We start from the raw sequence: 65,610 nt of genomic DNA on the forward strand, positions 1-65,610 counted from the left end.
CTGGGGACAGAATTGGGAGTGGGTGGGGGAATTCTAATTTCCTTCCAGTAAAGAGAATAGAAATCTGAGGTTTGACATAAAGTTCTTATATTGCCATTATCAAATAATTAATATAATTACTATTTTAATACCATATCTGACTTGTACTGATCCTCTCCTGGGTGTCAGGTAGTGTGGAGGTGGCTCTTACACATCATCCTTAATCCTGACAGAAATCCTAGAAAGGAAGCCTTCGTGTTACATGGATGAAGAAATGTACCTCAGAGAGTCTGTGTCTCCTATCCAGGGTGACACAGGGACCCTTGGCAGCACCTGAGGACTGATCTCCCTGACTCCATGCCCAATCTCCGAGAGCTATGTGACCTTGGGCAGGGCAGACCCCTCATCTGTGACATGGCAGATAATGATAATAATTCATATTGTAGGACTCTGGGAATAAATAAATCAAAATGAATAAAATAACTCCAAGCCATCAGGACTCCTGTCAGGATTGAATAAGTTGATATGAGAGAGTGCTTTGTAAACGGCACTGCACCCTACAAATGTTATCATCGTTATTATTATTATTCCAAAAATATGGCTGCTCCCATAAAATAAAACCAACTGTGGTATGTATTTATGCCAACATGCCTCAGAAACAATTTCTACCGTGGCAGGTTGCCTCCCTATCATGTTATTAAAAGGTTAAAGGAAAATGAACAGTGGAGGATTAAGATTAGATCTTTCACACATGAAACCACAAAATCAATAGAGCCCCTTAATCTATCTGGTGATATGAAGAAATATACTGAGGTGCCTGGAACAATTACTTAGGAAAATGTCAACAGGTATTGACAAGAACTCTGGCAAGGAATGGCGGCCGAGGCCCGGCCACTGACTCCGGGACCAACAGAGACTAATAATGTTCAGAGAACTTCAGAGGGATGGGGAAGACCTGAGAACAGGCACTCTGCATTCCCCCAAAGTTCTGCGTCTGCTTTGTCTGTTTCCACAATTGGGCCAGAGCTGCATGGGGGGAAATGAACATCCCAGAAGCACCATGGGGAGCGTGTGATGACACCTATTTGTGGTCACTGTGGGGCCTTGTGAAAACCTGCCATTAGTGTTCTCATGCTATGAAGGTCATTATCACTGTCACTGAGAATTATTTAGCATTTAGAGAATGCTAGTTATTTTCCAGCTACCTGTGGGATGGGAGAAGAAGGCTGGAAAAGGATGCTCGGGACAGCAGGGGAAGGAAGAATGGGGTGAGTATTCCAAGCAGGCTTTTAAGCAAATAATTGGAAATTTGACTAAGTCTCAGACTCAAGTCTGGCCCTAGGGCACCCTGAGAGAGAACAGCCTTTTGATCAACTTTGACGGCTCCATGGTTCTCTACCTGTGTGACCCTTTTCCTACAGTCGTAGTTACAGGACAAAAAAGCAGCTTCACGTGTGGAAAAATCTGCCCAGTGTCAAGAAAGTCCCACGAATTTACATACAGCATCCCAAATCCTTACAACCCCATACAAGTCTCCTCTCTTGGCAAAGAAAGATCTGAGGATCCAAGAAGTAAAGCACCGTGCCTAGAGTCACACACACACCGTGCCTAGAGTCACACACTGGCGAATGACAGATCCAAGGCCAACTCAGGCTGCTGTGCCTCAAATGTCCACAGTGTGCCGCTCTTCAGCATTGCTTCTCAAAAGTACCCATCCCAGCCGGGCATAATGCGCACCTGTAATCTCAGTTCTCTGGGAGCTGAGTCAGAAGGATCTCAAGTTCAAGGCCAGCCTGGACCACACAGTGAATTTGAGACCAGCCTAGTCTACATATCAATGAACTGTTTAAAAAAAAAAAAAAGTGAAAACCCTAAGCCAGAAATTGTGGCTGGGCCAGAAGTATAGGGCAGAATTTCACAGCTCCTTCCAAACATGGCCACATAGTGGGACTCAGAGTTGCTGAGTGTACCAGCAGCAAGGGCCCTAAAGGAATTGAGAGAATGAGTAGGCCCTGGAGCTGGCCTGGGAGGCCTGCAAGGTTTGGAAAGATGCCCCCATTATCAAGGACCTTCATGGAAGCCCAGGGCAGCATCAGTTCTCTTGGGGTGTACTCACTGGCTGTCCTCCCACACTCCACAGGACCTGGAGACTGAGATTGGGGGGTATAGGAGCCCCAGGCATTCCTTCTATAAGCAGACTAACATAAGCTAGTGCAGCTTCCAGGCTCTGATGCATCTTTGCCCTATGTTGAGCTGGTGGGCTCTGGTTATCATCTACTTTCCAATCTCCAGATCTCAGCTCATACTGCCAGAGTGAGTCTTCCTGTCCCTAAAATGCCCAGGTAATCCCGTAAGGATGCTATTTTATTATGGAGGTGGGAACCCACCTCTCTGTATGTGTTATGTTAGCCTAATTCCATGTGTTTTATATTCCTGGCTAAGGTTCTGATATCAGATTTGTTATCTTTAGATATGGGAATAATCCATTCCCCCGAGAACACACACCCATATAAGTGGGAACAGCTTCTGCCTAGCTTGAATTTGCTTGTAAGATATTCTCAGCACTTACCTTGAATATCCCTGCTCTTTTCACTTGTGTTCTACCTCTGAATTACATCACTTCCATGCACTACGGGTTATACAAGTGTTTGAAGAAAAGACCATAGCCTGTGTGCCACTGATTCACAAAATCCTTAAGTCTTGAATCGTAAATTCGGGAATAACTTCTGTGAACTGGTGTGCAATGGTGTAATTCTCGCTATGGTCAGGAGGTTTGACAATTTCTGTGAGTATATATATGAAGGAGTGTGTGTGTGTGTGTGTGTGTGTGTGTGTGTGTGTGTGTGTGTTTGATTGAGTCATTAATTCATTTTTATTTCGTTATTGTGACCAAACACTCTAAGGGGAGAAGGCTTTATTTTGGATCACGGCCTCAGAGGTTCAGCACATGGTTAGTACCCGCCACACAATTGAGCAGAAAACCATGACAGGGGAATGTGGAGAAGGAGGCTCTTTGTCTTCAGGACCAACTGGAACAGAATAAACAAAGGACCATTGACCAAGTACAGCCACCAAAGGCATTCACCCAATGACCTGTTTTCTCCCAACTGGTTTCTACCACTTACAGGAAACAGAACTTTCCCAAACAGTACCACCAAGGGAGGACCAAGCATTCGAATTAAGACCCTGGGAAGTACAGTTCATATTGAAACCATAACTTTTCACCTCTGGTCCTGAATGATAGTGACCATATCATAACGTGAAATTTATTTATTCAATCTCCAATAGTCTTTGAAGTTGAGAGAGTTCCAAAATTGTTCAAGGGTTTAAGTTCAGTGTTTCCTCTAAGGCACAAGGCAAACTTTTCCAGAAAGAATAAGGATATTAAAAAAGAGATGAACCCAAAGCCCAGCAGGAAAACATTCAATGCTGTGACTCTACACCCGCCCCCATCTGAGGCATGTGGTCTAGCAAGTCTTGCAGGGTCCTGCTCCCATGGCTTTACTGCTTTTTTTTTTTTTTTTTTTTTCCTGATACATGGCCTCTTTTCTCTGCTAACCCCACTCACTGTCTGTGGCTTTCCTCGGTAGGCCTTCCATGGTCCTGGCATCTCTGATATCCCAGAGTCTTCATTTCAAACTAAATTTCACCCTCAGAGCATCACTCTCTGAGGGACTCTGGCCCTGCCACACTTGCCTGGCTTCCCTGGCCCTTGACATTTGGGTAGAAGCATCCCTGACTCCCTAATTCTTGTTTTCTGCATCCATATAAAAACAGCATCACAAAGATGATGCCAAGAACTGCTACAAGTTGGGCAGCATCAGCATCCCTCAAGACCATCACTGCAGCAGTCCTTAAGTGGGCAACTAAACAGGAGAACATGCTTCCCTAGCTGGCCTTGTGCATGCTGGGTGCCCTTAAGCTCTATTTTCAATGCAAAGTCTTTCAACTGACATAAAACGTTTCTGCCATTGAGCCTGTGATGGGTGGAGTTCAGCCAATTCCTGTTTAATTTCCAATTCCTACCTTTCCCGTTGTTACAATGTACTTGATTTGCTTTTAATGGAATTAATCTCTTTAACAAACTTGCCTGCCATTTTTTTTAACTCAAGCTTAAACATGTTGAATTTCAGAGCAAACGGCATGTTTTTCAAATCCTTTACTAAAGTTCTTGCTACTGAGTTTTAATAACAGCAACCAGCACAAAGTATGCCAGGGGGCAGCAAGATGGTTCAGTAGGTCAAGGTTTTAGCTGCCTAGCCTAACAACCTGATTTAGATTTCCAGGATCATGTGGTCAAAGGAGGGAACCAGCTCCCACAAGTTATCCCCTGACTTCCACTCGAAGCTAACTATTTCAGTTAGACTGGCAGGCCAACGAGCCCCATGAACCTGCCTATCTTGTGCCCCAACCCCATAATGCTGAGTTTACAGGCATGCACTGCCATGCTCAGCTGTTATATGGCAGTTCAGAATCCAAACCCAAGTCCTTGTGTTTGTGCTGCACGCCTCTTACCCGCTGAGCCAACTCTCCAACCGCTTGGCTTGTATTTGAAGGAAATAAAAAATTCCCCGCACAGCACTGTAATTTCCTGGGCTGTGCCTGATCTTCAAAGATGGCTCCCAATGAGCCACACATGTGTGTATTCACCTATTGGTGAAATTATTAAGGCTACTCCACATTGTTAAAAGGGAGGTTTATTTTGTGGGGTAACTTACAAGTGAAGGGATAGGTTACATATTGGTGAAATTATTAAGGCCACTCCACGTAGTTAAAAGGAAGATTTATTTAGTGGGTAACTTACAAATGAAGGGATAGGTAGGTTGTGGGGTCTGGGGAAGGTGTATTGCTGTCCAGCGGTTTTCTCTGGAGCTCTGCTCGGTCAACCTCCACCGTCTAGCATCCCATCACAGAGAGAGCGCTGACCCATCCAGATCTCGGGTCTTTCCCCACCTCCCTTGGCCCCGCCTTGTAGGTGTGACAGTTGCCGAAGCCTCAATGGGGGTTGGAACTTCCAGATCAAAGATGGAATGGATACCCACTATAGTTACAGGGTCTGGGAAAGGTGTAGCGCAGTCCAGCAGTGTTCTCTGGAGAACTCTGCTTGGTCTATCTCCAGCGTCCAGGGTCCAGGAAAACAAGAGAAGGCGGCGCATCCGGATCTCGGGTCTTCAGGGCCCTCTCTTGGCCCTGCCTTGTAGGCATGATAGTTATCGAAGCCTCAATGGGGGTTGGAACTTCCAGATCAAAGCTGGAATGGCTTCCCACTATATTCACCCCAGTGTTTCTCTCTCACAGACTGTGTCTGGGCTTACCCTGTGACCCACTTCAACAAATGGGGTGTGATAGATGAAAAAGTCAGTCCAAGTGAGTACATCAAGATGCAGCAACTTCTGCTTTTATGCTCCTGGGAGGCCTGTGCTTGCATGTAAGATACCCAGCTTCCCTAGCAGACAGAGAACATGCAGTGGCCTGTGGGGTGGGATGGCTCCTTGGCAAGGAAAAGCCCTTGAGAGAACCCAGAATCCCTTTGAGCTACCATAGGCAGCCCTTAACCATCAAGCATCCAAACCAAGAGCCCTGTGACTTGAGAACCATTTGTGATATTCCAGCCCACACCATCGCACAGAATGGGTGACCATTTCTGTGGTGATCAGCCTGAATTCTTGACCTACAGAATTGTGGTAATAGTGATAATGTGGATTAGTAAACCTTTCTGTTGTAGGGTAAGTTCTTCTGACAGTACCAGACAACAGAAGCCCTGCACATCCATGACTGCAGTATAAGGCTTGACCCTTTGACCTCTTTGCTTCTCTGCTCAAGACTTCACAAGTACAGAGGGTTTTCATAGTTCTCGACCCTAGCCCCCAAACCAGGAATCGATTTACAGTTACTAATTCATCATTATAGATATTTGTGATGATTTTGATTTATTTTCTCTCCAAAAATGAAGGCTTTGTGAGTACAGTGAGCTAGGCATGATAGTTACTGATGCACCCTCCACCTTAGCATAGAGCTTGGTCCAGTGTGCAGCAAACATTGAAAAATAATTAGTTTTGAATGTATAAGTGAATCGATGGAAAGTTTAGGTTTGTATGAATTTGAGAGCATTGGAAGCACGCAGATTGAAAAATTGTTCATTTGCTGGGCTAAGGAGTTTGAACTTGGTCCTGTAATGAGTGAATGAGCAGACGAACAAAGTGGATTAAATTTCACCATTTGCTGCAGCTAATCCACAAAATCAATGCAAATACATAATCCATCCAGTTGTTTAAAGTCCCCTAGGTAATTAGTTCTGTGGCACTTTGCCAGCTACTATCCCATTTTCCCTCCTCACACGTGTGAGCCTTCCTGGAAATATTTGAAGTAGAAAATGAGTACTCTGGATATTTTTATTGTTATTAAATTCAGTTTCCTATACTCATGTGTTATTTATTATTATTATTAATTACTATTATTAGTGTGTGTGTGTGCATGTGTGTGTGTGGACACACATGCCAGAGGCCAGAAAACAATGTGAAGTCAGTTCTCTCCTTGCACTTACATGATTTCCAAAGGTTGAACTGGGATTACCATGCTTGCACAGCCATCTCACTAGCCCTGTGCTTACACATATTTTTAAACACACAGAAGAAATCTGTCTTCCTTGGCTGCACTCAAGCCTATGCTGATGATGTCAATGATCATCATGGAGGGGGCTAATAAGAGATTCAAATTTGGAGGACCCACAAAAAGTGCTTGGTAAAAGACACGGTGTGCTGTGCCTCCAGCACTTGACACTTAGTCCTAGAGAGAACTCAAGAACTACACTGTGGCTTGTGAACCATCCAGCATATGAAGCCGTCTGTCACTTAGGAGTCATGGAGACAGTACTGCTCTGTGGCTAAGGTTGAAGTTTCCTCATCAGGGACTCTACCCACAGTGTGCTTCTTTATCACCAGCGTGACCCACCTGTCCTGTTCTAACTTTGCTTCTTGACCACTTCTCTCCATACATACCGTTAAGTCCTTTCTGGACAGCAGTATGGCAACGATTAGGAGCTGAGCACGATGCCCACTCTCGGCGATAAGCCATATCTAACTTGAGAACTTGCTTCACTCCATTGTGATTGGCAAGCATTCCCTGAATGCTGGGCCAAAAAAGCAAAGCCAGCAATCCTGTCCACACTCTGGCCAATTCCCCACCTTGTAACTCACTGTTGGTCCCTTATTTCTACATGGCTATCACAGTGCTCAGCGGCAGCGGTGGCGGCGCCAGTGGCGGCGCCAGTGGTGGCGGCGGCGGCAGCAGCGGCAGTGCTAATCACGAGTTCTTGGTGTACTTCCTGCTTTTTCTTCATCTATGTGGCTTACACTCAGTGTTGCCAGTCTCTGTTAATTACCTTCCTTTATATTGCTGTAGCAAAATGCTGTAGGCTGGGTAATCTATAAAACAAAGAGGTTTATTTAGCTTACAATTCTAGTGACTAAAAGTTCAAAGAATTATGGCATATAAAAGAGACCAAAAACATGAAAGCTGCCTGACTTTATAACCCATTCTCAAAAAAAAAAACCAAAATTATAAATAAATATGCAAACAAGTCTTTGAGAGCCACATCAGTGCCTTCCAAGAACAGTTCAATTCCCTCATGACCTCCTTCCTACAAGCCCTACTTCACAAACTCTACCCGCCCCCCACACACCACCACCACCACTGACATGTTAGTGACCAGAATTCCAGCACACATACCACTGGGGGGGGACACAATGAAGCCCTGTCTAAGCCATGGTACTTGCTCCCTATGTTTGTCAGGGAGAATGGCCCTTTTGGAGTTAGTGGACCTAACACACACTAGAAGTAACCTGTATACATCTGCACAGAACCGCCTGTCCATTCTCCACATGAGGAAATAATACAAAGAGAGGACACACGGTCCCCCTCTCTGTGAACACAGGACACACAGAACCCTAGGGTGGCAGTGAATCTCTCTTACTAAATAGATGCCACCTCTGTGCCCCTCCAGAGCTGTCACAACACTGAGATGGCTGTTTCTCAACCAAGACTTTTCCAATGAATGTGTGCCGTGCTCTGAAGTGAGGGAGGAGAATTACAGGAGGGATACAGTATTAGTTTAGGTGATTCTAGCCAATAGAGCAGAACATCACTGGCATCTCCGTAGCTCAGAACCATGGCAGACTCTTCTTACTCAAGAACCACCTGTCAGCAGAGTGGGAACGACTCTGCTCCATGCAGTTACACTGAGATCTAGGTTGCCAGGTACCCTCTTCTGCATCAGCTTCCCAGTTCATACCAGTTGTCCACACCAATGGGAAGGAGAGAAGAGAGTCTGTGGGATCATGCGTGTCCTATGTACATCTCTTAAAGTGGCATCACTATTGTACACCTTGCATGGCAGGTCAGTATTGTAGCTGCAGAGCCGAGCATAGGGTAAGATGCAAATCTTTCCTCCGCAGTATCTCCACAGTCCCTTCTGGCACTAGGAAAGCCAGTCAGCATGGGAGATCTTTCTCAAGTGCCCCTATTGGCTTGAGATTGGTTTCTATGTGGGGAAGAACATGGGAAGCCTGACCCCTAGCTGTGGAGCATTTGGTAATTGAGAGCAGCTAGGGGAGGGGATAGTTATTATTTCCTTGGGGATGTGGCCACTGGTATGTTGTACATGCCCCCATGGATGACCCCACACCCATGCACATATAAGCAGCACTAATTGGACCCAGTGGGGTCCAATATAAATATAGATATATAGATAGATATAGAGAGAAATAGAGATAGATAGATAGATAGATAGATAGATAGATAGATAGATAGATAGATAGATAGATAGATAGATAGAGACAGATGAGGTAGGAAGAGGGGCATGTTGAGAGTGTCTGAGAGCGGGAGAAGATGAATTTGATCAGAATGCATTGTATATAACTATGAAGTTATCAAATAAAAAATGTTAAATGATAATAAAGAAAAATAGAGATGGAGTGGCATACATCACTTCTCTCTCTAGTTCACTGAACAGATTTTAGACCCAAGGCCACACATAATGAACAGTAATGGGAGCTGAGAAACAGTGGAGCCTGACCAGAAGGGCATGTGGTCTCCATCAACAGCTATTCTCTTGGCCACAAAGGGATGAGACCCTCCCATAATACCAGGGCTATGATTATTTTTACTCTTATTTTCTTCCTTCTTTCTCATTTGGATCTTATTTTCCCCAGAGTGTCCTCCAGGGAGCTTGCTGCCCACCCAACCCACCATGCTTCTTCCAGGACCAATTTTAAGCCTTGGTGATGATAATATGCATACCATGCACAACGATTTGCATTATGCACAACTGCCTTGAGGGATATAGTTAGCACAGCCAGCCATCTGCTAAGGGCCCTCTTAAAGCAGGTGCCCTGGACCTCAAGGAAAATCCTTCAGGCAATCCTATAGAAATCAGGGATTTGAAGATACTGACTGAGACCCTGGAGCCACAAGAAGGGCCCACAACAGTGGCCCTGGAAGGTAAGGAGCTCCATGGCAGGGGGACTCTGCTGCTGCCCACAGGTGTGTACGTGGGGAAGGAGCAGAGATGTACTGCCCGGAACAATGCTGCTCTGAGTAGCTGCCACTCTCAGCCGTGGAAGTTAATATGCTTTCCTGGAGAGAGCCGCTATCTCACAGCAATCCTGCCTTTGTGCAGAGCTGTGCAGTATCCAAAGCCACTCACAGACAGCGTGGCGTTGGCCTCTCTCCGAGCCTGACTCAGTGCTTTGCTCTGCTCCTATCTCGGCAGCGCCTCGGGGCTCACTGCTTCAGTGCCTTTCCATAATCCATTCTCTGCACTGCAGCAGAAAGACTCTCCATCACAAAGCAAGCTGCCCCTTCCCCCAGCCCTGGATGCTCAGAGGCTCTCCCTGAGCTTAGAATCAAGTCCATGTCAGCAGCACTACCCATGAGGCCCTGATAGTGTGATCCCAACCAGCCTTCCCATTTTCATTCCTTTCTACTGCTAGTCATGCTGATCCCCTAGGTAGTGACACATTGCTGTCTCTACCCTGATACCCACTGTCCCTACAGGGCTACATGCCCTGCTGTTGGTTCTCTGACTTCTCCTTGAATCTTAAGACCAGCTGCCTTTGGGGAATACATTCCCCCTAACCATGCACACAGACAGGCATGTGCTTGTCGTGTGCCCAGCCTGCACCAGGCAGACCTCTGTCACAGTGCAGCTTCCTTGGGAGGCTGTCAGCTCTCATGGGGACTGGCTATTGCATCTTGACCTGCTGGCTTAGCACTGTACCCATTGTCTAGTAGATGCTCAATAAATGACCAGGGCAGCATTATTTCAAGAAGCCTGCATTTACAACTAAAGTAAGTATCAAGGGCTTTAAGAGATTTGGTCAGGACAGAAACTAATAAGTAAGCTGCCGTGATTAACCTTGATTGGCTTAAGGACTCCCTGGGAGTTTAGTAAGGCAGGCCCCTGAGTGTGTGAGGGAAGGCCTCTCTAGCAATGGTTAGATAATGAGGGCACCCATGCAATGAACATATTACTGATTTGTTGGGTTCATGGCGGGATGGCATTAGTGGCAGGTGGGGCTTGGAGTCTAGTTGGATAAAGTAGGTCTCTAGGGGGTCTTCTTAAGGGGCTTTGTCTTGTTCTACCTCTTCCTGTATGCTGTATGATCTTTTCTTGACTTTCAAGAAAGAAGAATCTTTTGTCCATGCTTCTGCCACCAGGATGTTCTTCTGCCCAAGCACGTGGAACATTTTGAAACCACAAGACCAGCTAACTTCCTCCTGTTCATTGTTTCTGTTTTGGTAACATGGACAAATAAACCCTTTCCTCACCAAGTTCCTTCGATCATGGTCAATATCAGAGCAATAGAAAACAAGCTAAAACACACACCCAGCAGCTGATTGGACAGACAGAATTGCCAGCTTTGCCTAAACCTCTTTTAAGCTACATGAAGAGCCTTTGTTGTGCATTGAAAGATAGTGTTCCAAGAGCACAGTGCCATTGTGGTAAAACTGTGAAACAGCGTTGGCCATGGACCTGGGTATAGGCTACAAAATTCCATCAGCAGAGGTCAGCAAGTGGATTCATATAGTGATGAATTTCTACATAGAGTTTAAAGGCTTAAAAACACATGACTCATTTTATAGCTCCCCTGTGATCAGCAGTAAGAGCTATGGCCCCTAGGACAACAGCTAGACCAGAGGGCTGATGAGGTATTATCTTTTCATCTTTTCAGCAGACCTGAAGCAATGCTGGCACTCTCTAAGAGTAGGACAGAGCCCTTGAATGTGAAAAGACACTCTAGAGGTCAGAAAAAAATCTTATATCCAGCAATGGATTGGCTGCCAGCCAGCTGGGGAAGTAGCTGTAGATCCCCAACCAACAGGCACAGGGGCAATCTTTGCTTTGTTGGTTTACTGTTGATTTCAAACAGGATGAATGGGAAGACTATGACACTGCTAAAAACCTGGCCGTGGAAATGTGTGTTATTATCTCTGCAATTGCAGGCTACCATCATCCCACATGACCTCAGGTGAGCAGCATGGAGAACCCTGGAGGGTGCTATGAGATCTTTTAGGGACCAAAGGATCTGACATTGGTATAAAACAATGAGTGGTATTTAACCCCCTGAGGCATTTATTCTGGACAAGCATAGAGGTGAGAACCCATGATTCATTCATGTAACTTTGACGTTTAGGTTCCTGCATGGATGATTGGCAGTGAGTTGGTCAAAATGAGACCCTTACTGTATAAGGATTTGATTCCTCTTACATGGGTTGTGCTCATTACTTTTTGTTTTTTGTATTTTGGTGTTTGTTTGAAAAAATGTGACCATCAGATTGACCCATGCAATATTTTCTTGACTAATGTTAGATGTTGGGGATTCCAGCCCACTGTGTATGATGCCACTACTGGGCAGGTAGGCCTGGGTTGTATGAAAAAACAAGCTAAGCAAGCCATGGAGACAAGTCAGTAAGCAGCATGCCTCCATGCCCTCTGCTTCTGTCCCTGGCCCTGGGTTCCTTTGTTGAGTTCCTGCTCTGAGTTTCCTTCATGATGGACTGTGATTGGGTTGGGTAAGCCAAATAAACCCATTCCTGCTTTGGGTAGTAGTTCCTCTATCATGACAATAGAAAGCAAACTAATACACACATGGATGGGAACAGGGATAGTTCTTGGAACTCAATTTTCTGCCTGCTTGCCAATGATTAACTGCAGCAATCAATGTGTCAAAGTTCAGACCAACTGCATCCTTGGGGATGTCAGCATGACAATGCCTTGTGCTTGGGTTTATGGTGACTGTAATGTGAACAGGTTGGTCTACTGTAGAGCATGTGAGGGACACTATCTTCCCTAGCTGTCCCTCCACCCCTTTTCTGCATGCCTAACCCCAGCCCAGTTACTCCAGTAGACACAGAGAGGTGGTAGCCTGGGAGCACCCCAACTTACATTTGGAAGTTAGGTCATTCAAACCTGGAGACAACCTATGGAGTGGATGTCAATGAATGGTCTCTATTTTATCAATAAGACAGTTTTGGAGAAATAGGTAACAGCAAAGAGCACCAAATGTTTTTTTCTATCTCACCCTTGTGTTACACGTCACCTCTCTCCACCGAGGTTCCTCACCACATTTGCAACTCACCCAGCATCTACCCTTTAAAGAGTTGTAGGTTCATTGACACCATTTGATGAAGACAATTTGTGATTTGATTTTAGTTCATTGATTCTTGAGGATCAGGAAGGTGCTTCTCTAAGCTTCAGTGTTTGCGTCTTGCCTAAGCATTGCACAGTGCACCTGTCACACACACACACACACACACACACACACACACACACACACACACACACACACAAACCCTGCCGCCCAGTGCTGAGATCTTTACCACTGTCTCCAGGTTAGAATCAGAACTGAAATATATAAAAACTCACCTCACATCTGGTCATGGGCAGCCTGGTGGGTGCTTCTTTCCCTCCCTCCCTCCCTCCCTCCCTCCCTCCCTCCCTCCCTCCCTCCCTCCCTCCCTCTGTCCCTTCCTTCCTTCCTTTCTTCCTTCGTGTGTTGTGTGTGTACAACCATATGTGTACCGAGGTCATAGGAGGACATTGGGTGTTGTCCTCTGTCATTCTCTATCTTACTCCTTTAAGACAGGGTCTCCTGATCCTGGACAGGTGCTTGTGACCATACCTAGTAGTTTTGCTTGTTTGTTTGTTTGGGTGGGTTTTTTCCCCCTTCAAACATGGGTACTAAAGATCTGAGCTTAGTCTTTCTGTTTGCACAAGTACTCTCACACTAGCCCCTGAGAAGCATTTCTAGAGGTTTTGAGGTGAGTGGCTGAGCAGATTGTGCTATTTCTAGGACATGTCTCTCTGGTCTTTTCCTTTAAGTCGACTGAATGGGGAAGGTGGCAGATGAACCTGGGAGCCATCTTGAGCAACAAAAAGCTGTGAGAGAGGGGGCCTGTCTTCCTAGGCTCCAACAGTATACTGACGGTTGTGAGTGATACATGCCTTGGCTGGATTCAGCCCTGGAGAAGGAATTGGGCTTTCCATAACCTGGCAAATGAGGGAAGTGGTAGGTGAAGAGTCTGGTAGCCACTCAGGTGTATCAACCGTGGCTCTTAGCAGTCTCCAGCAAATATTAGAGACAAATGTTGAATTTTCCTGAATCAATCGTCTGCTAAACTTTACTTCCCAACAAGGTTAGAGCTGAGTACCCCATAAATAAGACCCTATAGAAGCCATGTCGAAGCAGCAATACAGATTAGAATATTTTCTTGAAATTATAATTTTTACAATACCTCTTTGCATGACATTTGCACATTTAATATCTCATCTGATTCTTCTGGTTCTGAGGCATTTTATCAAGAGGAAACAGAGAATATCAGGTGCATATGGAGAATACATGATACCTGCCTGGCATTGCTCAATGCATTCTGAATATTTAGATTTACTCATGTTTTATTAGCATATAATCATCATCATAATAATGGGTTTCATTGTAACATTTTCATGCATGTTTATAATGTTTCTCCTGTCACTCTCCCACTGACTGAGCACAGCACTGGGAGATGGGCACTATTGTTATCTGTTTTATAGAGGGTAGTAGCTATTCTGGTGACACAGCAGAGAATCATATGGAAAGAATTTGAACTCAGGTGGAAATTATATAGAAAGAATTTAAACTCTGGTGGCTGAGCTCTGGAGCCCTGCTTGGAGTTGCTACACATCTGGCACTCAGACCCAGTCCCATTGGACTTCAGATGCTGCACTCAGCTTGTTGAGGACAGGATATGTGTCTGAGTACCCACCATGTCCCGGTACACACCACTTTCCCTATAACAATTTATCTAGCCCTCACCATTTGGGGAGGCTGAGGTATGTGCTTCCTGAGGTACTCAGGTAAGGCAACTTGCATGGAGTTAGTTTTTCTCACTGTTGTTGGTTTGCAGTGTCACAAGTGAGCACATTTCTGCTGTGTAAAGTCAGCTGAGGTCCCAGGCAGTGGCTTCTGTTTGCTTTACTGAGCTGTTTGCTCTGTGGGGACAGAACTGAAAGTAGCAATAGTGAGTAGGCTTTTCAGACATTCGGGGACCTCACCGAAGCTCCTGTCACACAGACATGAAGACAGGGGCCCATCATTGGAGGGCACTGGCAAAGTCATGTCTTCTCTGTGCTGCCCTGGGATGTCTCCAATTCTCTGGTGCCAGGTAAGTGATGGGTACAAATGATTCCCTGATCAGTTATATGGCAGAGAGCGTAAAACCACACAATGCTGACCAGCTCTGCCACAAGCCTGTGGGCAGAGGAACATCTCTTGAAGCAATTTGCATGTGTCTGATAAAATAAAATCAACAACTCCCTCTGAATTATTGTGGACCCAAGTGACTGGCTTCAACAAAAGTGCCTGTTAAAGAACTGACATGTTTAAATGAATTTTGCCATGCTGAGAAGAATAGGATACATGTTTTATATTCTGAGTGAAGCTTTGGTCTGGCTCTCTATGCAAAAGAAGGTTTATTATATATGAAAAATGAACCAGTTCACATGAATGATCCTAATAAATGGCAATGTCTTGCTCTACCCACCCAGCAGCACAATGTATCTAGAGTGAGTGGATCTCTCAAACTCTTTCTTCCTCTCTTTCCCTTTCTCCTCTCTCACAGATGTTTGCTCCTAGGAACTTAATAACTAATTTATTTCATCCAAAATTCCATTCATAGGATGGGAAAGAGCTAAAGAAGGTAATCTTAGTTGGCGCTCAAATTTGGGTTCCAGAGAAAGATGTACCAGAACCTTGACAACCTGACGACCCTCCTTGTGCCTGAGCAGTTCCCACCACGAGATGTGGAAGTGCTCAGGTACCCAAGTGTTCATAAGCACTTGTTGCTGGGGTTATCTCCAGTCCCTCCTGGACCCGCAGCCACTCAGATCCAAATAAACTCACAGATGCTTATATTATTTAAACTGTTTGGCCTAATGGCTCAGGCTTCTTGCTAGCTAGCTCCTACATCTTAAATTAACCCATTTCTATTAATCTATAAGTTGCCACGTGGCTTGTGGCTTACCAGTACTTTTACATCTCACTTGCTCATCATTGCAGCAGCTGGCAGCGTCTCCTGACTCAGGCTTACTGTTCCTCAAATTCTCTTCTCTGCTTGTCCCACCTATACTTCCTGCCTGGCTACTGGGCATTCGGCATTCTATTTGTCAACTGATCAGAGCAACACATTCACAGCATACAGAACGCATCCACAGCCAGTACTGCTATGGGAAGAGAGAGAGGTAAAAGTTTTTTTTACTCCCCAACTGTTCCCCGATAGTATCTTTTCAATAGTGTGAGCAGCGCCACGTGCTCCATGGGCCTCCTATTCTGAGTTCTGCATCACGCCAGTCAGCCTCTGTTGAGCACCTTTCCAGGGATCAGGATTGTAAGTCCTCACTCACCAAGTACTCTAGCTCTCATCCTTAGAATTAACATGACCCTCAGCTTGGCAGAGAGACTACCTGTGCTGCTAAGGCTTCCCATGTATTTACTTGTTGGCCCAGAAAACCCTGCAGTGCCCGGTGGGTGAGTTGTGCCTGGAGGAGAGGCCTAATACGACCCTCTCAGAAGCAGCTCTCAGAAGCAGAGCTGAACAAGACCCCAGACTCGTGTTCTCGGGGAGCATGACAGTATGTGAGCAAACAGAGACTTGTGAGAGGTGGTGTAGAGACAAACATCACTCAAGGGAGAGAGTGAGAGTGACTAGTTCTCCTGAGCAGGAGTCCTGGCAAGGGGTGAGGGTGCATCAGTCATAGGTAAGTGCATACACAAAGGCCTGGAGGTGTGAGAGAGCCTGGCTTGATCCCAGGGCTCCAGGTATACACTTCAGTCTCATTGAGTAGACACCAAGGTAAGAACTGTGAGGAGGAGGAGGAGGAGGAGGAGGAGGAGGAGGAGGAGGAGGAGGAGGAGGAGGAGGAGGAAGTAGCTGGGGACTCGAACCATATCCTTCAGGTATAGAAGGTTTGGAGTGAAGGGGTGGCACAATGGGATGTATTTATTGGCAAGTTCTCTCTTAGGTAGGGGCTGGAGTTTCAGCAGATGAGAAGTGCAGGCTATAAACCTCACAGCTGTGTCCTGTGCAGAGGGGGAGTGTCCCCTTGTTCCCACTCTGGGGAAGGACAAACTGATCCCCAGAGCGGGGAAGACAAGGGCTCCCACTCAGTGAGCCTCCAGCCCTTCCCTGACTCCTGGTTGAATATTCTGCTCTCCACCCATGATCTCTACACGCCAGCCCTGAACACAACATGGCTTTGAGTATCAGACACAAAAAGCAAAACAAAAATACTCTGTGTAGGAGCAGAAAGTGTTGCAAGCTCCTTCATATCATAAACTTTGTCATTTCATTTGCTCAGGTCCCATTGCCACACGGCCTATTGATCACTATTGATTGTCACTGTTGCAGGCATCCACTCTTGCCCTCACAGTCAATCTACCACTTACAGATGTAGAGAGAAGGAAACTGAGGCTCGAAGACTATGTGACTCTCAAGGCTATTGAATCTATTGTGTGTGTGTGTGTGTGTGTGTGTGTGTGTGTGTGTGTGTGTGTGTGCAGAACTTGAACATTCTTGCTGTTTTCTGCCTCTCATCAACACACTTCCCAAATCCACCTGACTTGCTAGACACCCAGGATGTTTCTGTCGGACACACATTTGCTGCTTAGAGATGTTGCTTTAAATTCCACGTCTGCAACAGCAAATGACAGAGAGAAATGGGAAACCTTTCCCCCAGAAACTACCCCCGCCCCAGCAAAGTGGAAGATGCTGTTTATACAGGGTTGCAGCTGCCGAACAAATTGTGTGTGACAAGAAAGTTGTTGTGTCAGGCCATTTCCACAGAGAGCCAAAATATATTGATGTGGCCCATCCATATAAGCTGAGGGCTGGAAATTTACTGCTGACCTAATCCTGCTGTGCTTGATGGATCCATCTTTATTTTGATCAGAGAAAGAGAGTAGGAGACCTGGACCCAGAGCAATGTGTCCTAAGGCTGGCAGCAAGGTTCTGTGCACCCCAAAGAAAGGCATGTCCTTGCCTGTACTTCCTCAAAAGGGGCATATTTCCAAAGAAGTATAAAAGGCTGCTTATACTAACATTTTTTTTTTGAAATTGCAAAATGTTGTTAGGATATGAATGTGACTCAGAGGAATCATCAATGACATGCAAGAGATATTCTAGGAGATAACATCCAGATGAAAGCAGCACACTAGGTCCCTTCAGGAATCAATGTGGATCTGGTTGATGTGGGTGGGCAGAAGCACCCACGTCTGAAAAATGGTGGGCAACAATGCACAAGGTCAAGGCAAGGCACAGGAAGGTGATGCTGCACCCAGCACCCATGTGTGAAAGCATTCACAAGAGGCTGGAATGACACACAGCATGCCTGTGACAGTTGTAGGCCTCACAAACAGGACTGGGGCTGGTGTGGTCCTCAGATGCCCAATTCCTGGAGATGCCATTTAGTTAAAGACCATGCAAGTGTAGCGAAAGATTGACAGGGGGCCACGTGGGGGTGGGGCCCCGAGTGATTATTAATTTTCAGTACTTCTCGAGGCAGTTTTATGTTACAGACGAGTTGGGCTTTGCAATCGTGTCTGTTAATTGCATGTCCGGCTTTCATTATGGCACTTTCATACATGCTCATAATATACTTTGACCATATGCACCCCCTCTATTACTCTTTCTTATCTCCTCTCCCCATATGGAGGCATCTCAGCAGCAGCCAAGCCAGTGGGTTTGTTTCCATAGAAATTCCTCAGGGTGGAAGGTGCACATAGCCGCATGCAGAGGCCTCAGTTGAACCTGCCATTTATGCAGCTCCATGCCATTCTCAAACTGAAGATGTGACTAGACACTAGCCTTTCTTTTAGATTTGCATTGTGTGGCACTAATGAACCACACTTACCCGATGTAATTTACAAACATACTATTTATTCTGCTGATTATTTCATTATATTGCCACCTCCGTAATGGAAATTGGGTGTAAAAATGAGAGATCTGGTGGTTATAACTACTTCTTGCAAAGTTCCCTCTGTAAGCCATCATCTTGCCCATTAATGGGCTCTCAAATCTCGGAGAGGAAAATAATTGTGACTCTTAATAGCAACTGTGCACGTTACTTATCCACTTGCTCTCCACTGTGGCCCCGGATTGGGGTGATACTTGGGGAAAAAAACAGTATAACTGCTTTGTAGTTGAAATAGGAAGAAGGTACCCTGCAGAGCTGTCAAATACATACTTAGGAGAAGCCAAATCACAGACAGTATTGTTTTGTCAAACCCGAGCAAATTAGTAGATAGAAGCCCATCGGAGGGCCCCTGCTGGTGTGCAGCATCCTGCCTCAGTAACCACTTTCAAGTACCCACCTGTGGTTTCCAGTAGTCTTTGACCTTTTGTTAAAGATCCAACTTTACTAGGCAATTGATTTTTGCCAGTCTCTGGGGCAGCCATGGAAATGGAGCTCACAGTAGTTAATATTATCCTCCTTTTAGGACTTTTGCCAAGTGAAAATGTGTCGTTAATGACCTTGTTTGGAGTGACATCCTGTGTGTTTGACAGTGGAAGCCTTGTGATGTTCCTCCTAATGACTTAATCTTCGAGACCAGGATGAAACAGGCCTGGCGAACACTTACCGAGATAGTGATGGGAAGTGACTGGAGTGGATCCAGGTTGGATCTGCTTCCAGACGTCATGGGGCAAGGGGAGACAGAATCAGACAGGCTTAGATCCCAGGGCAACTACATCCCGGGTTCACTGCAGCAGGCACATTGTGTCTCTCTGGGCCATTTCAGCATCTGTCCAGGTGACCACAGTCCATAGCTACCTTCGAGCACATCTGTGGGATGGGATAAAAACATCTAATACAATGCTTAGGTCTGACATCCTAGGCTCTCAGTAAATCTTCATTCCTTTTTTCCTTGTACCTCCTCTTTAGCTTAAGAAGTACAAGTTACAAGGGCGCTTACACTGATATCCATACTCACGGAAAGAGATGAAAAAAATCATAGCACTTCTACCATGATCTAAGTAGGAAAACTGAGGCTCCCACAGTTGAAATAATGAGTTCATTCATTCACTTGGCCCAGCTGTGTGCCAGGGACTCAATAAGTAGCCTGCTTTACAATTTAGACATATTTCAGTTCTCGAGTGGCTTGTCTGCTCTGAAGGTGTGACTCCTCTGCCCTCCGCCCCATTTCCCTGCTTCACTCACCCCCTCAGATGCTTCCTGACCTGTATGGCTCAACCTGATACTGCCCCCCCCCTCTTCTGTGTCCCTGATGTGCGCTAAGCACTTTTCATGTTGTGGTAGTTTGAACAAGAGTATCTCCCATAGGTTCAGATGTTTGAATAGTCAGCCCCCCCCCATTGGTGGTGATGTTTGGGTAGTCTTAAGGAGTTGGGTATTGATGGAGTACATCACTGTGGCCTAGTTTTGAGGTTCCAAAAACTTCATGTCATTTTCAGTTAGATTTTTCTTCTTCCTGCTTGTAGTTCAAGCCCTCAGCTTTCACTCCACATGCTGTGTCTGCTGGTGGCTGCCACACTTCCCCACCATAATAGACTCTTAGTCCTCTGGAAATGTAAGTCAAATAAACCCATTCATAAGTTGCCTCAGCCATGGTGTTTTATCACCGTGATAGAACAGTAACTGATACACTTGGCCTGCTTTTCTCAAAAGAGATCTAGTCACTTCCCCTCCTTACCTTCTCATGATCAGATCTGTTTCTCTAGCACAGAACTCCCTTCCTGACTTCAGACTCAGATAAGACCTGTGCCCTGCGTGAGTTTATGTGGCTATCCCATGGGCACCTAGAGCTTAGCCTGCCTCGGCCATCTTCCACATCTCGGTCTTCCTATGTTCCCACCACCTAGGCATTCAAGTAGGATCCCGGCATCAACCTAAACCATTTCCTTCCTCTCAGGCCCTTCTAGCCCATCCATTTGCTGATTACTTTCTATCATTTCCCACCTGAGACCTTGCTCACCCATTCCTCTACCCTGGCCCTGCTGTAGTTCAGGTTCATATCATGTCATGGGGACTCCTACACCAGCTTCCCCCTTCTCTCCAGCCTCCAGACTTAACTAACCCATAACTAACCTCTACACATGTTCAAGCCCAGCTCTGGCCATGGGCCCTGCATGCATTAAAAATTAGTAAGACACAAGGCTTGTTTCTCTCTTAAGTAGATCCTGTGCCGCATACCCAGAAGCCTTGTGTCTTCAGTATCAATTGTTCTTGGCAAATGTTTCATGGATATATAAGATGAAAAGGCATCATCTAGTGCAACCCCTCAATCTTCAGAGGATAAAAAGGAGGCCCATAGATAGGGAGTGTGTTGCTGTGATTGGATTTCCTATGTATCTATAGCCCATGAGAGTTTAAGTGCTCACCTATTGACTATAATTTATAATCCAGAAACAGCTGTGTAAGGGAATACATTTCAGCCACTGTGTGAAGGAAAAAAAATGAAACTTCTACAGACTGGAAATCAGATCACACAAGTGGCTGAGATACTGTCTTCTAACCAGAGTTCAGTACTCTTTACCATGGTAGTCCTAATGCCAGGTGCTTCCTGGGGGCTCAATACATATTTGTTAGATGAACTAACAAGCACTGAAATGATAAACTACCTGCCTTGCATTCGTGATCTGATCTACATTTATGGGATGGGTGATTGATGGGTGGCAGGGAATGAATGTAATTCCTTTAGGATATGCGACTCTTCTCTTACAATGATTCTTAGAGGGGAGCAGCCAGATTTCTTTGGCATAAATGCAGTCAACCAGAGCCTTGCTAAGAGCAGACAAGTACGGAGTGTGGACGTCACCCCAGCACCTGTTGACTGTGAGCTATCCAGTTGGTCCTCCTGGACTGCATGTGACCCCTGTCAGAAGAAAAGGGTAAGATCCCAGGCCTTGGGTGAGTGCCAAGCTTCTGGGCAGGGATGGGAGATCAAGATGGAGACTAGTATTCAACATTCTGGCAGAGGCACTGATGGTAGTGTCTGGCCATAGTCTATCCTTTAAGATGCAAACTGTTGAAATAACTCTCCTTTCTCTGTGCTTTCAAACAGCAAGAAGCTGCTCCCTTTGGTATTACAGTGGTTTTCACAAAGCTGTCTTTGCTGCATCCTGCCTCTGACCTGCTCTTTCTATCCATCATTCATGGTATAGCCAGGAGAGCTACCCCAAAGCCACATCTGACTGCCCTTTTCTCAGCTAGCAATGACCTTTCCCACTGCCTTCACTTTCTAACATGACTCAGACTTGATTCTCTGCTCCAGGCAACCTCTTCTGTGAAGCCTTCCCTGACTGCTTATCAGCCCCCAGCTCCCCATAGATAAAGCAAATTTTGCATGCTTCTCCAGGTCCCCCTACCCTATATCCGATATCCTAACATATATCATACTGTGGCCTTTACTATTTACTGCCATAAACAGAGAACTTGTAAGGGTACATGCATGGAACAGGTGCTTCATAACACTCTTATATTTGAGCTCACTCTGCTTTCTGATATCTTTGCAAGGAAAAGAAGGTGGCTGTCACATATTCTGTTAGACAGATAAATGAAACTTTGAGCAGGTAAGTGCTTCTTGGAGCCCTCTGGTAGCAGATAAGCCTCAGTTCAGGCCATGAGGTCCTTCCTGACTTTTCTGCCAGTAGAGCTTGTCTCCATGGTGCCTATCCTTCAGCTCCCTTGTGATGGGAGAGCTGACCCAGGACCCCAGCTCTGAACAAAGCAGATGTGCCAGGGAGAGAGAGAGAGAGAGAGAGAGAGAGAGAGAGAGAGAGAGAGAGAGAGAGAGAGAGAGAGAGAGAGAGAGAGAATGGTTACCATTTCCTTGGCTCCTTGGGAACCCAGACCTATCATGGCAAAGACTCTGGAGAGGCTGAGGAAGCCAGCCCAGGGCAATTCCACAGTTAATTGGATCAATGGGGAAAGCCAAGCACTATCATTCTGTTCCAGAGTAGGTTTTCTTGCTGAAGTTATCAACATTGATCCAATTATCTGGATAATTGCTTCATCTGCACCATAAACCAGAAGGACTGAGCATGAACCAGCTAGCCAGAGATGCTCATGGTGGACTTCCTCAGCTGGATGGCTGAGTGAAATCTCTCAACCCAGACTTAGAGGTGCATTTCTTCCATCCTTTCCATCTTCCTCAAACCTACTTTGCCTTAAGAGCCTGGGGATTGTCTTTTGCGAATCTCCTTTAATATGTGTGGCTTTATTTTTATCCTTTAATTGACTTACAGTCTTTGTGCTTATTTGTGGAGTATAGTTTTATAATTTGATATCTCTATGCACTGGGTAATGATCAAGTCAGGGTAATTAGCCTTTCCATCACTCAAACATAATAGTTATCTCATGTAAAGAAACTTCAACATCAATGTTCCTTGTTATTTTGAACTATACAATTATTGTGGACTTATCTTCTGTATTATAGAGCATTAGAGCCCCCATGCATAGTGTTTTGATAATCAATAGCCCCCCTTCTTTGCCCCTTCTTCCTTTCTAGTCCCTAGCAACCTCTAGTCTATTCTCTACTTCTGTGATGAACTATTTTTGCTTCTACAAATGAGTGAGAACTTGTGATTGCCTTTCTCTGTCTAGCTTATTTCCCTTAACATGATGTCCTCAGATTCCATTCAGGTTGCCACCAATGACTGGATCATTCTTTTATAGATGACTAATATTCCACTGTGAATTATACCATTTTAATCCATTCATCTCTTGATGAACATCTTTGTTGATTTCTTATTTTTGTGATGGTGAATCTTGTTATAATAAACATGGGAGTTCTGGTCTATCTTTGATAAAGTGTCATTACCTTTGAGTATTTAGACTGTTGGCTCATGTGGTAAATCTATTTTCAGGATTTTAAAAATATTTTTGAAAATTCTTCTTTCTTCTTTATCTTTGTCTTCATGCCTCTCCCCCTCCCTCTTCCCCTCCTCCTCCTTCTTTTGCATAGCCTCTAGTATTGTTTTCTGTAATCCATGATGGTTATATTAGCTTACGCTCCTATCAACAGTGTGAAAGACCTTCCAATTCTTAGCATTTGTACCATTTGTACATTATCATTTAAACATATATGCAGAGATCATAGATCATTTGCCCACTTAAAACTTGGATTATTAGAAATTTTTCTGTTCTTTGAATTCCTTATATATCCTGGGTATTAGCTCCTTGGCAGATGAAGTTTGCAGGTATTTTCTTTGTTCTTCAGTTCGTCTCTTGAAGCTGTTGATCATTTCCTTGGCTGTACAGACATGTCCTAGTACAATCTGATCCCATTTGTCTAGCTTTGCTTTTGTTGCCTATACTATCTGAAATCCTGTTTGCTCTATACTTAGGTGCTCAAGTGTTTCTGCTGTGGTTTCTTCCAGTAGCTGCATAGTTTGGGATCTTACATCAGGTCTTTGGCCCATTTCTTTGGCCCATTTTAAGTTTTCTTTACTTTTGTTTTGGGTTTGGTTTGGTGTTTACTGTTTGTTTGTTTTGTTGTTGTTTGTTTGTTTGTTTCAAGACAGGGTGTCTGTGCATAGCACTGGCTATCCTGGAATTTACTCTGTAGTTCTATGGTGGAACTGGCCTCCAACTCAGAGATCTACTTTCTTTTGCCTCCCTGTTGCTGGGATTAAGACCATGAGCCACCATACCTGGCAAGTTAGATTTTTATATAAGGGTCTGTCTAGTTTCAATTTTCTATAGATACATTTCAGTGTTCATTCATTTGTACTCAATCTCTCTCAGTGTGTGTGTGTGTGTGTGTGTGTGTGTGTGTGTGTGTGTGTGTGTGTGTGGTCATATGTACTTGTGTGTGTATGCACACACTAAGAGGTCATTCATCAGGCTCCATCTACCTTTTTTGGCATAGGGTCTCCCACTTGCCTGAAATCACCAAGCAGGGTAGACTGCCTGTCCACGGAGTCCCAAGGTTATGCCTATTTCTGCCCTTCACCCCTGTCACTACAAGCACATACCACCACACCTGGCTTCTTAAAAGTGGGCTTGAGGTATTGAGCTCAGGTACTCCTGATTGCAGGATAAGCACGTTACCTACTGAATGATTCCCCTTGTGTACCCAGTTTCCAGCACCACTTATTTTTAAGAGATGGTCCTAGAGTAAGTGTTCCTGTTCTAGAATATGTGTTCTTGTTCTAGATTATGTGTCCTTGTTCTAGAGTAAGTGTCCTTGTTCTAGAGTAAGTGTTCTTGTTCTAGAGTATGTGTTCTTGTTGCCTTAGAAAACTAGCATGTGGAGTCACTTCTGGGTTTTCTCTGTATGCCATTGGTCTGTGAGCATGCTCACATGTCTGCTCCATACTTTTTTGATCACTCTAGCTTTGTAGTATGTCTTATGTCTTGGGTTGTGATGCCACTTGGCCTTGTTCTTTTTGCTCAGGATTGTTTTCACTGTTTTCTGGATGGTTTGTGCTTCTACATAAATTTTGTAACCCCACACACACTAGCTCTGTAAACATGGTAAGTCATGTGTGATAAGATTCCATCAACTCTCAGATTTACCTTGGGTAGTGTGGACATTTTAACATTATTTCTTAATGTTAATAATAAAACAAAATGTCTCCTGTCTTCTTAATTTTCATTATGATAATCTTTTACTTTCTACATTAAATTTATTTCTACCTGTCTTATTATTTTTGAAGATGTTGTAAATTGAATGATTTCAAAGCTCATTTTCAGTGTGTTTGTTTGAAGCATACATAATGCCATTAGATTTTGTATGTTAATTTTATATCCTGCAACTTTACTGTATTTATAAACTGCAGCAGTGTTTTGGTGATGTCCTTGGAGATTTTACATACAAGATCATGTTACTGACAAATAGAATCAATCCTTTTACTCTCCCCTTTCAATTTATCTGCCTTTTATTTCTTTCTTCTGCCTGATTGTTCAGCCTTACACTTCCAGTTCCATGTTGGATAGACATGTTATTTTATCCCAGATTTTTGAAGATGCACCTTGAACTTTTCCCCATTTAGTATGATGTTTGCTGTGGGTCTGTCATATATGGGATGGACATTTCATGTATATTGTATGTGTATATTGCTGTATATTGTGTGTTCCTTCTGTACTTCATTTGTTGATGGCTTCCTAGTTTGTTTGTTCCTCAAAGTTTTATTTAATGTCTGTGTCTACCTTCTAGGAAGAATGAGTCTCTAAAGATAAGGGGGATGGCTGTCTAGATCCCCTTTTGTATTTCCAGATCCACTGTATAGATGTCATTTAAGGAGAGACTATACCTTATGCCACTCTGAAGGAGAGGGTGTCTCTCTACTTATTTTCCACACATTTCATACCAAAACCTTGACTGTGAACATTAGAAAACCACCTAAATGTCATCACTTCTTTCTGTCCCCCCTAACCCAGCCTGGGTCCCTGGTTGCCTGCCCTGTTCTCCCTCTCTCCAGATCCCTTCATTCTCCTTCTTGTACTCTTCTCCATCCATGATGAATTCATCTCTGGTTTCTGGAATAAGAAGACACATCCTTAAGTCGATCAGTGTGACCAGAAACCTTCCTCTACCCAAGTTGTTCTTGGCCATCCTTTTCCTGCCCTCCATGTCTACCTGATGGTCCTCCTCAACTCTCAGGTCTCAGCCCTGATGTCCTCACTAGAAACCAGTCGCCGCCTCTTCCCTTTGCATTGGGAATTTCACCCTGAGACTCCAGAGCACATTGCTGCACTTGCTCAGTTCTGCACCCGCCTGCTCACTGGCCTGTGTTGTCACTGCCAGTGCCTCCTGCCACCAGGGGTGACCCTCTCCTTTGGAAAACAGGCCAGGACACTTAATGATGATTAAAAACCAACCAACAGGCAAGCAAGCAAAAATACCTACCCTTTTAAATATGAGATAGATTAATCAATATTCTCAGAATAAATGAGCAAGATGAGAGAGATGGCAATATTGATTCCTAAAATTGTGGATAATAAAAACAAGAAGTAATGACAAGAAATTAGGTACCTACTTTGTGCCAGAAAAACATGAGCTTGAGATGATATATAATGATATATGATACGAATGAATACATAATTCATAATAAATAAATAATGTAACAAATATATAATTATTTCATTTAAATTCTAAACTGTACATTTAGGTAATTCATTGTCCCCAGTTTACAGATGAGTAAATTTGGACTCCAAAGACAAAGCTACTTGCCCAACATCATACAACTAGGAAGTACTAGCATCAGCTGGAGTTTCAGAGCACATACTTTTTCATTTATATCACACTGATGCCTTAAGCAATACGTGACAATACATGAATCTCCCATTGGAATAATTAAGTTGAGAGTCAGTTTATTGTTGAACTGACTATATGAGCCCCTTTATTGACTTTTTATTCCAAAGCCCGTGCCTTTTTCACACAGAACAAATCTTGGCAGGCCACTGCGGAGACAGAGATTCAAGACAAGTACCCCAAACTCAGGGAGGATGCAGTGCAGTAGGGGAAACGTTCATAAAACTGCCAGCTGTAGCAGGAATCTTAAAAGTTCTTATTAATAAAATCAAACCTGAGGCGAGTTATTGGGGTCCATGCTGGTAGATCAGAGAGACAGAACAAGCCACAGCTATCTCACCTCGCCGGATCCTCAGCTGGTCTTGTCTCCTCAGACTGGAGGCCTCTGAGTCCTCATCCGGAATGGGTCTCAGCTGAATTACTGCTCAAAAGCCTGAATGCTTAACCAGCCAAAATCTTCTAGTTTCTGGTCCTCACGCCTTATATATCTTTCTGCTTTCTACCACCACTCCCTGGGATTAAAGGCTGGCTTTCTGGGATTAAAGGCGTGTGTCACCATGCTTGGCTATTTCCAATGTGGCCTTGAACTCACAGAGATCCAGAGGGATTTCTATCTCTGGAATGCTAGGATTAAAGGTGTGAGTGCCACCATTTTCTAGCCTTTGTATCTAGTGGCTGTCCTGTTCTCTGACCCCAGATAAATTTATTAGAGTACACAATATTTTGGGGAACACAATACCACCACAGCCAGCCTTGCATAGACCCTCATTGTATGTGGTGAAGGAAGCACAGGAATTGGCACATAGCCATTGGCCAACTGTATGCCTTCCCTGCACCCACAGCTTGGTTGGTGACCATCTGTATACAGTATCCTTAGCTCCTGAGGTCTCTGAGGTTCCATCATTGGCTCACTTTGTTTCTGTCTGCTACAGTACAGACATGCATACTTGCTCCGGCCCTCCCAGTTCCATGGGGAATTGTGTGACTTCTCTGACAAGGACGTTGAAGATTGTGTTACCAACCGACCATGCAGAAGTCAAGTGCGATGTGAAGGCTTTGTGTGTGCACAGACAGGTATGAATGAGTGTGGAAAGGAGGAGAGAAGCTTGAAAAGCGGAGAATAGCTTGTGATGATGGAGGGCCAGACACACAGGGTTCATGATCAGGATTGCAGGACAGGTCAGGGAGACCCCTTACTGCAAGCCTCAACCTCCTTTTCTGTGTGTCATCCCATGAAAACAGGTCTACGGTAAGGTAGTATCATTATCCCCATTTCGCATCCTGAGAAAGTGAGGCTCAGAGGGGTTACTTGCCAAGAATAATCCAGCAAGCAGGTCAGTAGAGGAACATGTGGGTGAGAATCTGGAAGCCTGGCTGTATTTGCTGACTTTAGAAGTTAGATGTGCTGGAATCAAAAGTCCTAGGTCAGTCTAAATCTGACTGTGTGAGCTAGAAGATTTTATTTAACCTATTTGGATTTTGATTAATATTAATTGAGTGTTATATTAGCTACTTTTCTATTGCTAAGATACCATGACCAAGGCAACTTATAGAAGAAAGAATTTAATTGGGCTTACAGTTTCAAAGAGTTAGAGTCCATGATAGTAGAACACGGGCATGGCAGCAGAAACAGCTGGGAGCTCACGTCTTGATCTGAAAGCAGGAGACAGAGAGAGCTAACTTACAATGTCAAGGAGCCACTGGAAACCTCAAAGACCACCTCTAGTGACATATCTCCTCCAACAAGGCCACACCTCTTAATCTTTCCCAAATAGTTTCAACTGGAGACCAATTATTCAAGCATACGAGCCTAAGGGGAACCATTCCCATTCAAACTGCCACAAGGATGATGTTAATGCCTTATAAACTGGTCATAGCCTCATGTGACAAATGAAGGCAAAAGCTCTCTGTCACATATTAGCTCTGCTGCTACTCTCAGAGCCCTAGGGTGGGGCCAAACCTGAAACAGTTGAGAAGTGTGATCAGCATCACTTACCAACAAAAGGCTTTGGAAACGTGGGCCTTGTTATTTGCATTTCTGGATCAGTGAGTCTACCATAAGTCCAAATGTGTGATGGAGTCAGTAAAAATGTTGATTTTTCACAAAGAAGAAAAGGGAATATGGAAGACAGATGGGAAGATGGATGGAAGGAAGGAAACATGACACAAATGCATGATTATCTACTGCAGAAGCAAGTAAAAAAACTACTGTTTTCTCAACTTATGCACTCATCTAATCCCAGTAAATCTGTCTCCGCGTCTTCAAGTCTCTCACACAAATAGAGATACTTTGCCCTAAAGTATCTGGAGGGGAGTTCCACTGTATTCATGTGGATTATGGTCTAGAGCTTCCAAAAGACAGACAGGGATTATCAGAGCGATTTCCAGGGCTTACTGCAAATGTAAAATTCCATCCAATAAATCTGAGAGACTTTTTTACAGTGTACCCAAGGACTCATTATGGCCAGTGTTCCATGGTTTTGCCTAGAGCTATAATGGCTATTCATGCAAGCTTTACTTTAAATGCCTTGTAAGAAACATTTGAAGACCCGATTGTTATTTTTCTGCCTTTTATAACCGAAGGACATCGGTTAAAAATGACCCAATGTGTCTAAGGAAGCAGAGCCACCTGTCTTGTGGGCTTTATCTCCCCGAGAATGCACAAACACGAAAGAAAGTGAAGTCATATGAGAAAAAGTTCAAGGGGAAAAACAGATGATGGTGCTGAAGGCAATGTGTGTCGGGGAAAGGATTCACAATTAGGCAGGTAAAGGTCCCAACTGTGCCACAAATACTTACTTGGCTCTCCAAAGCACCAAGTCTAGTTATGATAGGCTTTTGCAATAGTTTCCATGAGTCAGTTCTGTTTTATTCACTCACTCACAACTGTGTCATGGCGGGATAGCTGTGATAACTTCTCTCCTTTACAGACGAGGGAATTGAGGCCAGGAGGTTGGGTCAGAGATAAAAGATGGCTTAGCTGGTACCATTCAGAGAAGCTACCCACCACCTCTTCCAAGCCTCAGTGACAGGAGGAGGGGTAGTTTCAGACTATCAACCTGGTGGTCCACCCCTTCCCTCTTTCTTAGGCACATTGATTCAGCTTCACGGGTGGTGGTTCCAGATACTCTCTCCTCGGTGCCTTCAAAACTGTGGCACTGAACTCCTTGCGGAAGAGAAAGGGAATGAATTGTTAGTGTCATTTTCAGTCAGGGCTGATACACGAAGACTGATCAGCACAGGCACTAAAGGCCTACCCACACACCTAGTACTTCTTATCACAGCCATGTGAGTGTGGTCCCCTCTCTCCACCCCAGGGAGGTGTGTGAATCGCAGACTCCTCTGCAATGGAGACAATGACTGTGGAGACCAATCAGATGAAGCAAACTGTAGGAGGATTTATAAAAAATGTCAACAGGAAATGGAGCAGTACTGGGCGATTGGCAATCTGGCTCATGGGTGAGTTGCTGCAGTCCTGCTGGGCAGGTGGGAAGGCACAATGTTAAATGGAATTCTGACAGATGGACAGGGGAGTGGAAAGGGACACTTAGTGCTCTCCTTTCCGAAATAGGAAGGCTGTAGTTTAAGTGGGTCCTCTATGTATTCTCTGAGGTCAATTGTATGTTGTTCTAGAAGCCATGCCATGAATAGGCATGGGTCACAGGAGGGTTGACCTAGGAACACTAAGACTGTTGTAGGGCTGGGGTGAGCCTTGTCCTTAATTCTCACAATTTGTTGTGTCAGAGTAATTCTAAGCACAGCTCTTGAATCCTATTGACAACTTACGTCATAGGTTTTATCTGGGTCTGTCCCTAGTTCCCAGCATGCACCATGCTGAAAAGAAGGGAGTTCTGAGCACTTCGTGAAGCAACAGGTTTCCAAGATAGGTCTGTAGTCCATGTGTGTCTCAGCATCTGGGGATATAAGCATTGGTCCAATCTTCTGTAAGGTCAAAGGAGCAAGGTCAGAAAGGGCCAAACAGGCCCAGCATTGATCCTACTTTCTTGCCACATCCTGCCACATCTAAGCCTGCAGATGGATGAGTGAGACCATGACTTTTTGCATGATAAGAATCACTGTAAAGGATGCCACTATCAAGCAAGGCAGTGAATGGGAATAGAAGTTACCTCCTCCCTAGACAATTGCCTATCTTGACCCTTAAAGACTGTCATTAGAGAGAGACTCTTCACTCAGATGGGAGCTCCTCTCAGGACTGAGGCCCTCAAAAGTTAAGTGAGCCCCAGGGATCACATAGTCAGAAAGAAGCAGAGAAGACATCCAAAGTCAGTAGTGGAGTCCGACTAAGCCTGTAGCAGAGGGACTTCCCCTGGGAGGAGCAGAGCACGCCAGCAAGAGAACAAAGGGCGGGAGACAGGGCTGGGTAGGTGTGTTGGGAGTGGTCTAAGATGAAAATACTAAGCTTGTGAGACTCAAGTAGTTACGAACTCTGGCTGCTCTTCCACTGGACCTGGGATCAATTCCCAGCACATACAACTGTCTAAGAGGATTTGATGCCCTCTTCTGATCTCTAGATACTGTACCAGGCATGCACATGGTATACCGACATATATACAGGCAAAACACCCATACACATAAAATAATAACACAAGGTTTTAAAACAGAGAATGTTGAGTTGGCATGAACCATATTCCCAGGGCCTTGCTTGTGGAACCAGGACTTTTGAGTTTCATCTCAGTGGGATCTGCTAACTGCCAACAAAGGTAACCCAACCCTAAATCCTAAGCTTTCCACCCCATCTGTGCCTTCCTTCCAGGATAAACCTGTTCACAAACACTTTTGAGGGCCCTGTTCTCGATCATCGGTATTATGGTGGAGGATGCTCCCCACACTACATCCTGAATACCAAGTTTAGGAAGCCGTACAATGTGGAAGGCTACACCCCACAGGTAAGGGACAGCCAGGTAGCTGCTTCTGGCAGTGAGGGAATCACTGAGCACTCTGAAGCCTGATAGCTGTGTAGCTTTTCTGTACCCCTTTCTCTTGGATCCCCGGTGTCTTCTGACATCCAGTGGGTGTACTCTAACACAAGACTTTGTGCTGACAGTATGCCAGGTACAGAACAGCAACAGGAACTATAATAGCAGTAATGTTAGTACAAGAGTGTCCATAGCTACACTAAAAACAGAGCTTAGGATTTGGTGCCACACAAGTGTACTGGCTTGTCTGCTCATTGCGTATGAAGTCCTAAATGCTCAGCACTTCTCTTGTCCTATCTTTATACTGAAAGCTATAAGCTTCCTCCCTGAAGTGACATAAGTGAGATTATGTGGCTGAGTGGGCAGCATCATACCTGCTGTCACAGGAGTCCTCAACTCATGTTAACACGTGTTTCCATTGCTACCGTGTCTTTGCCTATCAGGCCAGGCACTGATCTAAGTACCTAAAGTCATAAAATGATGTGCCCCCGGGGTGGGAGCAATGGCTCCGTGATTAAGAGCAGTAGCTGCTCTTGCAGATGACCCAAGTTAAGTTCCCAGCACCCCCATCATGTGGTTCACAACCATCTGGGACTCCAGTTCCAGGGCATCTGACAGCCTCTTCTGGCCTCTGTGGACACCTTCATTTACAGATTCACATACATACACAATCATAAATACATACACACACAAATAAACCTTTAAATAATTAAATAAAATGCTGCGCCCATATAAATCTGTACTATTACCCCTATATACTCCCAGACACACCAATCACAGAGTAGACTATGGAATACACCATGTAGATACCTACCAGAACCCTTGCCATCTAATGGGGAGACATTTTACTTTAGGCCAGGTTCCTTTCCCGCTCTGCCCTCAGGTTCCTCAGCTGTGAAGTAAAGGGGGTTTGACTGAGAAATTCATCTTGGTGGTGGTTTCCATGACCAAAGGCATATAGTTCTGAAGGCTGGGCAACTTCCTTTCTCCTCATCCCCCTTTCCTAGTCCTTTCTGTAATACTTATTGACCATCAAGAGGAAGAAACAGCCTAGGACTAAATAGACCTTCCATCAGGTGGTCTAGTCCATTCTCTCAACCTCTGCTTTCCAAGGACACAGTACAGGAGCCAGATCCCAGCCCAGACATCATGTGCAGTTTCCAACTGCTATTCTTCTTAGCCAGCATTTAGTGAAAGCTCTGACAGGCTCCTGTGTGAGCCCGGTCCTCAGGACAGGTCTAATGAGAGGGACAACCGTCAGCTCCATTTTATACACAGGGAAATTGGGGCCTAGAGAAGTCAACTGTTCCAAGTCATCCACCTTGTGAAAGCAGTGCCAGTATTCCAGAAGCCCCGTTGAGGCCATGACTACATCATTGCTGTTCCCTTCCTGGGCTGTGGGACTTTATAGAAATTACAAGTATCCAGATGCCCATGGGAATGGAGGTGGGGATGACTGGTCACTCCAGGTCCATCCAGGTACTGCCTCTGGCAGTTCCCCTATGCAAGGACAGTGAGCACTAATGACTTAGCATACAGCTGTGTTGAGTTCTCGAAGCCAAGTGGTAACTCAGTCTCCCTCACTCCCCTGCTGCTCCCTCAGTCCCACATCATCAGTGCACCACACTCCCCCTGGCACCTCCTTCTTGGCTTGTGACTTCACATCTGGATTTGCTCCTTCCAGCTTAACCAGCATGCTGTCCCAGAATGACCACCCCACTTCTTCCTCTCTTGGCTCGTGTTCACAGTAAGTCACAGTTCAGAACAAGAGATCCAAAAGCCTCCATTGTCCAGAATGGTCTTTCACGACACCCTCCTTCCTGAACTTTCTGCTTCATCTACACCAGTGTCCCAGCACTTGCTCAGACCCTCCTGCTTTGCTTCACGCCTCTGTTCAAGACCAATCCACAGCCCCGACACCCTCGACACAGCGTGAGCTGTAGTATTGAATGTGTCTGTCTCTCTGGCTGGAGCAGGGGTCCTGAGGCATGGATGCAAGCTGTCCCTGATAGTTTTGTGTTTACAGAGTCGCTGGCAGAGCTCTGCTGTACAGCAAGAACACAGTTGACTACCTGATGACAATTTCAACCAAAGCATATTAAAAACACATTTTCTTTTCTTCATACAGACCCAAGGCAAATATGAATTTGCATTTACAGAATATGAATCATATGCAGATTTTGAACACAATGTGACAGAGAAAGAAACCAGCAGTTCTAATTTCAAGTTTGGTTTTAAAATAGTTGGCATGTTTGAGTTTGGAGTTAAAAAAGAAAACAATGAAGGCAGACATTACATTCAAAGAACCAAACGATTCTCCCACACTGTAAGTACCTGTCTGGAGCTTTTATTTGCTTATTTTCATTTATTCTTTGAGAATTTCATAAACGTATTTTGATCATGTTTATTTCCTTTCCCCAACTCCTCCCAGGTCCCCACACACACCGTGCCCCTTCCCACCCAACTTAAAGTTCTTTCTTGTTATTGAAAGAAAATCAGTTTATTGCTTTTAAATGTATGTGTGTTCTTTTATGCTGACAGATGTGTCTGAATTCCACATTATCCCTGGTCCAAGTAAACAAGAAAGTTTCTGTTGGTCCTGAAAATGCCCTCGTAGATAATACCTTAGTCTCACATTGACTTACTTTTTGGAGATTGTCAAGCCCAGTAATGTTATTTTCTGGGGATTTTTTTTTTTGTGTGTGTGTGTTTGTTTGTTTGTTTGGTTGGTTGGTTTTGGTTAGTTTTGTTGTTTGTTTGTTTGTTTTGTAAGCCCTTCCTTTGGTTTTCAATAAGTTTATTGTGCAGATTTGCCCCCAATGAAACCTATGTGGAGGTTTTTCAACCCACTGTAATTAGACTTTTGTTTGAGATAAGTATCTGGAAAGTGCCCCGCTCTCCTGTGACTTCCTAGATGTCTGGTGGGGTTGCCTTTACCATCGCCCCCTCTTTCTCCTGCTTTCTTTCTACCTCTTATCAGCTTCCTCACCCCAGGTTACTAGCCCAGACTGCTCCGCCTTGTGCTGCGCTCAGACACAGTGGCTTGACTCCCACCTTGCCCCAGAGATATTCCACAATACTAACATAATCCTTGTCTAGTCCTTGACCACGAGGTAAGCACAAAACCAGTGGCCTGGTGGGAGAAAAGCGGTGGGTGAGGGAAGTGATTGGGGTGATGTGTTAAAGAAATGGGTGATAGGGTAATAGGCACACTTAAGACTTTGAATTCTGGGGTAAAGAAAGTATAAAGTTTTTACTAATTACTGAGAATTTTCACACAGGAATGATGTAATAGACAATTAATCTAAGGAGATATGAAAGAGAAGAGACCAAGACCTAAAGTCTGCAGTGATTTATATGAAAACAAAAGAAATTGTGAGGGGTTCTGAAAGGCCTCTGCTGCAGATATAGTCAGCAGCAGGAAACAGGTAGTCAGCATTAATAGTCTATAACTGTCTTGCATCTATTGACTTGTCTTATGGATCGGGGCCCTTTGGGGGACAAATTTATTTCCTTCATCTCTAGATAGGATGGTGAATAGTAGGTACTCACCACTGAGCTATAGGAATGAAGGCCAGGACTGACCACAGGCATTGATTTTATTATGAGGGGAAACAGTGGGTACCACCATGGCCTGCCTTCTTCTCCTCCTCCCCATCCTTACCTCCCTGATTCACATAGCCAGTTCTGCAATGCTAACATGTATATAACCTGACATGAGTCTTGGGTCCTAAGACAAATTCTACAAGGTTTGTTTTGTTCAGTTAGATGTATTATCTCAAAAATTAGGTATATTTCTGGGTTACAGTGTGATGATTTTGTTCATATATGCAAGGTATAATGACCAAATTCAAGTAATTAGCATTTATGTCTCTTTGATTTGTAACTTTTTTTTTGTTGTTGGGCATCTTCAAACTTACCTCTTCGAGCTCTTTATAAAATATATAACAAATTGTTCTTGCCTTCATATTATCAGTCTAGTGGGAGATGTAAGCTTGTAAGCAGTATATCACTTAATCATTTATATCAGCTGCAATAGAGCACAGTGTAAGTTCTAAAGGAAATCTGAGTGAGCCGTTCTGCAAGCGTAGAAAAGGCGAGTTCCTGGGACTTTCCAGGGATGGTATTAAATAGGCAAGAGCTAAATGGAGAATTGAAAGACAAGTAAACTCATGTCCAGAAGAGCTCAGAAGCAGAGGAAATGGTCGTTACACGGTTACCTCATGCAGGTTTAGGGATCAGTACAGAGTTGGATAAAGGCCAATACACAGTGTGGCTGATGGAAAATGGACAGGCATGGAGAGGAACACTCAATGTCAGGGCAGCTGACAGCAGTCAGAGAACTGGTGGATGGAATGTGAAGGTTATGTATCCAAAGTAAGAGAGCCGATTCTGTCGGAAGGCAATAGTGAGCTAACCCGCGACCATGTTTGCTTATTTTTGGGTGGTTTTTTTTGGTTTTTCGAGACAGGGTTTCTCTGTGTAGCTTTGCACCTTTCCTGGATCTCACTCTGTAGACCAGGCTGGCCTCGAACTCATAAAGATCCACCTGGCTCTGCCTCCCGAGTGCTGGGATTAAAGGCGTGCGCCACCACCGCCCGGCTGGGTGGTTTTTTTTTTTATTTGTTTTTGTTTTTGTTTTTTGCCTGAAGGAATATTATCATAATGTTCTCAGAGGTTTAGGATCTTGACTCTGACGAGGGCACTGAAAGCAGATTAGTGAGAGAAGGGAGAGCAGAGAGGAAGTTTTATAATAATGTGTCAACTGAAATAACAGTCAGAAAAGACTGTCAGAGAATGCCTTTGTGTATCTGGGAAACGTGGACTATTGCAACCGGGAGTGAGCATGCTCTAGTCAGCTGTATTCTTCTCAGGGGATTAAAGCAAGGAACGTTTTTTAAAGGCAAAAATAAGGAGGATTGCAAACAACAGTCCTTGGCCACAGGGTTCTAGCACCATGGGTGACACCATTCTGAAGCTGGGCAGTAACTGGTCAAAGGCCCTTGAAGTAGTGTGTTCTTGTATGTGGTTGCTGTGACTGTCTTCCATGGCAGCTCCTATTATTAGACGATCGTGAATGAGCCACCCTTTCTTCATAACTTCCAGGCCTGGTGTATTTTTACTTTCCTTCTGTTAGAGCTGCCACAGTCAACTCCATTTTGATTCTGACAACTTCCATAAAGCTGCAGAGAGGGGTAGAGCAGAGGAGATTTGGCAAAGGTGTGAGCCAAGTGCTCAGTGACTGCTTAGGCAGTCATGGTAAGAGAAAAGGGTTCTGAGCCGCTGGGCAGAACTAGAATGGGGTGACAGCAAGCCAGGTTGGACTGAAGTTGGTGGTTTTAGTGACAGTTCATGCAAGGCTGAATCGCTCTTTAGAGCTGAAGGGATCGGTTGGAATAGAGTGCCCCACCCCACCCCCCATCCCTGCTTTCCCCCATGCAAGGACCTAGACATAACCCCATACAAGTCCCGTCACCTCTCATGCGGTGATACCCAGCTCTCATCTGGCAACACCAGCATTCAGTGTATGCCATACTTCCAGGGGACACCAGACTTTTCCTGGAAAGGACCAGAGTAAATAATTGAGGCTTTACACAATACTGAGGGAGGGTCTCTGTTGCAACTACACACCTCTGCCACTGCAGTGTGACAGACACTGCAGACAATATGCAAGTGAATGGGAATGGTAGTGTTTGCAAAACAGGCAGGAGATATGTTCTACAGGCCATGGTTTATGGACACCTGCCATGGTCTCCTTCCCAAGGAACTATGGTTCACCTTGAGTGGTATAGGTTTTTGTTTTCAAAGGACATAGGTGAATGGTTGATGCTTACAAGTTAGCAAATGCTGGCCCCATCTGTGTGGCCTCAAGTGGCCACATTCTCCCTCTAGTGCAAGTTTCTGATTCTCCTTCACTATCTTCATTTGCTCCCGTAACGAGATGCAGTCAGTGCTCACCCAAGCCAAAAAGGATGCTGGAATATTTATGAGAACTGAAATCTTCTCAGATATCCTAAAGGAATCATAAGCGTGATGACCCCGGGCAAGAACAGTGGATGGTATTTGTAAAGTTCATTTTCCCATTCACGATTCCTAACTGTAAAGGTCTGTTTTTCCCATGTTGGTATTTCATCTAGAAAAGCAAGTTTCTGCATGCGCGCTCTGTCCTTGAAGTGGCCCATTACAAGCTGAAGTCCAGAAGCCTCATGCTCCATTACGAATTCCTCCAGAGGGTGAAGAGCCTTCCCCTAGAGTACAGCTATGGGGAGTACCGAGATCTCCTTCGTGACTTTGGGACCCACTTCATCACCGAGGCCGTGCTTGGGGGCATTTACGAGTACACACTCATCATGAACAAAGACCTCATGGAGCGAGGAGGTGCACAGCCCAAGGGACACACCTGTCCTGGCCAACACAGGAATAAGTGACAGAGTCTTACACTAAAGCTTGGGGGGAAGAGTCTTGAACTGTACCCCCATTTTCCTCCCCCTAACCTAGCTGTATCTCCATAGAGGCCTTGGTCTTTATCCTTCTCTTTTGGGCTTGGCTGGTCCTCCCAACCCAGCTCTCTCTCTTTGGGTGATCCTCCTTTCCACAGCTTCTGTATCCAAGCTTGAATATAGAGTCACGTATTCAGCCTGGATCACTGGATCACTGCACCTGGTTTCTTCTGTGGTTTCCACATCTCAGAAATGGTTCCACCATCCAGCCAGAGGCACAAGCCAAAGGCTTAGGAATCAACCTCAATTTCTTTTCTATTCTCCAATGAGTTTCTTCAGATCTATCTCCAAATTTCTTTTCCATTTTTCATGTGTTTATGTATGTGTGTATATACATCATGGGTGGTTTTTTTTGCATGTGTGTGAGCACATGCATGTGTGGGTTCATGTGTAAATAATTGCACGTGCATATGCACACCCGAGGTTGATGCCAAGAAACATCCTCTGTGTTCTTCCACAATAACAATTGGAGCAGGGTCTCTCAATCAATCCCAGAGCTTGTTGATATGGCTAGTCTCCCTAGCCAGCCTGCTGTAAGGATCCCCTGTCTCCACATTTAGGAGCTACAACTACAGGCAGGCCATGGTGCCCACCTGGCCTTCACATGGGTTTCTGGAGATCCAAACTCTGTTAACTTATTTTGTAAGACAAGCACTCTGGCTGTCCTTATAAGTCCTAGTCCTTATATTGGTTTTATAGTTAATACCATAGGCTCATTCTGTGACCAATGGTTCATACACACTTAAATTTTAGTGTGAATATGAATTACAAGCAAATCTTTGGATCTTATCTCAGTTAGGCAAGATCCAAAGTTCTGTCTTTCTATCACCCTTGGAGATGATGCCCAGCATGCTGGTCTACAGACGACACTTTTTTTTTCAAGACAAGGTTTCTCTGTGTAGCTTTGTGCCTTTCCTGGAATTCACTCTGTAGCCCAGGTTGGCTTCAAACTCACAGAGATCCACCTGCCTCTGCCTCCCAAGTGCTGGGATTAAAGGTGTGTACCACCACTGCCTGGCGATGACACTTTCACTAGTGAGGGCTTATACTACTGTGGTTTTCCAGACTAATGGTCAGTCCAACACTCCCCTCTGTTTCCATCTTGCCCATAAACATTCCAGATCTTTCCAACTGTCTTCAATTACCAGTCTAGGCTGTAAATCCTGCTTTCTATTCCAGTATTCTGCCTCAGGACTGAGCACTTGCCTGGTTCTGTGAACTGTTCTAGGTTACATGGTTTTTATCAGCGGAGCCAGGACTTAGTTAGAATTCCAATGTACTTGCAAGAGGACATAGGATGTAAATGCATGTCTTCAGGACTTGGGTCTACCAAGATCAAAGGTTCCGTCCTCCAACAGAGTTGTTCCAAAGTTTCTGTCCATGGTTTCTAAAACTGCCCCCTATAAATGGCCTAGAGAATCATACAATTCAGAAATATTCAATTGGTGTCACCCTCAGAGTTCTCCAGAGTGTTGCCAAAGAAAGAGATACAACCCTGCCTCATTTCATGCACAGTAAGAAAGTTTGCATGGCCATGGAGGCTCTTTTTCTTGTAATACCTATTATCTCGATGAGATTTGTATTTTAAGGGTTCAGACTACTCTGGGGAAAATTCTGTTCTACATTAATAATGCTAGAAAGCCTAGTAGTCAACAAGCCTCTCTTCCTCAGCCAGATTTAAAACAATTTAGAAAGGTCTTACATAAATTTCAGCAAGCCCCAGGGAAGAAGATACCTTGGGGAGAATTTTGGGGGAACGAGGTAGGAAGGGATCCTCAAATAAGTAGGGGAAATTTGTACACCCATCCCCCAGGTACTTTCAGACTTATATATGCATTACTTCAACCAATTAACGCAGACCTCTTCCTCCTTTATCAAAGATTAGAGAAATGTATACCAGGGCAGGCAAGGGCTGGAGCTAGCTCATAGCCACTGGATCAGTCACTAGGTACCTGTGCTGGCTAGTCTTGTGTTAACCGGACACAAGCTGGAGTTATCTGAGATGAGGAACTTCACTTAAGAAAATGCCTCCATTCATTTGGTTATTTGTCCCTGTGCCTTATCCAACCCTGGTTTCAATAATTCTCAATCATATAAACCTTCCTCACTCTCACTAACTAGACTCCCAGCGCTCCACCAGGGGCCCAGCCGTGGACGTCTGCATCCAGATTCCTCAGTCCTTGGACGGGGTTTATGGCACAACCATTAGGGTGCTTGGCCATCCCATCACCAGAGTAGGCCAGTCCCGGCTGTCTCTCGACCACTGCCAGCAGTCCCTTGTGGGGGTATCCTTGTGGACCTCTGTGGGCCTCTTTAGCTCTTTGTTTCCTCCCCTTCTCATGTGGTCTTCATTTACCACGGCCCTCTGAATGGGTCAATTGGCTTGGTCTGTTTGGGAGGCATCTGGGCAGTGGTGCCGGGTCCTGGGCTCGTTGCATGAGTTAGCTGTTTGAAACCTGGGACTTGTGCAGGGACGCTTGGCTCAATCTGGGAGGGGGGACTGGACCTGCCTGGACTGAGTCTATCAGGTCGATCCCAGTCCTTGGGGGAGACCTTGATCTGGAGGAGGTGGGAATGGGGGGTGGGCTGGGGGGAGAGGGAGGGGGGCGGGAGGGGGAAGAGCAGGGGAATCTGTGGCTATTGTGTGGAACTGAATAGTATTGTAAAATTAAAAAAAAAAAAGAAAATGCCTCCATAAGATCCAGCTGTAAGGTATTCTTCTCTCTCTCTCTCTCTCTCTCTCTCTCTCTCTCTCTCTCTCTCTCTCTCTCTCTCATCTCTTTTACTTTATTTATTTATTCATTTGCTTTTTCAAAACAGGGTTTCTCTGTAAAACAGTCCTGGCTGTCCTAGAACTCACTCTGTAGATCAGGCTGACCTCAAACTCACAGAGATCCACCTGCCTCTGCCTCCTGAGTGCTGGGGTTAAAGGCATGCATCACCACCACCGCCGCCCAGTTTGTAGGGCATTTTCTTAACTAGTGATTGATGTGGGAGGGCCAAGCCCATTGTAGGTAGAGCCAGCCCTCAGCTGGTGGTCCTGGGTTCTACAAGAAAGCAGGCTGAGCAAGCCATGGGGAGAAAGCCAGTAAGCAGCACTCCTCCATGGCCTCTGCATCAGTTCCTGCCTCCAGATTCCTACCCTGCTTGAGTTCCTGTCCTGACTTCCTCTGATGGTGAACTGTGATGGTAAGCTAAATAAACCCTTTCCTCCCCAATGTGCTTTTGGTCATGATGTTTCATCACAGCAACAGTAACCCTAACTAAAAGAGTACCTGTTGAGGAGTCTTGGTTTTAGAGACCAGTTCTGAACACATGACCTCTTTGAAGGCTACAGCTACCCTCAGAGACTCTGAGGAGGAGGCTAGAACAGGAACTTGGGACTGATCTCTGTGGGGTCTCTGCCATGCTGCCTATAACTCTTGTCTCCAGATTGAGGACATGTTTATTTGAACCCAGGACCCTAGGACACCAGGAAGGGTTAGGGTTAGAGTCAACCAGAGGAAAAGGGACAAAGTGAATGACCTATATCTTTCCTTTTTCCTTCAGATTACACGTTTAACGATGTTTCTGCCTGTGCTGGAATAGATTTCCGAATTGGTGGTGCGATCTATAAAGTCTACCTCAAATTGGGTGTGTCGGAGAAGAAATGCAATGAGATTCTGAAAGAAATCAAAGGTGAGACAGGCCCGTGTAACTTCTGCCCTTGTAGCCTTCCTCTCCTTAGCACCACTGGTCCCAGGCTTTCTTTAAGCATGGACTAGTCCAAAGCATTTCAATAAAAATAATAATCTAATAAATACTTCCTACTAGTATAATGAATACATAAAAAATGAATGAGGTTGAATTCCCATTTTCACAGTGAGCATGTGGGGTAGGTAAAAGGCAAAAAGACCAATATCTAGGGTGGAACTTTAAGGCCAAGTTTCCAGAACCGTGAATTATAACCAGAGTGTGAGTACTATTGCACATAGTGCTAATAACATCACTCTACTCTAGGGGCTGGAAGTGGTCTTGGCTAGAGATAGAATGCCGGGGGCCAAGGCAAGGTGGCAGAGGCTGGACCTTACCTGACATAAAGCATGCCAAAGAGATTAGGAAATCTGGCCCACCACCATCCATATGGCAGAGGCCACAGGGCAGAAAAAAACAGGCTAGAGTTGGGGGTAAAGGCAGCCTCGGTGGAGAGTCAGGGTCTAGAAGCAGATACCTGGATGCAGTATGGGGAGTTGGGAAGCTAGCCTGTGGAGAGTAGGACTGAGACTGGGTGGCAGTGTTCTGATCCTGCTTTCCCCCAGTTGTCTTTGTATGGGTCTGCCTGCCATGTGAAGAATCCCACAGTGGAAGCAATATACAAATATACAGTAAAGCACAAATGCAGGAATTAGCTGCTAGCTAGAGCAGCCACTTACACTTGAGAATAAGTAGCTGATATTGTTGATTATTTGTGCATTGTGGTGGGGCAGGATGCGTTAGACTCTTCTAAGGAGTCTTGTAGCTTAGTTCCTATACAGGTCCCTGAACAGAACATCGCCATCACCCACAAAGCCTCACTATTTACAATGCTTCTCTCCCTGTCTGCCCACGTGCTTGCCAGTCTATTATTTGTCTATATCTATCTGTCATCTATTTATCATCTATGTGTCTATTTACCTATCATCTTTCTGTGTATCTATCATCTATGTACAATTCTCTTTGCCTATCTATCTATCTATCTATCTATCTATCTATCTATCTATCTATCTATCATCAATCACCTACTTCTCTCTGTCTCTCTCCCATATACTAATTCAATAATTAGCATGTGCATATCTTCATGATGAATCTATCCTTGTTCTCCTCATTTGTACTATTCATGATTGGGTAAGTTTCCAGTTGCCCTGGGCACAATCACTTCCCTATGGTCAGGAACAAGTCTTCTTCTCCCGTGTCTCTGAGACAAGCTCACTAAGAATCATGGGATCTCATTTGTTTCTTTAGCTAAAGTAAATTCCAAGGCATAAGAGTAGACCCTTTGATTCCGTGCCACTCTTCCTGTCCATTGCAGACAGAAACAAGAGGAGCACCATGATAGAAGACTTGGTGGTTCTGGTGCGAGGAGGGACCAGTGAGTACATCACCACCTTGGCTTACAAGGAGCTGCCAACACCTGAGCTGATGAGGGAATGGGGAGACGCCGTGCAGTACAACCCAGCAATCATCAAAATGAAGGTACAGGCAGCCACTGTGCCCACTCCCCTTCTGTGTCGAACACGGGTTCTGAGAGTCAGCTGTGAGCTATGTGTGGAGTATGGAGATCATCAGGACCAAGGCCCCAGTCTTGAGCTACTTGTATTATAATAGAAAATAGATGTGGGATAAACAGTTTAGAACGCAGCACTCCATACCACCTAAAGATTCCAAGCGCTTCCCTTGGTCCCCAAGTTACTAAGGAAATTAGCATCTGCCATGCTGTTAGAAGATGCCAGAGGAACACAGAGATATGACAAGAAGAAAGAGCCACCTAGGAAGGACAGTAGGTCAGCAGCATGCATACCCATCTCTTAGGAGAGTGCAAGATGTGATGATAATAACCAGTGTGTTTGGAGCACCTACTGAGTGCACAGCACTGATGGCGCATTAGGAATGGTTTCTAGAGTAATGCTTTCAGCAGTCTGCCTGTCAAGTGTGCTTGCCTTCTTTTGTGACAAGTCAAGGGTCAGGAAGGCCATGTCCATCTGTGGCTGTTCAAGAATCTGTTAGGTCTGCACAAGAGAGTCTGTCTTCTTTCCTCCCGCTATGGGCTTGGGGAATAGAAAAAAATAATGATTCTCACCACCTGACTCCCACACAAGAAGAATCCTGCAACTGTAAATAAACTAAACAGATGCTTGTTAAAACAGGACTGTCACACACATCAGCAATGGTAGGTCCTTGCCTGTGGGGACAGCTGTACAGTACCCATAGCATGCCTGACATCACTCTCTTCTTGCTGGTGCCTGTACTGTCATTGATGGACCATTGTCTATCCCCTGAGAGTTCTGTTTGCATTCAGGGAGGGAAAGTGGGGGACTGGACCTTGATGCGAGACTCTGCAGTCCTGACCCCAACGAGTTTTCCAACAGGACCTGCACTTGTGTGTCAAACACAGAGCTCCACAGAACACGAAGGCTGTCACTCAATTCTTGCGTCTGTATTTAGTTACTAATGACACTCACAGCACAATCACTGACAATCACAAGAGAGATACAGCCGGCCATGGGTTGCAGGCAGCTCCAGCGAAGTTCAAGCTTGACTGATGCCATGGTGACATTGCATGGCATCACAGCCAGATGTGAGAGAGAACAGGGAGTTCAGAGGAAAACAGACATCTGAATTTCTGTCCTTTGCTATGATATCCTATCTGGTAATTGTTAACACTGAGACCTAGGGAGGATGGCTTGGTTTCCCAGTGAGGCCAAATGTGCCTGTCTGGGCTAGGGACTGTGGAGGTCAAACTGGTTGCATCAACTGGGGCATGATGGAAGAGAGTGTTTTAAGGTGCACAGCAGGAGAGATGCAGAAGTGCAGGAGACTTCTATGCACCTCTGTGCATGTCACCTGCTCTGCAAACACATGTTCATCCATCTCCCACTTCATGCTCTCTCTGTGGTCTCAGAAACTGCAGGCTGCTTTCACATTATCTCAGAATAGGGCCTCTCAACAGAGACAGCTTTCCAGGAGGAGTGATAGCTGATTTTCAGGACAGCAGAGCCCACTGGATAAACAATTCCTATGCTACTGCCTGAATATAATAAATTGTCCTATGAGAAGACCTGAGATGAGATTTCTGCAGATGCAAGGTATGCAAGCAAGAACTAGCTCATGTTGTTTCCTGGTAAACAAAGACAGGGAGAGGTGGCATCTTGTTAAAAGAAGAGTTAGAGATGGCAATGGATAAATAAAGAGATTTTTTTTAAGAACAAAAAAGATGGAAATTATGTTCAAGCTGCAGAAAATGAGCATATGCCTATAAAATAGAAAAATAGAAGTAAATTTGAGAATGCATTTGCTTTGTGACAACAATAAAACTCAAGAAAAACGAGGAATTTATGGAATAAAAATAGAAGCTGAGCTGTTTAGACACTAATCAGATGAAAAGAAAGTAGCTGGATGTGGGGAACCAAGAACTCAATGGCAGAATTAAAACCCACATTGGAAACTATAAAGAACAGAATTGACACTGCAGAAAATTGAGTCAGTGATGTGGAAGGTACTATAAAAATGCTCTTATAATGCAGAAACAAAAGACAAGGAGATTAAAACAGTGATGGAAAAGAAATATGATGGATAGAGTACAGAAGTAGAAAACGAAGCCACAAAGACTCCTTCCTGAGCAAGCAACAAGATTAAATGTGCGCATACATCCGTCAGGCACATAGTAGAGAAGCGGCCTTGCCCTGACAACCCAGGATGAACACATTGTTGAAACCTGAGCAGAAGTACTGAAAACAAAACAAAACAATACTGCAACACTGCTGACATGTTTTGCTTTTAGGAACAAATGTATCCCCCAGGAGTAAAAATCAAATGCCGAAGCCATTCCAACATGCAGTGTACCAGCAACCCTAGTCTTTAAAGGAAAAAAGCTTTGTGACCTGGTGAAATGTTCCTCAGTGGGTGAACTCCAAAGGCATTTTGAGACAAAACTAAAAGGGTTGTCAGATTTAGCTGACGAAAATACAGAGTAGCCGGCATTGAACTTCAGATAAAGAAGGAATGATTCTCTTGGTATAAGCATCTCTTGTGTGTTGAATGGAACATACTTATTCTTAAATTATTCCTTATCTGACTTTTGAATGGAGCTGGGAGTCTTGTATTTAACTGGTAATCCTAATCATTGGTCTGTTGTCTGCATGTTTCTGCATAGGTCAAGGTAGTGAGGTATTAGGGTTGAACTAAAGCTTATGAAGATATTGCATCACCTAGGGCAGAAGGAGAAAATATAAGTGGTGCTCACACAGAGGTCAGAATAGCCTAGGTCATATTGCAGAGAAACAACCATACCTCAGTATCTTAGTTCAATATGAATCAACTTTCCAATTACACATGCCCAAGAAGCATTGAGAAGAGAGCTCCGCCCAATACGGTTATTCAAACACCCAGATACAGCTGATAATGGCTCTGAAGATTACTAGAAGTCTTAAATTACTTCACTCTGTGCTCCTGCTCACCTGTCAGTGGTCGGAACAAGTCACACTGAAAGCCTGCTTCTGGGGACCTACAGCCCTACTGTGCACAAACCTTCCTCTGAAGACTGTAGCCCTACTGCGTGAAAACCTGCCTCTGAGGATCTATAGCCCTACTACATGCAAACTTTCTTCTAAAGAGATGTATCCCTACCCTGTGCAAACCAGATTTGGGAAGCTACAGCTCTCTATGTTCCTCTGCTGAGATGCAGGCCTATGATGTGCAACCCTGCTTTGGAGGATCTGCAGTCCTATCACATGTAAACCTGCTTTTGAGAGGCTATGTTCAAATGGAGAGCCGAAATTTTTGATAAGCAGTAGTAATGCTTTCAAGAAGCAAATTCACTCAAAGGATTTTCTTAAAGCAAAAGAAGATATAAAATGCAATGTGTTAACACTACTCCAGTAAAACCATGTCAGTTAGGGAGACAGAAGATAGCTCAGAGGTAAATTTCTCATTGTACAAGCATCAAGACTTGAGTTCAGTCCCCCAGAATCCTTATTTAAAAAAAAAAAAAAGCTGTGTGTGGTGGGCTGTGTTTGCAACCCCAGTGCTGAGAAGGCAGAGACAGGCAGACTGCTGGGCTCATTGGCCAGCCAGCCTAGCCTAATCAATGAGCTCCAGGCTAGTGAGAGACTGTCTCAAAACAACACAAGGTGCAGGGCTCCTGAACATCACACAGGGTTGACCTCTGGCCTCTATGTCACCAACATGAACACACGCACACCACAAAATCAAACGGTAGTAAGTAGGCAGATAATTCACCAGTGATGATGATGATGATGATGATGATGATGATGATGATGATGGCTTACCACAAATAAGAGCCTTACAATGTGAAAAATGACACAATTCATAAGAAGGATACAATCTCTAGGAAAATGGACACCCATCAGTTTGCTAATAAATAACCTCTCCCAATAAAAGTAACATTATAACAGTCTTATTTTCACCTATCAAATAACAATGATTTAAAAATCTGTGATACTCAAAGCACTGTGAGGACTGAGAGGCCTTTTGTGGGGTAGGATGACTCTAGTCTGAGAAGATATTCTAAGCCAGTATCTCCATAGTGTTAAAAATGTTGATGATATTTGATCCAATTTTAATTTTTTATAAATAAATATGTAGAGACAAATTGCCTTTGGATACTTGTAGTAGCATAACCTAAAAGGGCAAAAGTATCAATTGGAGGCTGGAAAAAAAACAGGAGCTGAATAAAGAACCAGTCCGTCCATGTATCCTGAAGCTGTAGAAAGACATTTTATCAACACAGGCTGAGTCACACAGAGAGAGCCTCATAGTATAAGTGAAAAGATGAGATGTAAAACTGCATTTATGCACCAACTTGGTATGATTATCTAACTGTCCACAGGTCTGAAAATATATACTGATTAATGGGCAACAAACCACGATATTAACGGTCTAAGCTCACCGTTGGTGGAGGCTACATCTTTGTCAGTCTACTTAGCTTTTCTGTGACCTAGCTTTCTCAACTGTCCCAGGAGGAGACACGGGACTACCCGATTCTCAGAGTGCTGTGAAGACTTCTGGGGTGTGTATGTAGTTCAGCTTCTCGTGGTGGCTAGCTGTGGTGATGATTATTTGACATGGTTAGGAACAGTAGGGTGCACTGCAGAGATTTGCATGGAGCTTAATAGACATTCTCCAGCCTCACCTCTAAATGGTGTGATAAATAAAATTTTCCGAAGGGCAAGTATGTTAAAGACCCGAGTGACCATTGTATTCAAGACTGAGGATCTAAGGGAGAGATGCAGAAGAAAGAGGTAGCGGGAGCGAAGGGAAGAGGGGAGAAGGGGAGGAGGCGAAGGGAGGCAGGAAAACACGCAGTAAGCAAATAATGGCCACAGCCATATTGACCGAAAGGTAAAGGGCTGCCTCGAAGCCCCACTGCGGTTTCTGCTTCACCAAAGCAGACTGCCATAGCCTGCAAAGTTTGGAGGACACATGGGTGAGACTAGCGATGGGAACTCCTGAGTCACCAGTATCAGTAATCAAACCTAAACTAGTAGGGGACACACAGGCTTTGGACTCTAATTCTGGGGTACCGGGATTGTCATCTTGGTGTTCTTGTTTGTTTATCTGTTTGTTTGTTTTAAATGAGCCGCATAACCACCCGGAGTTTCCCCTCACCTGACAACTGCGCTAATCATCATCATCTTGTGAGGACAGGCCCTTTTCTAAAGCTCTTCCGCTCCCGAGGTGCAGTGTACGTGGGGAGTTTATCAGGTTTGGCTGCTGGCTAGTGCTGTGTCTCGGTAGGAAAACACCATGGTGGTTAAGGTAGGCCTTTCAAGAGGCTCGGAGCAAAAGCCAAAAGCTGACTGTTGAGAACCTTATCAGTGGTGTAAAGCAAGCGCCCTCCCTTCACCCTCCCCCCATGTGTGACCAGCAGGCTGGTCTCTCTGAAAACAGCCTCTGGATCAATTCATTGACCACAGACCGGTGAGACAATGGGACCTCCAAGGGGCCTTGCTTTGCCCACTGGAGCGAAGGTCAGCATCAGATGCATTAAGAAATGGAAGCAATTTTCTTCCCACTGGAGGCTTCTATTAGGCATGATTGCCTGCATTTAGACAGACCCTAAACTCTCCAGGGCTGAATTAGGACCGGATCACAAACAAAATCTGGACAGGAACCAGGCCCTGGAGCTGCATCCCTAACCGAGAGGAACAGAACACTGGCAAACAGCAGTTTGGCCCTGGTACTTCTCCCACCATGAAGTCGCAGCCCCTGATGCACAAATGTGCAGTGACCAGCACCTGCGGTGTCTGCTTGTACTTTTCAAACCTCTGCCCCGTCTCCCATGCACACTGCCTCACGCAGACCCACTTCAGCTAGCCAGACCTTTAATCTGCGGCTGTGCCCAAGGACAGAGAGGGCGGCTCCAAGCCTCTCTCCCTGCCAGCTCACTGTTAAATCGGAGAAGAGAATAGAGACTCTTCATGAAAAGGTTTAAGGATCATAAAGGAACGTTTGGAAAGTAGAGTAGTATCAAATGGGTAGCTCAGAGGCCGCTGAGGGAAGGGTCTGGGAGCCATGGAGTAAGGTTTCCTGCAGTGAGCTTTTGGATTATATGAGTGATTCCCATAAAGCTCAAGGGAATGATGCAGGGAGAGCCATCCTAAAGTATGCCAAAGGGCGTCGAAGGATCACCTTCCAGGCACACCAAGACAGATGAGCCGCTCCGCCTCCCTCTGTGAAACTGTATGGGGCTGATGTGCCTCGACCCACGGTGGGGTTGTGTCCAGATAAACGTATCATGAATCGAAAATAACAAGGCAGAAATGCATTTGACCCACCTGACCTGTGGAGCACAGCTGGTCAGTACTGTAGCCTGGGAGCTTTGGGCTCCTCATGGCCCAGGAGCTGACTGGGCCAGATTCCCTGACACTGGCTGCTGTGTGGTACTCCCAGGAGAGCTTATCACTAGCCTGGAAGGCTCACAGTGCACTTCAACTAAATGGGAATCACCTTCTTGCCTTCTGAAGGTGGCAAGAGCTTATGTTGGACCCATGAGGGTCAGAGACTGTCTGTAAGGCTCTAGTGTACACTAGTGATTATCTCCGTCTCTGGATTTGGAAGTCCCTGGGAATAGAGATTCTCATGTTACAGTTATTTTAGATTTGTGCCTACCCTTTAGTACGTATTTCTTGTTAACTGATTTGAACTTGAATAAATGAACTTTTGTCTCCCAGGTTGGGGAGACAGAGAGGACAGGCATCTAGCTGCAGGCTGGAGCACCTGTCCTGTCCTGCAGGGATGCTGCTGCATTTTCTGTGCACTGCCCTTCCTGTCCGTTCCCTGTGGCTTTGCTTTGGCCTCTGATTGATGTGTGTTGTCTCTTCTGTCCAAGGTTGAGCCTCTGTATGAGCTTGTGACAGCCACAGACTTTGCCTACTCCAGCACAGTGAAACAGAACATAAAGAAGGCACTAGAGGAATTCCAGGTGGAGGTCAGCTCCTGCCACTGCGCTCCTTGCCAAGGCAATGGAGTTCCTGTCCTGAAAGGTACCACCTTAGAGAGCACTGGGGTCATTTGCAGAAGGCGTAGTTTGCAGGGAGGCTGATTCTGGGGGCCGCTGTTGCCCACTTCTAATTCTCAAGGAATAAGAATGGTGGCTGCAAGGGGAGTCTGCTTTGGTGGTCAGGGCACCTGTACTCTAGCCTCAGGGTCATCAAGGGTGACAGTAGCGTTTAGCTGAAACTTGGAGCTGTGAGCCTATGGTCTACCTTTAGGTCAAGTATCAATTTAGCCAAACTCTGGACAAAGAAGAGAGCCTGGGCTGACCCAAAGAAATCCTTTGTGAATGTCCTTGCCAATGTGAGGTGAGAAGATTTGCAGGTGGCATCATGGACAGACTAATAGAACTTGACTAACTCTCAGGGTCATGCCCAGGATCCCTACAGTGGGTGGGACAAACCGGTAAGACTGAGGTTGTAGTCTCAGGTTTATTATGGTGGGATGTCAAGATGGAGGAAGGGTTCATTCCAGCACCCTAAATAGGACAGCAGGAGCCTTTGATTACTCCCAACTCAGGGAGCTAGCCAGAGTCAGGCAGGGATCAGGTCCATAGAGCAAGCCCAGAAGGTCACAAGAGAAAACACGTTTGAGGGGAGGGAGATTCCAGGCCAACAGTGGCACTGAGGGATCTGTGTGCAGTTTCTCAGACGGGGCGGCTAGGACACAGGGTATGGCCTGCAGTTTCCTCCATCAGATAAGGTCCCCTCCATGGTGATCACTTCACAGGAAGTGAAAGGAGATCAGCTCATCATGAGCTCAGAGTTTGAGCCTAGGATTACTATTGTCTTTCTTGCCTTACAAGAAAGTTAGAACTAGAAGCTGTTGTCCACTGGCTTGTAGAATGGAGGCAAGGGGTAACATGGAGTCAGAGGAGGACATTCACAGGGTCTGTCCTGAGGAGACATTCTTCATGATCAGACGAGAGACACGCGAAGGGGGCAGATTCCAGATCAGCATAGAGAAGTACTTCCAAAGACTCAGCATTTCCCAAAGGTAGGTAGGGTGAGACTCAAAGAGAGGGAAGCTCCCTCGAGGCACTCAAGCAGAGACTAGACTATTATTTGTGAATGATGACTGGCTTCGGCGACTGCTAATGCAATGTCTGATCCTGAAAGCTTATAAATGTGAGTCAAAGGTCAGCTAAGGAGCAATTTTCTCAATAGCACCATATAATCCTCGTGATGGCAATGAACACCCCTTGATGAGGAACCCCCAGGAAAGGAGCTGGTCTTGGCACTGTACCTTCATGTTACATACATCCCACACACTTTCTGATCCACATAGCTACCTGATGAAAATGCAGTTGCTTGGAACTGAGCTCCTGAGTCCTGATTTCATTCTCTCTCTCTATTTTCCTCAGGATCACACTGTGAATGCATTTGCCCTGCTGGTTTCCAAGGTGTAGCCTGTGAGGTTACCAATCGGAAAGGTAACGAGTCTTCCAAAGTTCGTTGGGTATATAGACTTTGGGAAAATGTAGGGAATGACTAAAAAGAACAAGAGCAAGGTGGTGTGTAGACTAGGAGACAGCCATTGTGGTGTTCAGGATCCTGGCTCCTTCAGGATTTTATCATTTCTACTGTTGAGAATGCACAATGCTGTAGGACTGCTAATGTGTGAAATTGCTAAGCCTTCTTGTGTTGTTGTGGAAATCTTATGTTCTTTTTGTATCATTCAACTTTCAAAATCCAGGGTGTGTGTGTGTGTGTGAGTGTGTGTGTGTGTGTGTGTGTGTGAGAGAGAGAGAGAGAGAGAGAGAGAGAGAGAGAGAGAGAGAGAGAGAGAGAGAGAGAATATACATCTGTGGAAATTTCTATAACATGCCCCATACCTCAGGGGAATTAGTCAATTCCTGCTGTAGATGCCCACAGGATTTTAAAGATATGTACACATAGCCCTTTTCACCTTGGGTCTCCTCCCCTCCTTCTGTAACTAATGCCATATCCCATTGACTTCTGTACCTCCATGACTCAGGAACACTTGCCTCTCAATGATAGATAGATAGATAGATAGATAGATAGATAGATAGATAGATAGATAGATAGATAGATAGATAGATAGATAGACAGATAGACAGACAAATAGATGTCCCTTCCAACTCTCAAATTCTTTGCCCATTCTGTCATATAAGAATTATCAAGCTCATATTCCTCTCTCATTTTTATTCCTTTCTATAAGTTTTTGATGATACCTTTAAAATGGACATATCATATCTAATAAAGCATTAGACATCCTCTGTGCACTTTGCTATGTACTGGGTACCTTGGCTGGGTCCTTGAACTCAGCTTGAGTTCAGATTTCATCACCATCATTTAATAACTCTGACTTGAACACTTGATCTCTCTGCATCTGTGAAATGGGCATGATCCTATTTACTACCTCACAGTGCTGACTTAAGTTTATAATGAGGCAAATAAGTCATTTAGAATGATGGCTAATACACCAGAAAAGCAAATTAATCACAGTAGATAACATAGCTCCCATACATGAAAAACTATCCAGTATCTTACAACTGTGAAGTGTCTAATCTGGAAACCATTCACCTACCCATTTCCCTCCTACACTCACATCTACCCATCCATCCATCTGTCCATGCTCTGTCTACCCACCCACTTGTTCACCATCTACCCACCCATCTATCCACCAATATATTTTATCCATCCATCCATCCATCCATCCACCCACTCACTCATCTATTCACATATTCATGCATTCATTCACCCATCCATCCTCCCACCACCTATGCATGTGTCTACGCATCTACTCATCTACCTATCCATCTATCCATCCACCCACCCACCCCCACTCACCTATTCATCTTCCTAATATCCAATACATATTTGCAGAAGGCCTTCTGTATGCCAGCCTACATGTTGTGATTCATTGTGAATCATAAAGATTGTGATGTAAGAAGAAAGAGCAATGCTATTTGAATTATTTCACAAACACATTTAAAATTTCTATGCAATAACTGCTACAAGTGCTCTGAGAGCTTAAAATACAAAAAAAGTGATAAAGATTAAGGATCCTGGGCTTCTGTGAAGAAATATGTGTTTACTGAGATCTGAAGGGCTAATAAGATTGATAATGTCAATGGAAAGACAAGAGTATCCTGGGCAAGGAATAATTGTAGAATATGTAAATACCCTATGATAGGAGAGAGCAAAGAAAACAGTGGCCAGAAACAAAGAGCCTTGTTTACAAGGGAGATATCAGAAAGTCAGATTCCCAAAGCCTGTTGGCTTATTCACCCAGCCCTAGCCCTCTTCCTAGAGCAAGAGAATTTAATAAGGACCAATTCATTCTCATTGTCCTTCTTTCTTATAGATGTCCCCATTGATGGGAAGTGGAGTTGCTGGTCCAACTGGTCTGCATGCTCTGGAGGAAGTAAAACAAGACAAAGACAGTGTAACAATCCGCTCCCTCAGAAAGATGGCAGGCCCTGTTCAGGCCCTGCTTCAGAAACACTCAACTGTTAGAAGAGGGAGCAGACCCAGCCGGTGGGCGACCCACCACAAGCTCTGGACCTCACTTTCAGCCGGCTTCCCACACACCATCTCCCACCCAGGGCAGCCACAACAAAATACAATGCCACTCTGTCCTTTAAAGATTTTAGTTTGTTCAATGCATGTTAATTTGAATAAAGAGTAGGTTAAGCAAAACCCTCAGTCCTTGCAAAATAAAGCATCATTGTAAACCTCTCTTTGCCCACTCTGCACTCTGGCTACCCTCACATGGTCTAGGAACCAGAAACTATCTTGGTCACCACATAGTAGGTGTCTAATCATGAAACAGTCAATAGATGAGATGTTGTTCATCCCTTGGTAAGCATAGTCTTGTTCAGTAATAAAGACAGCCAATATCTACGAAAGGATTTCTATGTGCCACTGATCCATTCCCATGACAACCTTGCAAGACAAATAAATGGGAAACAGACTTGGGAGAATATAGTAACTTGTTCCAGGTCAGACAATTAGGAAAAGGCAGAATCGTGCTGCAGATGAAGCTCCTGAATTTTAAATTCTTACCTAGGAGGCTTGCCTCCTTTTCTGAATGAACATGTGGCTAGCAAAGAGCTATTCATGGAATACAATGCAGCTGAAAGCTGTGTGTCTGTGCACGAGCGTATGCACCCACATGTGAGCAAGTGTGTATGTGTGCTCTTGTGCATTTCATGTCACTGCCCCGCCTCTGGCTGCTGCCTTGTCAGGAGAGTGGCTTTAGCTTTGATGCTCAGTAGAGGAAACAAAGCGTGTGGCAGCAGAAATCAGGGAATCGATCTGGATGGTGATCAATAACAGAATGTGACTGGGAGCCAAGGGCCAGGAAAATGATCGCCTCAAGAGAAAATATTTACAGTCAAAAGAGGATGTCACAGTGGCTGGAAAATGGGTCGAGGGGCTGTTGGCTGTGGGGTACTGTGCCCTGGGTCCCACCCACACCCCAAGTGTGAGAGATGGTCTGCACATTCCACTTTGCTCACTGGGCTTTTGTGCAAATACTATTGGTGGGGGGCGGGGCGGGGGGGACTTGAAGAGGTTAATAAGATGGTGACTGGTGTCCAAGCTACCAATATCTTCTTTTAAATTTTTTAAATGCTAAGTGGTTATACTCTATATTTCTTATACATTCCCTCTTTTCGTTGCTTTGGTTGCCCATGGACACATCTCCCTGATTGAGGAACTTCAGGTGAGTTTCTTGAAATAAAGTGAGTGGGGAAAAGCAGTTTGCTAAAGGTAATTTGGTTCATCAGATTCATTTGCAATCAATTGTTTTCAGCCAAGTCACCTGCCTTGTATCTGCAGCAGCTGGATTTGGTCCTGGGTCCTGAAAGCTAAACACATCCATGGTACAGAAGCTTTTCTCCAGTCTAGCCTTGGCCAGCTACCTCCAGTGGAGTCAGTAGGAAACTAGGAAGGAGCTGAGGACTCACTGCCTGGGGCAGGAGCAGGCAGCGTGGCAGTTCTGTCTGCTTTCCTGCATCCCCCATCCCCTGCAATCGAACTGACGGGTCTGGGCCCTTGTTTAGCTTAATATTATTGCTTTGCTGTCTGCTGTTATTTCAACAGGATAATGCAATAATGTTTAATCTCTTTCATTATACGGAGGCCGTATAATTTTCTTGAGTTATAATCTATCTTCTTTTAAGATTCCCCCGAGACAGGGAAGAGCCACTCTGTCTTTGGTTGACGGGAGGCTCCCAGGAAGCTGACAGTAGCACATCGAAGCAGGCACCACCAAATTAAATTCTGAATCTCAATCACAGCCACCACTTCTAATGGGAAATTTGAGTTGATTATGGAGATGACAGCCCAGGTTCACGTTTATTGCATTTAGCAGAAATTGTTTATCCTATTAAATGTGGTCTTGAAGGAGAGACAATTGAATTGTGAAGTACCACTGAATACCCGGGTGACGCCCAAGCACTGCTAAACTGTGTAATAATTATATTCTTATTTGTGGGCTGAACTTCCCCACGTGGCTCTTTCTGCAAACAAATGCACTTAGGAGGAGGTTGAAACATAATGTAAGAATTAAACAAAATAAATGCAAACTGTGCTCTTGGAGTCTTGGCAACTGTGGCTCACCCCCCCCCCCCCCCCCCCCCCCGTGTACCTGTGCTGAGCCGAAATATTGTACCTGCAGAGCCCAAGCAGTGTGGTTTAGGAGTGGCCTTGAACTGTGAGTTCAAGTACAGCCCAAGGAATCTGTGTTTGCATGTTTGCATCCAAGAGGAGGATCTTTGAAAGGCCATGAGCTCCTCTGCACACTGAATGCTAGGCTAAGAGGCTTTCCCGGGTGACCTTGTAATAGCGTAACTTCTGTGGGGATAATAACTGTTATAATTACTTTAACAATAGTAATAATAATAATAGCTGCCGATTACAGTGGTTTCTAGTTTATGAAGTCTTTAACCTGAATCATCCGTTTAATTTTTATCTAAGTTTAATGGGGTAGAATTTATGCAAGCAGCAGATGACAGAGGGAGTTTCAGATAGAATTCAGATCCTTACCAAGAATGGGCAGACAGCAGCAAGAGGGGATGTGGGACCAGGAGGGAGCTCCTGAGGCTGGACCACAGGCAGAGAAAGGGCCATCTCTGTCTTGACACTGAAGCCAGGTCATGGTGGTGCATGACCTTGATCCCAGCACTTGAGAGACAGAGGCAAGCAGATCTCTGTGAGTTCAAGGCCAGCCTGATCTACAGAGGGAGTTCCAGGACAGTCAGAGCTAAACAGAGAGACCCTATCTTGAAAAACAAAAAGAAGAACAAGACACTGTAGCTCTCAAGCATCTATAGGAAATCTTTTTGGAGAGAATGCGCCTGGTGCAGAAAGCCTTTAGCAGGACCCTAGGGACCCGAATGCTCTCATCAGTGGAGGAATACCCATAGGAAATTACACACAGCAGCATGAACTTATCCTACTCCACTCATCCATTGGACCCCACTCCAGATTAGCCTTCTGTTTTTGTTTTGTTTGTTTTTGTTTTTCATTTTTTGTGGTGATGTGCAGGTGTGCATGTGTGTTTGTCTGTACTTGTGCATGGCATGTGTTTGTCAGGTGTTTTCAAATGTCTATTTTTTTTTTAAAGATAGGCTCTGCTATTTGATTTGAAACTCAAGTTTTGGCTAGATTGGCTAACCAATAAGTCCCCCAAATCCTCATTTTTCTGTTTACCCCTGACCCAGGGTTACAGATTCGTAACCCAGGTTACGGGTGGTAATCCAGGGTTACCACTATGGCCAGCTCTTATGTGGGTGCCTGTAGTCTAAATTCATGTTACCTACTGAGCTATCTCCATAGCCCCTAGATTTCCTCAAAGCTCAACTGCCCACATACAACCTAACAGTAGCATGTTGCCATACTATTGGTCAGCTCTTTGAGACACCCTGTTTACTGAATTTAATGTTTACTGAAAGTCCTTTCTTCTTTGAATGACCTGTCTGTCTTTAGTGCCAGACAGATGCTTACCTGAGGTATTCAAATGCTTAAGTGTCCGTTCATGGAGACAGAGGTATGAGATCACACCTCTTAGGCAGAACTATCGACATTGTAAGGAGAGGCTGCGTAGCAGAGCGTGCCACAGACATGTTCTGAAGCCAGTGCTGATATCTGGGGCTGGGCTTAGTGGATTGCTCTGTGGCCTTGACATGCTCTTTACAGCAGGTGCTTGTTTTTTTAACTGTATTTTTAAAAATTTATTCTATGTGTTTTTTTACATCATGTATCTTGATCCCATTCATTTCTCTATCCCTTCACATCTGCCCTCCACCTCTGCATGCCCCCCCCAGTAAAGCAAAATTTAAGGTTAAAAAAAATTAAAATACAGGGAAAAAATAAAAAATCTCATCATGGAAGCTGCAGTGTGACACAGTGAGTCACACCATAAACCCCTTTTCCATTTATCTTTACTTGCAAGTGTATATTGCAAAGAGTCAGTGGTCTGGTTTGAGGCTTCTGGTTTCTACTACACTGTCAATGCTGGGCCCTCAGTGGACATCTTCTTGGACATCCTGTTGTTACCTTGTGTTGTGGAGATCCTGCAGCTTTGGGTCTGCAGGTCAGGTTCCTTCATGTGCTCCAGCAGGTCACAGATGGAGTGGATGTTGGGGTGGGCCAACTCATAACCCTGGTTCCAGGCCTGGGCAGGGTCAAGTCATAACCCTGGGTCTGGGCCTGGGCAGCTGTGGGGTTGGTTGGTCTGCCAGATGAGAAATGGGGACAGCTCTTCCATGTTTACAACTTCAGGACTGGCTTAGCCACACCCACACTAATAGGGTTGACTCTCCTGCTCTTATGACCATAGGATCAGCTTTCGCATCTGCCCCAGTCATTGATGGGCACGGGGTGGGGGGCAACTCTCCCCAACCCATGCCACCACAAGACAGATAGGTAACAATGGGGACAGTTCTCCATGATTCAGGGCTGCTCACCCGCACCTGTGCTAACAGGGTTGGCTCTATTGTGCTACCCTGGCGAGGTGCAGGGCATATTAGGTGCTTTTATCCCCTCCCTTGTAAGAAGGGCACGGTGCATGTCTCCTTCTGGGGCAACATAGGCGTCAGGTAGATCTCTGGGCTCAGAAGAGGCCCTGGGCCCAGGAAACACTCTTTACTTAGCTATTCCACTGCTGTGATCATATTCAGGGATTCTCAAACTATCACTAAGAACCCAGGTTGTTGGTTTTCATTTAAAACTGCTTTAAAGACCTCTCAATGCAAAACCTTCTACTACATAGGAGAATAAAAGGACATAAAATTGCTTAGCTCCTAGGGAGATCTTAATAAAGGCCATGGAGGGCTTTTCCCTCCCAAGCTCTGGGTTATTAAGGGAGATGTAACAGCATAATAACTAATATTTGCAGAGACCATTTCCAGCGACAAAGAACGTCACAAACCTAATCCAGGCCTAATCCTCTCAGTGCCTGCAAGAGGCAGATTTATTGTCTGCCTGTGACAGGTGGCAAGACAGCCTCAGAGAGACTGAATGACTTCCCTGAGACCACACAGCTCCAAAGCAGCCTGTGCAGTCCAGCCCAAGGCTGCTGTGGAGGTTCTGCATAGCCTTCCACTACAAATGAAACAGACCCAGATTTGTCACAGGTGAGGACCCTGGCCCGCTATCCCCACAGAACACAAACCTAATGGATTGTGTGTGTGGGGGGTCTTTGTGGCAGACAGAAGACCCTTTTTTCCCCAAGTTATGTACCCTCTCTTCTTTCATGCGTGTGACACATGTGTGATCATTTTATGACATGGCATATACTAAGGGAAGGCATCACTCGTGAGTGTTTGGCACAAGGCAGATGCTAAATTCACTTCCTGTGCTTGGGTGCTGTACAAAAGGGCCCTGTCCATTTTCTGCCTCTTTTTACTTTCCTGCCAACTGCTTCCTTGAACATGGACATGCATTTTATAGAGAGAAAGGAGAGAAGGAACTATGGTCCTATGTGCAGAGGGGAATTCTTGGAGGATTTTCAGTAGGAGTCAAGTGTCTGGCCTGACATTGGCCTTGAAGCAGGAATCGGCACAGAGCCCGGGCACTCCCATTATCACCCCAGCAGCGGCCACCAGTTATCTCAAGTCCACACCTTGCAGCCCCAGGTGTCCCTCCATCCATCACTGGCCATTGTCTGGGATCCACTCAGCTTCCCCCACCAGCTCCTGCCCAATGACTCCTTGTTAATAATCCAGTTTGTTCACATCCTGAAAGCGATCTGATTCTGGCCCCTTTCATCCCAAACACCATCCATCCATCAACTGCTGGCTCCACATGCTTGGTTAGGAAAATGAGAGTCGGGGAGGGGGCCAAATAACAGATAAAACTTCTCAGTGTTATCTCTAAAGAAATAGAATGGATAAATAGATCTGTCAGACATGTATCATGCCACCTGACAGCCGAGTCTATTTGTTAAAAACAGGTTAGGATGGGAGGATTTATCTCACATTTTAAGCTGTTAATACAGGAAGGAGACATATTTTTCTTTATCTCTCCAGTGGAAGGGGGAAATCCCAAGGCCATGAATAAGGGACCTTTAATTTGATTTGATAGACTTTCTTTCACTAAAGTGGAAAGGGGTAGGCTTGCTCTTTAATTTGTGCCTCCAGGATGCTATGGACTTGGCTGTCCTCTAATGCTTTGTGAAGGTCATAAGATTTGGGAATCCTGCGCGGTGTTTTCCTTTGAGACTCTTTCTTACAACTTTCTACAGCCAAACACAAAGGCCATGGTAGTCTCAGCCTTTGGTACCAAAGGACAAGAGGAGAATGGAGGGGTATATCTTAGTTGTTGGGGTTCTAAAAGCCAAGAGGACATAAGAAGTCCCTGTCTGTCTTGGAAGTCACTGGATGGGACAGGTGAGCAGGATATGGTGATAGGACATGAAACATGTGGGAAGACAGCCACACAGGGTCATATATCTGATGAGCTGTGGAGTCATAGGAGTAGCTAGGCTTGCTTTCTGAGAAAGGAACCTAAGCCATGCCCCAAATAATCTGGGAGGAGGAAGGAGCTGGGTCAGAGGCAGACATGAAGACTGGTCACAGAGGTCTTTGTACATCAAGTGGGTTTAAGGGTATCTAAAAAACACAATGAAGTTACAGTGGTATACAGGCCTTAGATCAGACAGTCAGCCATGAATTTGACGTTTGTGATTATAGAGCACAGAAGGCCCAGGAAGGTGGCCAGGAAGGGCTATGAGATGCAGCACCTGCACCACACATGAGGTCCAACTCACTATCCGCAGCTTGAGGTGGACATGCACCACCCAGAGCTGGCAGCTTGAGGTGGACATGCACCACCCAGAGCTGGCAGCTTGAGATGGACATGCACCACCCAGAGCTGGCAGCTTGAGATGGACATGCACCACCCAGAGCTGGCAGAACATCCACGGGCTGCTAGTTTGTGACTTCCACTGGGCCTCTGTGTGTCCCCTCTTGTGACACGTGCTGCTCTTCTACCTGTCACTCTTTCAGGGCTCAGCTGGCTGGCTGTCTTCCAGCTGTCTTCCCTGATTCCCATACTAGACTTTCTCTAGGGCCCCTTGGGCTTCCTCTCTGTTAGGGACCCATTGCCACTGTCCATAGGTCTCCTCTGTCGGACTCTAAGTCCTTGTACTCATGGGTCTGTGTAAGGCTCACTACCTCCAGCACCCAGCAGTGGCCTGTGCACTAGATATCACTGGAAGTTAGCCTGACATTTTATTTTCTTTTTATTATTTCTCTGTTATTTTAATTTTTCTTTTGATTATTACTATTACTATTGTTATTACTATTACTATTGTTGTTGTTAGATTAGATTTTTTTCTGGAGGCAAGGACCACTAGCCAAGGAATGTAGTCACTCCAGAAGCTGGAGAATGCATGGAATAAATGGTCCCCTAAGCCTTACAGAGGATCATAGCCCTTATGGCTTTATTTGTATGTGTATGCACAATTGTACGATTAATATTTTTCTTCTTAAAATATTAGACTCATGTGGTACTGTGTTTAGAAGAATATTTTCATACATGTATATATTAAGCATATTCCTCCCACATACATCTTCTCCTCTCTCATTAGTTCCCTTTGTTCCACTAGACAATTTTATTTCTACATTTTAAAAAAGATATGTTTGTGTGTGTACTCACCACATGCATGCAATGCCCACAGAAGCCAGAAGAGGGCATCAGATCCCCTGTAGCTGGAGTTAAAGGCAGTTGTGAACCTCCTAAAGTGGATGCTGGGAATTAAACTTGGGTCCTCTGGAAGAACAGTAAGTACTTTAACCAATCCAGCCCCTCGCTTCTACTTTCATGTCATATATACAAACATGATTTTATGTATCTATATACAATCCAGAAACTACCAATAGAGGAAGGAAATCTGGTTGGACTTTTGTCTTGGTTTGGTTTGGTTTGGTTTTTGGTTTTTCGAGACAGAGTTTCTCTGTATGTAGCCCTGTCCATCTTAGATCTCACTCTGTAGACTAGGCTGGCCTCAAACTCACATGGATCCACCTGCCTTTCTGGAATGCTGGAATTAAAGGTATGTGAAACTACTACCTAGCAGGAAATCTGTGTTTTGAGACTGGCTGAATTTAATTAATATGATTATCTGCTGCTGCATCCATTTTCTTCAAACAACATAATTTCGTTCTTGGGGCTGGAAAAATCATTTTCTTAGTGCATTCCTCTGTTTTTTGACACGTGGGTGGGTTCTACAACTTAGCTATTGTAATTACAACTATTACAACCAATTAACTTTATTTATATCGGTGAGTCCTCTTTCAAACTTCAGGCCCTCACAATATTAAGACAACAAATTTGTATTACTATAAAAATAGATTTTCTTTGAGATAGTAACTGCTTCTATCCTAAGCTGTTCTTGAACTTGCTACATAGTTGAGCTTCTCTTTCTCCTGCTCCTACCTACTAGTGAGCGCTCATTCTCAGTTTTTATAGTGTAGTGATTTGAATAAGAATGACCCCCATAGGCTCATATATTTGAATGCTTAGGGCACAGCACTATTTGAAAGGATTATTCTAGTGGGTATGGTCTTGTTGGAGTGGGTGTGGCCAGTTGGTGTGGGTGTGGCCTTTTTGGAGGAAGTGTGTCAGTGGGTGTGGGCTTTGGGGTTTCAGAAGGCCGAGCCAGAGTCAGGGTTCCTTCTCTCTCCCTGCTCCCCGCGGATCCAGATGAAGAACTGTCAGTTGCTGTGTCTGCTTGCATGCCGCCACGTTCCCTACCACGACAACAATGAACCTTCGGAACTGTAAGCCAGCCCCGATGAAATGCTTTCGTTTTATAATAGTTGCCATGGTCATGGTGTGTCTTCACAGCAGGAGAACACTGACTAAGACATGAAGTGCTAAAGATTGAACCTAGGACTTCATGTGTGCTAGGCAAGCATTCTATTAATTGAGCCCCATTCCCAGCCCTAGCCTGCCCAGTTCTGAAGTGGAGGGGCGACAGTGGAGCCCGCCTTCACGGCAGTGGGATGTCTTTCTGTTGGTCGGTATCGCCATCTCATCCTTGTGAAGCACAGAGGCTTCTCTGAGGCATCCCTTATATCTGCAGTGTGGCTTCCGAAGCCCGCCCTTCCTCTGTGGCCATTTCCTCCTCCTAAAGGCATAGTAGCTCCGAAGAGATTCACTGAGTGCGGAACTCTTTCAATTTCCCTCGCAGAGAAGAAAAGGAAGGAAGTCACTCTCCTTACCGCTTTCCTCTCTGTCGTAAATTTACTTTTCAGAAGACGCATTGTCAAGCTGAAGAGTATAACTTTGAACGGTGTGTTTACACGCCACTCCCTATAAAACCTGAGATTATAGATCTCCTGAAAGGACCCAGGGGACATGCGCGGGAGAATCACTGTGGAGGAAGGCGTGGCTGATGTAGTAAAAGGTTGCCATGGCTGCTTGCTTTTCATTTCTAATGCTGCTGTGTTTAGCAGGTGATCTGGGCTCACGTGGGAGCCTTTAGTCTCTTCCGATGAAGTTTCCCTCTTGCTCCCAGGTTTACTACATTGACCCCTGACAAGGCTCCCTGAATTTCATCTCCTCCCCTGCCCTAAGCACCACAACCTATTCTGCAGAGCCCTCCAATGGCAGACAGCATAGAGCAGTAGAGCAGGGGAACAGAGCTTGAACTAGTGCATGAAATATCTGGCCCGCAGCTCTGACTCACGAGACGCAGCGTCCGTAACTGTGGCATAGACCTCGCAAAACAAATCTTGAGAGGTCCTTGATAAGCCTCCATGAAATAGCAAAGATCAAGCTTTTCTGCCCCCGGCCCTCTGTGTGCCATACACCCCACTCCTTGTGGGCACATAATGGCTTTTCCACTCTCCGTGGTGGTCAACCTTGCCTGCGCTTAGAATTGCCGAGGGAGCACTGGAAACTGCTGATGGCTGGCTCCTGCCCCCGGTGATTCCGGTTTAATTGGTCTGGGATGCCGCTTCTGGACATCAGGGTTTATGAAATTCCCCAGATGATTCTTCTGTGCAGCCAAGGTTGGGAGCTTTGAAGGGAGCGTTTAGAGCAAGATTGAAAGTCCTCATCAATTGCCCACTCACCCTCTTCCACCTGGCCTCCGGTCACCTGCTAGCACGGAGCTGCTACTAATCACCAGCTCATGAATGTCGGCTAATTATTAATGTAAACAAATTGTAAAGGGGGAAAGCACACAACATGATGGAAAGCAAGAACAGAGCCTTTATTCATTCTTTCAGAGAGAAGAGCCACTTTTATTTAGATAAACCCCTGAACCACATGTTTTATCGATGGGAATCACAATAATGATGCTAAGAATTTGCTGCGATGGGCCTCATACACTTGATTTTCTTTGGTGGCTGTCTTGCCCACTCCTCATCCCCAACACATACACACCTGCGAGTCCTCCCTTCCCCATGTTCTTTCTTAACCTCAAGCTTTGTCTTAGGCTGGACTTCTTTTTCAAAAGGTTCCTCCCTGTCAATCTGTGGAACAGTCCATCCGGGTCCAGGTGGACCCCATGCTGCCTCTGATACACCCCGTGGGAAGACTGCCCTCTCTCACGTCTTCTCCTTCTGCATTCATTTGGGAGCTACATGTGTTAATGTTAACAAGTCATTTCCAATGGCCCCAGAGTCTCTACTTTTTCACATACACAGTTGGCCCTCTGTTTCTGAAGGCTTCATCTCTATGAATTCTACCAACTTTGAAGAGAAGGCCAGGTTATAAACCTGAGATGTTTAATTACTTTTATGTCACCCTGACGCGTTTTGGAGAAGGGGACTTCAATTGAGAAAATGCCCCCACCAGGCTGAACTTGTGAGCTAAGTCTGTAGTGTATTTTTAAAATTAGTGATTGGTATGGGAGGGCCCAGGTCACTGCAGGTGGCGCCATCCCTGGGCAGGTGGTCCTGGGTGGTATAAGAAAGCAGGCTGAGCAAGCCACGAGGAGGAAGTCGGTAAGCAGCATGCCTCCATGGCCTCTGCTTCAGACTTCCTGCCCTAACTTCCCTTCATGATGGACTGTGAGTGGGACATGTAAGCTGAAATAATCCTTTCCTCCCAAGCTGTTATTGCTCATGGTATTTTATCACAGCAATAGAAACCCTAACTAAGGCATTGCCAATGATGCTGAACAAGTACAGGGTTTAGGGTACATGAGAACACCAGGCTGACTGGTGGGATTGGCTCTTCTCAGGAAGGGCAAGGACTGGGTATTGATCTTCATGGATTGACCCTTCCAAATCTTCCTGCAGCTCTGGGAGGCTGACCAGTGCAGGCCTCACCTTTGGACTGGTCTGTTCATGTGTCCCAGTGACTGTTATTGACTAGGCCCCCGTGATCTGTGACACACACAGCCTTGGCATCTGAAGATATTGTGCTGAATGAAACCTATGCAGTTACTGCCTTCAAATATGATTGCTTCCTGGGAGAAGGCAGATTAGAGGGTCATGGGAGATGTGCTGGGGTCTTTCTAAATTCATACATGGAAATCCTCTACCTGGTGTGGCAGGAAGAGGCTAGCCTTTGAGAGTTGACTAAGTCCTGAAGGCAAAGTTCTCATGAGTAGCACTAGTGTCCTTATTAGGGGGGTCTCAGAGACTCCCCAGCCATCCACCATGGGAGAACACAACAAAGGACATATATAAAGTAGATGAAGCCT

General features: G+C 45.1%; 1 protein-coding gene across 2 annotated transcripts; it reads left to right on the top strand.

Annotated features, from left to right (window-relative positions):
* Window positions 1-14,226: 14,226 nt before the first annotated feature.
* Window positions 14,227-54,179, top strand: C8b (complement C8 beta chain). Of its 2 annotated transcripts, XM_006987193.4 has the most exons (12): window positions 14,227-14,682; window positions 21,264-21,420; window positions 27,722-27,863; window positions 30,107-30,248; window positions 31,564-31,696; window positions 33,855-34,052; window positions 37,864-38,104; window positions 41,776-41,904; window positions 43,274-43,437; window positions 50,312-50,465; window positions 51,839-51,907; window positions 53,806-54,179. In XM_006987193.4, exons 1-12 carry the CDS (start codon window positions 14,594-14,596, stop codon window positions 53,955-53,957), a joined length of 1,770 nt encoding a protein of 589 aa, XP_006987255.2. In that variant the 5' UTR covers window positions 14,227-14,593; the 3' UTR covers window positions 53,958-54,179. The 2 variants fall into 2 exon arrangements, with proteins under 2 accessions (XP_006987255.2, XP_042127458.2); XM_042271524.2 differs by lacking the exon at window positions 21,264-21,420 and having other exon boundaries at window positions 14,526-14,682.
* The last annotated feature ends 11,431 nt before the right edge of the window (window positions 54,180-65,610 follow it).

Source organism: Peromyscus maniculatus, chromosome 2 (genome assembly GCF_049852395.1).
Source record: "Peromyscus maniculatus bairdii isolate BWxNUB_F1_BW_parent chromosome 2, HU_Pman_BW_mat_3.1, whole genome shotgun sequence".
NCBI lineage: Eukaryota > Metazoa > Chordata > Mammalia > Rodentia > Cricetidae > Peromyscus > Peromyscus maniculatus.

Excerpts from the sequence above, each read along its gene's own strand:
- C8b (XM_006987193.4), top strand. The coding sequence starts at position 14,594 with ATGAAGACAGGGGCCCATCATTGGAGGGCACTGGCAAAGTCATGTCTT. Across the intron at positions 34,053-37,863 it reads CCAAACGATTCTCCCACACT|AAAAGCAAGTTTCTGCATGC; the intron begins GTAAGTACCTGT and ends TATTTCATCTAG. Across the intron at positions 38,105-41,775 it reads AGACCTCATGGAGCGAGGAG|ATTACACGTTTAACGATGTT; the intron begins GTGCACAGCCCA and ends TTTTTCCTTCAG.